General features: G+C 37.5%; 1 protein-coding gene and 1 long non-coding RNA gene across 2 annotated transcripts; one reads left to right on the top strand and one right to left on the bottom strand.

The window, feature by feature from the left end:
- Positions 1 to 29,028: 29,028 nt before the first annotated feature.
- On the bottom strand, positions 29,029 to 41,020 carry LOC132639505 (vegetative cell wall protein gp1-like). The gene is made up of 5 exons (XM_060355950.1): positions 40,581 to 41,020; positions 29,674 to 29,818; positions 29,491 to 29,592; positions 29,287 to 29,349; positions 29,029 to 29,211 (listed from the first exon to the last, which is right to left on the bottom strand). The coding sequence occupies exons 1-5, from the start codon at positions 41,018 to 41,020 to the stop codon at positions 29,029 to 29,031; spliced, it is 933 nt and encodes a 310-aa protein (XP_060211933.1).
- A 6,992-nt stretch (positions 41,021 to 48,012) lies between these two features.
- Positions 48,013 to 51,177, top strand: LOC132642531 (uncharacterized). Its single transcript, XR_009583222.1, has 3 exons — positions 48,013 to 48,461; positions 49,406 to 49,456; positions 50,931 to 51,177. It is a non-coding gene; the product is annotated as an uncharacterized LOC132642531 (long non-coding RNA).
- The last annotated feature ends 20,912 nt before the right edge of the window (positions 51,178 to 72,089 follow it).

Raw genomic sequence — 72,089 nt, 5'->3', positions numbered from 1 at the left:
AAAGAAAATAAACCTATGCGGGCAAGGCCACCGAGTCAAAACTTTGCGTGCAGGGCTTGACAAGCCCCTTTTTGCCATCCCAATTGATCATGAGTAATTTTTTAAGATTCATGATTATGTGTTTGTTCGAGATTTAAAATACTCACTATCAAAAAACCGTCAAAAATCGCCTGCCCGCGTCGGTTTTTTCAATGAAACCGATAGGAAGCCGACTCATCACGGTCCGTCGGTTTTCATAGCGTCGCTTAAGCGGTCCGCCGGTTTTTTATCCAATAGTAAAAAATTAAAAAAACCGACGGACTGCGTCTTAATTTCTAATTTTTTAAATTTAAATAGAAATAATATAATTTTTTTTTGCGTCTGTTTTTTTTTTTAAATAAAAAACCGACGCATTAATTTCCAGAAAACAGACGGAATTGCTACATTTTCTGCAGCCACACCTACACAAAACCAGCACGAAAACCTGCTCAAAACCAGCACTAAAATGCTCCAATTCAATTCTAAAAGAGCTACAACACTTAAAATCATCCTAAGTAACAATCAAACACTATCTAAACTCATCAAATATGATCTAAATAGACCTTCAAAGTTCAAAAATATTTAAATGTCCAACCAAAAGTACCATTAACTAGTTCTACATAGTTTTAACATAAGTCCATAAAGCATAAAACATAAGTCCATTATGAAATCCAAATCCAAACTACTACAACTGATCATCCGGTGTTCGAGCTACGTAATCACCATCATCATCATCTGCATCACTAGTCAAGTAAAGTTTACATTTTTCACAAATTCAACATCAATAATTTAAGAAAGCACAATACCAACCAATTTTAACTTTGTATTCTCAATAATAATTCTAACTTTAATAACTTATGGATTCTAACTTTAATATAACTTTGAAAGTACAATCCCAACCAATTCTAACTTTGAATTCTCAATAACAATTCTAACTTTAATAACTTATGGATTCTAACTTTAATTCTAAAAATTGACAAGTAAAACTAGTCAAATAAAGTCTACATTTTAGTTTTGGGGTTATAGAAATATTATAACTTAACAATTCTAACCTTGAAAAACACAATCTCAACTAATTCTAACTTTGAATTCTCAATAACAATTCTAACTTTAATAACTTATGGATTCTAACTTTAATATAACTTTGAAAAGCACAATCCCAACCAATTCTAAAAATTGAAAAGTAAATCTAGTCAAATAAAGTCTACATTTTAGTTTTGAGGTTATAGAAATACTATAACTTAACAATTCTAACTTTGAAAAGCACAATCTCAACCAATTCTGATTTTGAATGCTCAATGACAATTCTAATAACTTATGGATTCTAACAAAAAGCACAATCCAAAAAAAAAAAAAAAAAAACTAGTCAAATAAAGTATACATTTTTGCACATATTCAACATCAATAATATTACAAACAATGATAACTAAGCTGACACAAATACATTGACAATGAACATAAAATATAGCACAATCTCAAGCAAAAAAAAAAAAAGTAAACTAGTCAAATAAAGTTTATATTTTTTCACAAATTCAACATTAATAACATTACAAATGATGTTTAACAAAGCTAAACAGACTAACACTAGGCCTAAAAACTGTAAATAAAATGAAAATTGAAAGAAGTTTAAAAGCCTTAATTTAAAAGAAACTAACCTCAATTTACTAAGTTAAAAACGGGGCTGGGATAGTAGGGGGTGGGCTGTGCAGGTGGCGGCGGGTGGGCGGAGGGGAGTGGGTGGCGGGGGTGGGCGGGAGGTTAGGGTTAAGAGAGAAGGGTATTTTTTTTGGGGAAGATGGGAAATGATTTCCCAAACCCGTTTGGCCATTTTGTTAAAAAAAAAAACCGACGGGCAAAACCGACCCGGTCCGTCGGTTTTTTAAAATTGTTGACCAGCCTTTGACAAAAAAAAATAAAAATAAAAACCGACGTAGTCCGTCGGTTTTCTTAAAAAAATTCGTTTATTAATATTTTAAAAAACAAAATGAATTACAAATTATTTAATATATTTTTAAAACTAAAATTGACGTTGTCCGTTGGTTTTTGTAAAAAAAAAAAAAGGGCAGAAATATAAATTCAAAATTCTGCCAAAAAAACCGACGTCGTCCGTCGGTTTTCTAATTAAAAAAATAAATAAAAATTAGAAATACATAAAACTGACGCACTGCGCCGGTTTTTCAAAGAGACGCAGTCCGTCAGTTTTTTGTCTGTCGAATTTTGGCAGTTATTTAGTAGTGATTCTTATACTTGTACTTCATCCGTTTCAATTTGATTGTGTTACTTTTTTTTTTAATCCGGTTAAAAAAGTATGTAATTTTTTCTTTTTTGGTAACTCTTTAATTCTAATTTCACATGATTTATTTAAGATCACAAGATTAAAGGACGTTTTGGTACATTCTACATATCTTTGGTTTTAATACCACAAGATTAGAAAGTTTTCTTTATTTTCTTAAGCTTTGTGTCAAGTCAAAATCAGACAAAACAATTTGAAACAAATGGAGTAGTACATTTTACAAATAGATGCGGAAGAAAATATTTTTCAATATTCACATATTTCGTTTTTGGAAAACATTTTCAGTAAGAAAATAATTCCTTAAAAATGAAGAAAACTTCCTGTAATAGAAAAATAATACTAGTAGAAATGAGAAAAACAAGTCAAGTAGCAATGATCTCCTCTACCCCACATAGCCCCCATTTCCACCACCCCACACCTTACACTCCACCCCCATGGTGTTTACCTATATCACATATAAATGCTTTTGGGACAGTATTTTCTGACACATACGAACACAGAAAAATAAGTAAAATTATACTTATTTTACATGAAAATAGTTTTCGAAAAAGCATTTTCCTTCACACCAAACACACGTATAGTTTCTAAATTAGGAATACGTATTACTATCATTTTCATATTACGAACTTATCTCAATCTATTTGATCTTAAATTCAAAATGGCCCTCCAAAAGCGACTTAACATACATTTTCTCTCCTTCCACCCTTTTAACTCTCATAATAACTACTTTCAGAAAAATGTCATATACTTTTCAGTTCTATCCTCCGATCCATTGCCCGATGAATGGGCAACTTCCCTATCCAGGGCAGACACAGAGCACCCTTGTAAAGTGCAATATTATTAATAACTACTACTGCTTCACCTCAGCTAGCCACCTTTACAAAATCTCTAGTTAATTAGCACTCCGTGTACTCAAAATAGAAAGAAACAGTTTGATGTTGGCTTCACTGCCTTAAAGTTGCTAAAAGGTACGTAAACTTATCTTCACTAGTCACTAATCACAGTAATTACTATCATGCAGATTTCTGGCGGCCTGATTTAATTTGCCTTGAAAGAATGGATAATCTAGGATCACTATACTACCTTAAAGTTGTTAAGTATGGTCACCTTCAGATTTCACTACTCACTAATTAATGCCACCTCATTTCCCGAATGAGTACTCTAGATAGAGGCGGAGCCAGAATTTAAATGTTGTGAGTTCGGGATTTTAATTCTTTAAAGTTATTAGGTTTCAAATTAATTATTTGTACATATTTGATAAAAAATTTAATATAAATATATGGTTCGGACCAAAGCTACTAGGTTCGATCGAACCCACGCCCTAAGGGCTAGCTCTGCTCCTGACTCTAGATCTCACTACCTCAAGTTGCTAAAAGATACTCCTTCTGTTTCAATTTAAGTGAACATATTTCTTTTTTAGTCCGTGTTTAAATGAATGACCTCTTTCCTAATTTGAAAACAAATTCACTTTATGAAGTGATTTACAGCCACACAAATATTCAAGACTTATTTTGAACCATAAGTTTCAAAAGTCTTCACTCTTTCTGAAATGTCGTGCCCAATCAAATGGGTTCATATAAATTGAAACGGAGGGTGTATTAAGTAGTATAATTAATCACTTTAGGCTTTCACTAGTCTCTAATTGCCCGAATCGATCAGTACATGTACTAGAGACGTAGCAAGGACGGTATATCTGCGGACTGCGGGTTCAACTAATTAAACTTAGAGTTTAAGTACTAATATATATCATTAGTATAAATAATTTTTATACCATCAGGTCATTTTTATATGTTGGAACAGGTAACATATCTTATTTTTAAGATTTGAAATCTTATATTCAAGGACGCTTACATGTAGATTGAAAAATTATTTACACCGATGATACTGTATAAAACTTAAACTCTTAAACTTAGTTGCTTCCATTGGAATTATGTATACATATGCAAAGATATACAATTAAAATAAATGATAATATCATAACAGTATTACATAGTATTCTAATTTATTAAAAGTAATTAAAAATCTTGAATTCATTTTTGCAGTACCATGGACTTTGGTAGCTAGCTACTTGAGTTGCCTTGAGAGAGTAGTCAATTTAAGCTTCACAAGTTTGAAGTTAGTATGATACGATCCCTTTCAGATTTCACTAGTCACTACTCACAAATAATTACTACTACTCCTATAACTGCATGCCATAAAATATTGGGTTTGATTTTGATGTGTCATCCCAATACCAGTTGGAGTTGGCTTAAACCAAAAGAAGATTTTCTATTTTGGTGAAAGGGTGTGTTAGTTTAGGATGTGTAATGATTTTCCCTCTCAACTATCTTATCTCAAACATTTATTCTTCTGGAGGAAGATATATCTTGGACACATCGATCTCTTGATGTTCACACGGGAGAGTTGTGAAAGGCAACAACAATTCAAATTAAAAAGACGGGGGAATTTCAAACGCATGTCTTATATTGTTTGGTAATAGCCCCAATAAGGACTTATATTTTAGTACAAAAGCATTCAATAGTCGTATACTATCTTTTATCTATTTAATAGAAACGTTATAGTAATGCTGAGATTTAAAAAATTGTACTATCATAAAACTCATTCTGCATTATCCCATTAACCTTTGTCATTAATTCCTGGTTTAGTGAATTTGCTATATACGGGACAAACGAGCTAAATTGAGCAGACTAAGTACTACCAAATTGAGTTCGGTAGGGATTAAAATGCATCAAAGGGGTCATTTGGCTAGTTCGGTAGGGATTAAAATGCATACAGTGATTGTATACACGATGAACAATTAAAGGGGTTATTATTCGGCGAGTAATATGAGGATTAGTATGCGGTGAATAATAATGTACGGATTGTTATGCCACGGATAATAATATAGGGATTAATTATTGTAAGGACACTTCCTTATTCAAATTTTTTTCTCTCCGTATTACGAGTACACCTGTTCTTAATCTACATTCTATCCTATATGAAATACTTTAGAAGTTCTTGTATTAATACAGAAATTATTTAATAGTGCTATCCAAATAAAAATTGTACTATTAGTTAATGTCGAGATTATTTCTACTTACACGATCAGCCAAATACTAATAGGTTATGCGGGGTTTATTTTTCGTAATCTCATCCAACTAAAGTTTCTACTCTCCTCGTTTCATGAACCTACTTGACTTGATACGGGGTATAAGAAAAAAAAGAACATTTTTGTATTGGTCTTAAATATGCCATGACAATAACGTGGCTATAATATGTCTTCCATTAAAGATAAAATAAAAAATAAAATTTTAATTTTAATTATTTTCAAATTTAGAAGAGGATCTTTCTTTTTTGAAACGGATTAAAAAATAAATAGGTTTTCCTAAATTGAAATGGAGGTATACTATTATTTTATCTTATACTTCATACTGGAATTAGTCAAGTGTCTTATCGTGGATTTAATATGAACTAAAATTCTATTTCGATAGTGTTAATATTTCATCATCGGAATTACATTAGTAATGTATCTCACTAAATCAATTGTTTTTACTGATACCAAATACAAATGATAGGTATTATTTTAGGCTCAAAATTTACTCCATGTGGATTTGGTGTTTACAAGAAATCAATGAATGCAAGATATATATCTTGCGTAGGCATATTTATTTATCACTTAGCTATGGTTGATACTTTAATTTTTATCTGCTATAGTTAAATTGTTTAATTTGGCATAAACACCTTGCAAATAAGCATTTGCCATATTCCAACCCTAATTTATTTTGGCATAGTTAGGTCTTTCTCTAAATAAAATAAAAAATCTGACCTTAAAACTTTGACTGCAGTTACTGAACTTATAGGACAAATTTCTTTAATTGCAATGGTCTTATTATGATAAGTAGGAGGAGGATGGCCATGCCTGCAGCTATATATGTACCCAGAGTCGTCCTTTTCAAGCCACCTTACTTATTTAACAGGCTTTAAAGTTAGACTAGCATGTGTCAACTTCAAACTTCTGCTCGTGGCATTTTATCAGTAAAGGAAATGTTCAATTTGATCACATACAACGATTTGTTACACACTTGAATCCGTATCAATAACTTAATTGGACAAGTTATCAAATAATTTCTTTACGTAAAGCTGACCTTCTAATTAATTAAAATTTAAAATACTTAATTATCATTATATACATCTTTGGTTAAATTGTTCTTCTTGCTAAGTGTTGTATTAGTTCATAAAGAAATTTATAAACAAAAACTCAAAACTTTTAGTTGAAAAATACAAGTTATATTTTATTATCTTCTCCTAGAGAAGAATTTTACTTAAACCCCTTCATAAGATTTGAAATAAACTATTGTTTTTTTTTTTTGGAAATATTGGATGAGTTAAGGTTATATGGATATTAAGGTTCTATTTCTAAAAGAAGCTTGAAGGCAGATCTTGGCTCAATAGTAGGCTGCTCTTTTGGTAATATGTAGGTGTCGTGAAAATAATCTCTTTACAAAAAGGTGAAAGAAAGACTTGTATACTTGAAACGTTCCCACTAATCCTAGGTTGTGTACGAAATATATTCACACTAGAAATTTTTACCATTTCTTTTTCAATTTATGGACCTTTTAGACCATCGTCTAAAGATCCTGAGCAAACTTGTGGATCTTTTACCAGTTGACTCATTTGTGCAAATTGAAAGTTGAAAATATGTTAGATCACGATCTAAAATTTTATAAATTATTTAAATGTTACACGGTAATATAATGTTTTCTATAAGATTGAGAAAATATATGAGCAAATATTAGACCGAAATCTAACATAGCCTGATAGAGTAAACTAAATCACCGAAATGGCTTAAAAAGGTAACATTTGCGTAAACCAATCCACTCACTCTCACCCTGCCCTTATGTCAACTGGCCTGGCCGATGACCGTCACAGTCCAACTCATTAGTGGCCCAAGGCTAGTCTATTGATTGCCCTCTCATACCCAGCCCACCTAAAACTAATGGGCTAAGGTTGAGTTATGCTTAAACTTTTAGTTGGGATTTCCCTTCATATGCACTGGTCTTTAATCTGGTCCCTCGAATTGGTGGTCTTTAATTTTTCTTCCTACTTCTCATTTAATGAAAATTTATGGGCTAAATATCCCTATTCGCTGGTCTATGAAATCAAACATTTGGGTTTGAACCCTAATAGAGATAAAAAAAAAAAAAAAAAAAAAAAAAAGAAATCTCGCAAGGCAGGATTTCGTAGCAAATTATGCCTATTCGGGCAAAAGTTATGCCTTTAGGCCTAACTTCTATAGTATCCTGCAGAACTATGCAGGAAAAGGGGTAAAGTTATGCCTTAAGGCATAACTTCTATATAGAATCTATGCCTTAAGGCATAACTTTTATATAAAAACTATGCATTAAGGCATAGTTCTATAGGATAACTTAATTTCTACAAAACTATGCCTTAAGGCATAACTTTACCCCGAATAGATGTACTTTGCTATGAAACCTTACCTTATGATTTTTTTTAGGGCATTTTACATAAATGACTATACTTTGGGGGTTTAAAATTTTTCATAGCTACAGTTTTAATATTTACATGGCATAGTTACTGTTTTTTCGCTGTATTCATAAAACGGTCTCGCTGTATTCTTGAATACAGTAAGTAAAAATGTATTAAAAAATTCTCTTCGCTGTATTCAAGTCATATGTATTCAACTCAGTTGTATTCACGTCAAATGTATTCAACTCAATTGTATTCATTTGTAACTACTTTTACATTGTATTCACTTTATTGTATTTAAAAATCAGTGGTATTCAAACAACATAAATACAAAAAAATAATATTGTATTCAACTTATACATTGTATGTATACACTCCGATTTGAAATACAAAAAAATAAAAATCTCAGATCTGAGCAGCCACCGGAAAACAACGTAGATACCAAAAAAAAAAAAAAAAACAAAAAAAAAAAAAAACCTCAGATCTAAGTCGCCATCGAAAAACGACCGGAGGTGGCGACGGTGTTGGAGATCGGCCAGATCTGACACTGACGCCACCAACAGCAACAACATCGTCGATCCCCAACAGCAACAACACCACCACACCACACCGCCTGTCACCAACAGCAACAACACCACCGGTCACCAACAGCAACAACACCGCCACACCACACAGCAACACACCACACCGCCGTCACCAAATAGCAACACACCACATTCGTCACTAAACCACTGCGGTCACCAACAACAACAACACAACCGTCACTTGCCGGAGAAAATGGAGAGGAAGACGAACTAGACATTAGAGAGAGAGAGAGAGAGAGAGAGAGAGAGAGAGAGAGAGAGAGAGAGTGGAGGAGAGTGTTGTATATGTTAGAGAGAGAGGAGGAGGAGAGAGTTATGTTTTTTATATTTAGTAGCTAATAAGTGTCATTAATATATAACTTTTTGCTATGGGAAGTAATTAATGTAAACTATAGCTATTAAATATAATTACCTACTACTAGTTTGCCACACCATGTAGATTTCCCTTTTTTTTACTTTGCTGGAATTCTACCGAAGTTAGGCCTTAAGGCATAACGTTTGCCAGAATAGGCATAATTTGTTACGAAATTCTGCCTTACGATTTTTTTTTTATACTCTGTTGGGGTTCGAACCCAAAATCTCCTAATATTTTCGACCAATTAAAGTGCTGAGGGCCAAAAATTAAAGACCAGCAACTTGAGGGCCAAAAATTAAAGACCACACCAAAATAGAGCATTTGTGCGAATGACCCATGCTTGATGGTGGGTGGTGTTAGGCCCAACTGTTATGGACCGGCCGTATGAGCTACCCAACCTAGTACTTCAATTTCCTGAAATTTCAACTGTTCAGTAATGGGAAAATGACTTAATAATACTACTTAAGACTCTATATTAAAAAATATAAAGATATTTTTTCTTATTTACAAAACATACCAACAAAATTACAAAGTATACCAAATAGAATACTAGATTTGGACTTAATGATCTACCCACGATTTTGGGCATTTTTTAAGGAAAAGAATCTGATTTTAAATGTGGACTCAATTATAGGATAGTTACCAATCATTTTTTTTTTGAAAGATTCTTCTCTCTCTCCCCTTCTATGATAGACACAATTTCTAGACCTAAAATTCATCTTCTCTCATAATATAATTTTTCAAACCAATATTACAATTTTTTTTATTACTGACATGTGTATTAATTGTATATAAAAATTGATTTGTATCGTTTTGAGATATGTGCGATCATTGTGTGTTTAAAATCTGTATAAATATTGAAAACTAGTATATGTATGAAATGTGTATGGAATCTACTACATACTATAATTTTTTAGATATATGTGGCATAGTGTGTATGGAATGCGAATAAATTCGATATAAATTAATCTAAAAAATGTTGAAAATTATACGGGTATGGAATGTGGTTTGTATCAATCAAAACACTTAATATACATATACTTTCTCATAATCTATACATACTTTGATTAGATTTTATTCAATTTATGTGTACTTTATCATAATCAAAATATACATACAACTTTTATACATATTTCATACATAAAAATTATAATGAATTTATACATTTATACATATTGCATACAAAAATTTACATATATTTATTTTCTGGTGTATGAACTTTGTATGGAATCTGGTTTGTATCAATTACAAATTTATTATATATATTTTCTCAAAATTGACATATACTTTGATTAAATTTTATACAATTTATATGCACTTTATCATAATCAAAATACACATAATTTTAATACATATTTCATATACAAAAATTATAACAAATTTATACAATTATACGTATTGCATATAAAATTATACATATATGTTTTCTGATGTATATAAAAACTACCGATTAGTATTGACTTTTTGAATAAAAGTTGAAGAAAATTAGAGAACAATATCTCTTAATTTTGAATGGGGAGATAAAAGTGGATGAAATAAGGGAGCATGGAGAAAATCAGGTAACAATATATTTTAATTTTGATTGGAGAGAGAAAATTGGATAAAATAATGAAAGCAATCTCCTTACCTTATTTAATGTGTTTTATTTAATTCTTTTTAATTTACCTGATTTGTATAAATTTTGTAACAAATCTATTGATATATTTTGTAAACGAAAAAGTATCGTCATATTCCGTAAATATAACCTCTGAGTATGTACATATATGTTTTTTGCCCATCAGTAATTGCTAGCAAAGAAATTTGGCATGGCATATCAACATTGGCCACTCATAAGCACAAAACAGCCTAATTATTTTAAGAGAAATTTTCACGAGTGACTATAGTTTGGACGATGTTTGCAAGAGGTAGCTATAGTAATTTTAATTAACGTTCGTAGCGATAAAGTGTTTGTCATCGGGTGTATTTCATTGTATTCAATTATGATGTATTCAATACACAACATTTAATTCGGTTGTATTCAATTCACTGTATTCATTCTTAGCTGCTTTTATACTGTATTCAATTCGACAATATTCAAACAACAAAAATTCAACTAATGCAGGGATATTCGGCTTTATTCAATTCACAGTATTCATTCATACCTACTTTTACACTGTATTCAATTCACTATATTCAATTCGCTTGTATTCAAACAACAAAAAGTCAAAAAGTACAGACGAAAATACAAAAAAAAAAAAAACTTCTTCAAAATACAGAAATACAGGCGAAAATACAACAAAATACACTGTATTTACCGACCAGATCTGAAAAATACAAGAAGTAAAATAACTCAGATCTGAAAAAATACACTCAGATTTTAGAAAATCTAATCGGTTGGCCATGAATTCCAGCCAGATAGCAGCAAAGATGACGACGACGATGGGAGAGTCGATCACCATGGATTCTGGTCGGTTACCCATGGTTTCTGGCTAGATAGCAACAAAGAAACCTCATAGATCGGATTCCCTATCATCCCTCTGTCCACGTCTATGCGGCGGTGGATGTCATGATGGAGAAGACTTCGGCGACTTGTTTACATTATCCTTGCGTCATCATGGCGGCGTTCTATGTCGTCCACCGGAACATCCATTGATTTGACAATTGACAGTAGTAAAGATGCTCTGATAGTTCTAGAACCCTAGTTTAGTTGCCGAGTATCTGTACCAGCGTCGTTTTGTAATTAGCTACGGTAGGTAATTAAATACACAGTATAGCTACTGTAGATAATTTATTTAAAGCATAATTAATGTAGGTTAATACGTCTTAGATATCATCTACACCATGTAAAATTTCCTTATTTTAAAGGAAAAAAGACATGATGTGGCTGCCAATCAAAGAAATGACCCATTTTTGAATTATTGGACTCGAAATAAATCTTAGGCCCATTCTCTTTTCAAGTTGTAGCGCACCGAAATATTCCCTTTATCATCTCTCTATCATGCCCAATTCCATGTGACAAGCATCTGGCACACTACCCGACCTAAGCGAACCAAACTCGTATGATGCACCCCGATCATATGAATGAAAATCATATCAAGTGCGGAAGCCATTCGAGAATCAAATACATTTTTAAATAAAATTATGAAACCATTTTAAATATAAAATCATACATGAAACATTTCAAATAAATTAAGAAACTGAAATAAAGTAAAATAAAATAAAATCATGTATGTTGTGTACACTCCCATTATTACAACCCAACATAACCTTTTTATAGAGCCTCTAAACCAAAGAATAATACTAAGCACTTGAGAATCTTCCCGACTTAAATAAAAATAGAAACAACATGTTAGCTACAACGGAATAGAAGTGGTGCCTCAACATATAATGGGAAGAGAGTCATCCTATCCCTGTTCACTTATCACGTACCACACTTCATCCTAAAATACAAGAAAATAGAGGCGCCCAAAAGAGGGCTGAGTACACCGTCACAGTATTCGTAAGTATGATTGACTCTCTCTATCTCAACATTGGGACAAGACTTTATTAGAAAATCAATGCAAGTATCGGTAACAGAAAATAGTTATATCAAATCACAATTTCAATTTTTTTAACTTAAAAGTCAAGTGTAATCTCCATTTCTAATCAACCTTAAGAATCATCAAATAACGAATACACAAGGTTTTTCTTGAACCTGATTTAAATAAAATTAATGAGTCAATTGAAGTCTTTCGGCTTCTTAGGCTTAAATGTAAACAAATTCACTATTACCTTTCACTGGGAGTACTATACCAACACTGACACAAGATCCAAGGTCAACTAGGCAATCAACCTAGTGTCAAGTATCATATACCCTACTTACTCAAGTCGTCTCATTGTAGTGTCGTATGAATTGACTCAGCCATGCTATTATAGCACAGTAGTACCCTCTCATGGGGGCACTCTGCCGTAACCCTTGTAGAGACTACGCCTACACCGGTACGTGTAGTTTCATAGTGACATCCGGAATATATCTGAAGCCAATCTTGGTGAACACAAGTAACTCCCGAAGCATTTGATATTTAAAAATAGATTCACAACATATTATCCTCAAATGATCATTTTTATTTTTAATCAAACCGTGGCTTTCATATCCAATCCAATACATTTTGGACATAATCAAATGAGAATTTTGTATACATGACAAGATATAGTTCTACACGTGGCACAATGGGAATGGAACACGTGACAGTTGAAGGCAAAACGATGCGTAGTCATTTCACTTAGTTGGAGTGAGAGACCCCGGATAAACCCAGAGCAAACCTACCAAGGCAATTGTCTCGGGTCATTAATGAAAGATTAATGTTGTGTGACCGGAGCAGATTCAAAGCAAACGTTATGATTTAGAATTAAAATGACATTTATTGTCTATTATTACTCATTGTTAGAATTTAATCACGGCTTAAGTGCTGATGTATTTGTATTATAAAAAGAGCCTAAAAGCCTCCCAAAAAGGATCATCGAATAACAATTACTAACACACATTCTTACTATTCATTCTCTTGCAATTAGCTTACTTTGTCATTCTTCTGTACCGGGCTAACATTTATTCTGCAAGGCAAGAGCATATAATTGTTCCACTGGAGGAAAACCCATCAAAGGTTCTCTCCAAGGTTCAACAAAGCCCAAGCTTAATTATTTTATTATTGCTTTATAATTTCTTATTGATTTACTCATTTGATTTCTCTAGTCGTTATTGGCCTTCTTGTTCACTGTTTATAACAAATCAAATCACATATTGTTTAAATTTCAGACAGATTCAACTGTTCTCCTTTTTAGGGTACACAGTTTGGTGCCCACCGTGGGGCTAAGGATAATAGTGATATTGCTTTGTTGCTCTAATTACTTTACTTATCTCTTTTTAATCTCTGTTACCAGGTAGTTTTTGATAATGACAAATACTGGAAATCAAGCTGATGGAGTATTGAACAATGTTAATGCACAAGAAAGAGATCTGGCAATAGGAGAAGTCAGGGCTAGGAATCATAAAGCCCAGATTTCCCCTCGTGGATCCAAGCATACGGGAAATGATTTAAATCCTCATTATGAACGCGAAGAGGAAGTGGCGGCTGCAAATCCAGGGTTAGCGAAGATCTTGGACCTGCTGGAAAAGCGACAAAAGGCTATTGCTGATTTGCAAGCAGGAAGAAATAATGTTGGAACGAAATTACCCAATACAAATGCTGAGCACGGAGAAAGCAGCAGTGGAACTCAAGGTGACAAAATGACGCCGGACATTATGCAATACCTAGAGGCCCTTTCTAATCGGATAGAAAATAATGAGAAAGAATTAAATAGTCGATTGGATCGGAATGAAAAAGAATTTAAGGCATTCAATTTCCGAATAGACCAGATTCCAGGAGCCCCACATCTACTAAAGGGACCAGATTCGAAGAGATATGCGCAATTGTCGTATCCACCAAGTGCAATGCCTAAATTAATCCCGAAGAGGTTCAAAATGCCGGATCTACCCAAATATGATGGGACCACAGATCCTCAAGAGCATGTGATCTCATATATATGTGCCATTAAAGGGAATGATATGCATCCAGATAAGATTGAATCTGTTCTACTCAAGAATTTTGGTGAAACATTGTCCAAAGGGGCAATGGCTTGGTATTCATTGCTTCTGGAGTATTCGATTCATTCTTTTAAAATGCTTGTGGATGCTTTTATCAAAGCACATGCTGGAGCAAAGAAGGTGTTAGCAAGGAAGGAAGATATCTCCAAGATCGACCAGGGCGATGCTGAGTTGTTTCGTGAGTTTGTTATAAGGTTCCATGAATGGGCAGCAGAGGCATTTGCCAAGGGATTAAACCCTAGAAGTTTGACCGCCTTGTTGAAACTGAAAGAAAACTTATTTGAATTTCCCCCTACAACATGGCGGATGTTCATAATAAGTATGAATCAAAAATTCGAGTAGAAGATGACCAGTTCGGGTTACTAGCTGGATCGACTGGCTGGAGTCGAAACCATGATAGGCCTAGAAGGAATGCTGATAACCATTTTAGATTTGAAAAAGAATGATATCAACCGTATGGTCAGCAGGAAAGGTCTCATTCAAGACCAGTACGGAACCAAAATAATCAATATGAGAGGCCAAGTTCTGACAGAAATATCGATTCAAGTCAAAATAGAAGGGGATTGCAGTAAGATCATTTCAAGTCAAGGTAAATCCATGAACTCCATTAGATTATTCCTTCTGACTAAGCATATGAACCCCGAATTGTCCTAATAAGACAATTCAATCAATCCCTTGTTTTGAAAGAACTGTTCAAGGACCCCCCGCAGTGTACAAAATAACTTTTGTAGCTGAGGACAGGCGTTTCTTTCCTCCCCACATGGCTAGAAGTAGATACACAGGAATTAATTCTAACTCCAAAAAGAAATTCCAAGGAATCCAAAAGAGTGAAAAATTGGATCCATGTCCAACGAATTACACCTAGTAAGAAAAGGTTTTTTGTTTTAGTTCGACCTGTCGTATATACGGGGGCTGCAGTCCAAGTCTGCAGCAGTTAATTCCGTTACAAACAATATTGAAAATTCGAGTTTATCAGAATATAATTTCAATGTTGCTTTAGTAGAATTAGTCGCAACAATATGTAAGATTGATGGTGCGAAGCGGCCCAGACCAATGAGATTAGATCCCAGTCAGAGGGATATGAGCTTATTTTGCGATTACCATGGAACCCATGGTCATCGGATCGCTGATTGCAGGGTCCTCAGGGATGAGGTTCCAAGGACAAAGATAACTACGAAAAGAATAGGGATTTGGTGAAGCAAGAGCTTTAGATCGAACCACACCATGTTATCAACATGATAATTGATGAGCCCGAGAAAACCAAGGAAATTCCTCCGGGTAGAGATGATGAGGTGACAGGAGTCCGCAAACTTGAGGGAAAGAAAGTATTGTCGATTGGCAGTAGAAGTGTGGAAGAAATCTCACCCTGACCTAATGATTTGGTGATTTCTTCTTTGATTAATAGTTGTGTAGTTTTTAGAGTTCCAGTTATTTTGAGAACTGTGGTGAACATTATTCAGTGGGAGTCATAGAACGGTTGGCAATGATGGGTGAAATAGAACCACCCAAAAAGGAAACCGGGAATATGATTGGACCAGGAGCAATTGAGAAGGGAGTTGTAGAATTGTTAGTTGTCACCGAAGGCGGAGAAAGGAATACAAAGATTCGAGTAGTAAATAGAGGCATAGATTTTAAGGTTGTATTGGGGAGACCTTGGATTCAAGATACAAATGCCGTGATCGCAGCTTCACTCAGACAGTTAGAACTTCAAACGCCCTTCGATGAATGGAATGTCCGGTAGTGGCATAGGCAAGGCGGATTTATGGCTTAGAAAAAACCTTATAGTGAAGATGGAGGAATAATCGATAGATGAAGTGAGCAGAAGGAAAGAGAAAATGAGTGTTTAACCAGATAAAGATTACAGGGAAGAAATTCGTACTAAATGGTCGCATGTCAAAATCATTCGAGGTAAGTTTTAATTCTGTGAATGTTTTTTCTAAGAAAATTTCAAAATTTATTGCAGGAGCAAAAGGATAGCAGATCCCAACATGACATAAGTTCGGAAGCAAGGGAAGATTGCAAAGTTAGCCGGAGGACTTAGAAAACACGTGCTGCATTCTTTTTCGCTTCGTTCGGTTTTACCCTGAAAACAAAGGGTTTTTTCGGCAAGATTTTTAATGAGGCAACAACAAACGTGTTACTTTTGATGGAAAGTCAGATCTTTTGGTCATCATAGGTAACTAGAAATGTCCTAGAAAAGCTTTCGAGAAGATTGGTCGCGAGAATTTTGAAATTCAAAAGCTAGAGCAACTATATTAAAGTTAGATACTGTAAGAACTGGGGACTGATGGCCAAACACTAAGCTGGTTAGTCGAAGGTTGTAATATTCCTATGGATTTATTTCACAAAGTTTGATTTATAGCAGAAAGAGAATGGTATCAGTCAAATAGACTTTTTTCTCTTAAATCAGAACTTTGATTGAGAGTTATACATACTCGAATTATACACAAATTATAAGTTGAACTTAAGCAAATAATGCCCAAATGAATTAGAGACGTATCATTCATCAGCATAATTATAAGGCCTTATTCACGAAAATAAAATTAAGTCAGAAGTATCACTCCCGACCAATATATCAAATTCGGAGATATTTAAAACCCGAGAAAATTAAATTCAGAGGTATTTAAACCCGAGAAAATCAAATTCAGAGGTATTTAACCCAAGAAAATCAAATCAAGAGGTATTTGAACCCAAGAAAATTAAGGTTAGAGGTATTTAAACCTAAGAAAATTATTATCCATTTGAAAGAATTTAGTCCGGTTAGTAGTAAAATAATATGAGTAAAGCAAAAGCGCGGAGATTATCCACCCAAATGCAGTAAAAATATACATGGAATTTATGGAGTAAAAATGAAGAGTTCGTTTGCCTTGGGAGAAAAAGGAATCCGGGTGAACTAGTCTTCAGAAGCAGTGCGTCTGGGTAAGCCCTGATTATTTTCATATCTTTGCTTAATAAGAAATAGTGACCGAAGTTGAATATTAAATTAGAAGTTGGGAATACATGTTGAAAGATTAAAAGGTACGACAAAAGGTCCAAGATAAGTGCAAAAGCTGAAAAGGTTACAATGTATCAGCTAGTTTCTTGTCTCAAACTAATCACCATTCAAGGCATCCATTGATCTCATCAAAATTGGAGTAAAACTCTTCCTATATAGTTACGACAGAATTAACCTATGAGTTTCTTCTTTTTCCAACCCCTTTGGAATCTTCTGCGAGGATGAACAGGGAACAACTTGGCAAGCCCATCAGTAGACATGTTAAGAAGAGCATCAAGAAACTAAACTTCTTAAACGTTCTCTTCTCTGACTGCTATCCAACAACCTCTCCTTCATATTCCATTGAGGTAAAAGCATGAGGAATAAAAGTTGCTATGGTGAATAAATGGAAGAGCAAGGAGATGATTATACAAGGTCTAAAGGTAAAGTGAACATATGATTGATGGGAATGTAGCCAGAACCAAGTTATTGTTAAAAGGTATAAATGTGCCCGTAGGTCGTGAAAATTGACCTATCCATGTTACAGACCGATAGAAAGGGCCGGTCTCATGATCCGCTTGGGCTTACAAACAAAACTTGAAAAGTTTCATTAGAAGTCAACAATTATTAGAAAAAAGAAGAAGAATGGAGATAATAATTCTATTATAAAAAGTTTAGAGCAAGTACGAGGGATAAGTGTTATATCCCGTGTTTTCACACGTTTGGAAAAAAATTGATAAATAATGGATTCTTGAGATATGGGGTCAAATTTGATATTTTGTTGAACATAAGAGTTATGCATGAAAGAATAGAGTCATGAAAGTGTGGGACAAGGCTAAGGGTAATTTTGGAATTTTGGAAATTAGTTTCGGGAATTACAAAATATGATTCACAAGTTATTGGGCTTGTAAAATGTGAAACAAATTGAGGCCCAAAGAGAGTAGAGGTGGCCGGCCAAGCCATTTAATTTGGCCCAAACCCACCTAGTTGATCATGTGCTAGTCATGTGATCAACTAGTATATGTTAGGATAATATCAAGACAAGTCAACAAAGATGATAAACAAGAACAAAAAAAAAATAGAGCAAGAAGATAGAGGGTTTCGGGTTTTCCATGAAAAATTGGCTAGCAAAAATCTTGTCTTAAAAATTCAATTCTTGTTGATTTCCTACTAAGTGAAGGTTCCTTTGTAACTTGGTATAGTTGGATTGGAGTGGGGAGCATTAGAATCATCAAAGTGACTACATCTCCAAGTGAAGAAAACTTGAAGAAAAGGTAAGAATTTCTACCTTTTTATTGTGTTATGAAGTTTTGATTGTGTTGTAGTATATAGAAATGTGTTGATTGTATGGAAAAATGGAAGTTTGCAATGTGGGTTTGGTATATGGCTTGTAGCCGTGTGTATATATATGTTGTATAGCCAAGTTGTGTTGAATTTATGTTATATTTTAGTTGTAATTGTGATGAAATGCATATGGGAATTGAAAGTTGGATGAATTTAGTTGATATGGAAAAATAAGCATATGGCCGTGTGGTATATTTGGCTTGGGAATGAAATGGATTAAGTTTGTTTAGTGTATTGGAGTGTTGTTGTAATGCTTGGCATGGAAATGAAGTTAGAATGATATAAGTTTGTATTGAATTGGAATGTAAACACTTATGTCGTTTTAGTATGATTTTCCGACATTAAGGAAACGAAGTTGTTTGGTTGTGAATTAAGATGATCATTGATGAATTTGGAAGTTGGAAACTTGTTATGAAGTTGTATGCCAAAGATTTGGTGTTTTGCATAAGTTATGATTTTGGCGGAAAGTTGTATATTATGTATATCGAGTGTATATCTTAAGGAAAATGATATGAAATGTCTCTAAATCTATATTGTGATGATCTTGAGTGATAATGGATGTGAAATCATGATGTTAGTTCGAAAGTTTGGGTTGAATTGAAGATTATGTCAACTTGTGAGAAAAATGACTAGTTGAAGGATATTTGTATTTTTAATGTTTATTGTTGCTATTGATGTTGTCGTTTGGGTTGTTGTTGATGAATTATAGCCGAGTTGAATTCTCGGGGTGCTATATGTATAGGGAAGTGCTGCCGAAATTTCGGTAGCCAAATATGCATTAAGTTGGAACTTTGGTATTCATAGCTTACAATTGGTAAACTTGACCAATTGCAGTTTTTCGACGAAACGGGAAGTGAGTTTGGAAAGGATTAAGGAGCGTGAAAGGTATGTAAAGCAAACCCAATTCTTCCCTTGGCATGCCCCTAGTGTGTTAGGGTCGGATCCGGGCCTCGAAGGACCTCTTGGCCCTCGGAATCCGCAAGACAAAATTTCAGTTTTTCCTTCAGTAGAATTGAACCATTTTGATACGCTTTTTCTGAAATTATGCAATTTTGCTCTAAATGATTCAGAAAGTCATAGAATGTCTGTATAACCTTTTTAGGTGATACTATATGCTTAGAGGGCACAATTTGAGCCCGCCGTCTTGTTTGTCCCAAGGCGGGCCCGCTATTTACGGTTTTGCCCCTAATATGCTAAAGCTTCCTTTTTAAGCGATTTTTGAAAGAAATGTTTTAATTACCCTACTAATCACTTAACGAATATTATTTTAAATATTCTGTTAAATATTATAAATTATTTTGACACTCGGAATGACTTCGGGAAAGTTATACTTCTGTAATTTATTATGATATCCGGAATACATTTAATATGATTCCGTCCGACTCCATTTGATTTGTTTTTCTTTGCTACGCTTCATCGAGTCTTTGAAAACACTTATGATATTTTTAAATTGCATTAGTCTCTCACTACTCCATTCGTGGATGTCCCAATGTTTCCCACACTGAGCCCGGGCCAGGATATGTTGTCAAGTGTAATTCTCTGCATTGTTCGCCGCGTCCCGATGTGAGGGGGCAGGTATACGCGTACATGGGTCTGTGGAGTATGATGTGCCATGTCCGCCTATTCTGATCTGATCTGTTATGGCCATTTTGATATGACATTTTATGTTACGGGGCCACGACCCTTTTTCTGATTCTTCTGTATAGTGGCACCAGCGTCGGGAGGGTGGCCACATTCTGTCTGCCGAGTCCCGTGGCAGGGACCGGATATGATATGATATGACATATGTTTCTGTACGCATTCTGTCTGTTTTGGAAATATGCATTTGACACTCTGGATTCTGTACTCATTTTCTGTAACCATTATGATTTGACTTCTGTGATTCCGCTTTACATATTCAGTACATATTTCGTACTGACCCCCTTTCTTCGGGGGCTGCGTTTTCATGCCGCGCAGGTACAGACGACAGGTTTGCTGATCCGCACGTTTAGGATCCCATTTCTGCTGTTTTGGGGCGCTCTCTTCTACAGAGCCCATCTTTTGGTACAGTCTGTCACCGCTATCTGGATATGTACTTTGTTCAGGGTATGACGGGGCCCTGTCCCGTCCTATGATTATGATATGTTCCGTAGAGGTCTGTGGATACATCTGTGTGGGTTCTGCACATATGTTTGGGATGTTTTGTTTTATGATAGCCTTATCGGCTTCTGTGTGCCAAGTCTGCTCTTCTGTTAAATTCTGTAGCATCCACTAATGTTATTACTATATCATTATTTTGATAATATGCTAAATTGGGTATCGGGTACGTATAGGTGCCCAGCTAGGGCACTGGTCGCGGCCCACGTAGTTGGGTCGTGACAAAAGTGGTATCAGAGCGGTTCGTCCTCGGATTGTCCACAGACTGTGTCTATTAGAGTCTTGTTTATCGGTGTGTTGTGCACCACACCTATAAACAGGAGGCTACAGGGCATTTAGGATACTACCCTTCTTTCTGTCTTAGATCGTGCGATAGAGCTGTGTTATCAGGATGACCCCTCATTAACGAGTGGCTATGTTTGCAGATATGCCTCCAAAAAAGGCAACAGCGGCCCAAAAGGCCAAGTCAGCAGCCTTGGGAGAGACTAGCCGGGTCCAGAGGATTACCAAGGCCCAGGCACATATTACTCCGGAGACTTTGCCCCAGACAGAGGGTTCTTCTACACCGCCACTCGTGGAGGAGATAGGGGCAGCCGTAGCTGCAGATCGGGGGGCGGCTCCACCGCCAGCTCCCGCAGTTCCAGTACCTGAGCCTCCAGCTCCGCGGCCAGGCACTGAGGATCAGTCTATGAGGGAGGCAGTCCAGTTGCTGACGAGACTTGTGGCAGGGCAGGTTCAGGGGCATGGACTGGGAGGTGACCGGGCAGTCAGGCGTGACAGTTCGAGAGCCCGTGAGTTTTTGACTTGTAGTCCTCCAGAGTTCTTCGGGACAAAGCCCGAGGAGGATCCTGAGGAGTTTATTAGGAAGATGCGACGCACTCTAGATTTGATTAATGCTTCCGAGACAGAGTCAGTCGCGTTAGCTTCGTACCGGTTATATGATGTGGCGGCAAACTGGTACGAGTCATGGGGGCTATCCAGAGGGGACGGCGCTCCTCCAGCAGTTTGGGGCGATTTTTCTCAGGCATTTCTTGGACATTTTCTGCCCCCAGAGTTGCGACGAGCCAGATCTGATAGATTCTTATTATTGAGGCAGAAGGGCCGCAGTGTCCGGGACTATTGTTTGGAGTTTGATTCCTTGGCCCGATATGCACCTGATGTGGTGGCTACTATGGCAGACCGGATGCACAAATATATTATGGGGCTGGATCGGTATTTTGTTGATAGCTGTTTAGTATTGGCTGCTCAGCCCGGTATGGACATTGCCCGTATTCAGGCCCACGCCCAGGGCATGGAGGATCGGGGTAAAGGGGGACACCAGCCTGACAGGGGCCAGGATCGGAGACAGCCCAAGAGGGCCAGGTCATCTGGAGATTTTCGGGGCAGACAGCCCCAACAGCCGCAGCAGCCTAGCAGATTCTCATCTCAGCCGGCGCAGAGCGCGCCTCCCCAACCTACAGGTCGCAGGTTCGAGAGCCCAGGGTATTCAGGAGCGGGCCAGAGCTCCAGGGCTTTAGGTTCACGGACAGATAGGGGTTCTGGTCAGATGAGGCCACCCAGGGTTCAGTGTTCTTTTCGCGGCAGATACCATACGGGAGAGTGCTACAGAGCCACCGGTGCATGCTTTTCTTGTGGTCGTCAGGGCCATTCTGTGAGAGATTGCCCGTATAAGGGTAGTTCGGGTGGTGCAGCGCAGCCTACCGGATCAGTCGCTGGGTCTTCATCTTCGTCAGTGGCTATGCGCCCTACGGGGCAGGGTTTTCCAGCACCAGCGGGTCGCGGCAGAGGCCGTGGTGGAGCTTCTGGTATCAGCTGTCCTTCAAACCGCATTTATGCTTTAGCCAGTCGCCAGGATCAGGAGGCATCTCCTAATGTCGTTACAGGTACTTTATTGGTCTTCTCTCGGTCTGTGTATGCACTAATTGATCCAGGTTCGACTTTATCATATATTTCACCTCTTGTTGCTGGTAAAATTGGTATTATGTCTGAACCTATAGAGCCATTTGAGGTAGCCACACCGATAGGGGACTTTATTGTAGCAAAACAGGTTTATAAAGACTGTTCTGTGATTGTATGTGGCCGTGATACTAAGGCAGATCTGGTAGAGTTAGATATGACTGAATTTGATGTTATTATGGGTATGGACTGGCTAGCTTCCTGTTATGCTAATGTTGACTGCCAGAATAAGGTGGTTCGCTTCCAGTTTCCCGGGGAGCCAGTTTTAGATTGGGCTGGTAATACAGCATCGCCGAAAGGTAAGTTTATTTCATACCTTAAGGCAAAGAAAATGATCAGAAAGGGTTATATTTATCATCTGGTACGGGTGCAAGACTTGGACGCAGAGACGCCGACACTTCAGTCAGTCCCCGTGGTTAATGAGTTTCCAGATGTTTTCCCCGACGAGCTTCCAGGTCTTCCTCCAGAGCGGGAGATAGACTTCTCTATTGATTTACTCCCAGACACTCAGCCCATCTCTATTCCTCCGTATAGAATGGCGCCTGCAGAATTAAAGGAGTTGAAAGAGCAGCTAAAGGATTTGTTAGATAAGGGCTTCATCAGACCCAGTACTTCGCCTTGGGGAGCCCCGGTATTATTTGTGCGTAAGAAAGACGGGTCGCTGCGTATGTGTATTGACTATCGGCAGCTGAATAAGGTAACTATAAAGAATAAATACCCCCTCCCCAGGATTGATGATTTGTTTGATCAACTGCAGGGCGCTAAGTGTTTTTCGAAGATAGATCTTCGATCCGGCTACCACCAGGTTCGAGTAAGAGAGACCGATATCCCTAAGACAGCTTTCCGGACCCGATATGGGCATTACGAGTTCAGGGTTATGTCTTTTGGGCTGACAAATGCTCCCGCTGTATTCATGGATTTGATGAACCGGGTATTCAGGCCATTCTTGGATATGTTCGTGATAATATTCATTGATGATATCCTGGTTTATTCTCGGTCGGAGGCAGAGCACGCAGATCACCTGAGATCGGTATTAGGGGTACTCCGGCATCAGAAGTTATATGCGAAATTTTCTAAGTGTGAATTCTGGCTATCTTCAGTGGCTTTCTTGGGGCATATTATCGCAGCTGATGGTGTCCGGGTGGACACACAGAAGATTGAGGCCGTGAAGAATTGGCCTAGACCTACGACGCTCACCGAGGTACGCAGTTTCCTGGGATTAGCAGGTTATTACAGGAGATTTGTGGAGAAGTTTGCTTCGATTTCAGCGCCTTGGACAAGGCTGACTCAGAAGGGAGCTAAGTTTCAGTGGTCTGACACTTGTGAACGGAGCTTCCAGTTGCTGAAGGAGAAGCTGACTTCAGCCCAGTCCTGACTCTTCCAGAGGGACCGGACGGGTATGTTATTTATTGTGACGCTTCTGGCATGGGGTTGGGCTGTGTATTGATGCAGCAGGGCAGAGTTATAGCGTATGCTTCCCGGCAGCTCAAAAAGCATGAAAAGAATTATCCTACCCACGATCTGGAGCTCGCAGCGGTGATTCATGCTCTGAAGATATGGAGACACTATTTATATGGCGTTCATGTGGATATCTATACTGATCATAAGAGTCTCCAGTATATTTTCAGACAGAGAGAGCTTAATTTGCGGCAGCGGAGGTGGCTGGAGCTTCTGAAAGATTATGACGTGGATATTCTGTATCATCCGGGTAAGGCTAATGTTGTTGCAGATGCGCTCAGTCGGAAGTCTATGGGCAGTTTGGCTGATTTATAGCCAGACAGGAGAGAGATAGCCCGTGATATTCAGCAGTTGGCTAGTCTCGGGGTTCGTCTGGCCGATTCTGGAGATACACAGATTTCTGTTCGAGGGGTTTCTGAGTCATACCTCAGGGAAGATATTAAGCGGCGTCAATACGAAGATCCTGTCTTAGCTCAGTACAGGGACACAGCCTATGATAAGGAAAGGACTCCGTTCGAGTTTTCACCGGACGGTACTTTGTTATACAGATGCAGGTTGTGTGTACCTGATATTGCAGGCCTTCGGCAGCAGGTTATGAGCGAGGCACATTATGCTCGCTACTCGGTCCATCCTGGGTCTACAAAGATGTATCATGACCTTCGATGCTTATACTGGTGGGACGGCATGAAGCGGGATATTGCAGAGTTCGTCGTCCAGTGCCCTAATTGTCAGCAGGTCAAGATTGAGCATCAGAAGCCGGGTGGACTGTTGCAGGAGATGGAAATCCTGACTTGGAAGTGGGAGGTTATTAATATGGACTTCATTACAGGTTTGCCTCGCACTCCACGGAAGTATGATTCCATCTGGGTCGTTGTTGATAGGCTGACGAAATCAGCCCACTTTCTTCCCGTCAGGACTACTTATTCCGCCGAGGATTATGCCAGGCTCTATATTAGAGAGATTGTGAAGCTTCACGGAGTTCCTATATCTATTATTTCTGACAGAGGAGCCCAGTTTACGGCGCGTTTCTGGAGGTCGTTTCAGGAGGGTCTAGGGACTCAGGTGAGTCTGAGCACAACCTTCCATCCTCAGAGCGACGGACAGGCCGAGCGCACTATACAGACGTTGGGGGATATGTTGCGGGCCTGCGTTATTGATTTCAGAGGCAGCTGGGATGATCACTTGCCGTTGATTGAGTTTGCATATAATAATAGTTACCATTCCAGCATCCAGATGGCTCCGTACGAGGCTCTATATGGCAGGAAATGCAGATCGCCGATCGGCTGGTTTGATATTGGCGAGTCAGAGTTGATTGGCCCAGATATGGTCCAGCAGGCCGTGGACAAGGTAAAACTTATTCGAGAGCGACTGTTGGCAGCCCAGAGTCGACAGAAGTCATACGCAGATAGACGACGTCGACCGTTGGAGTTTCAGGTAGGCGATTGGGTATTTCTGAAGGTATCGCCTATGAAAGGCGTGATGCGGTTCGGCAGAAAGGGTAAGCTCAGTCCGCGTTATATTGGGCCTTATCAGATTGTTCGGAAAGTTGGAAATGTCGCCTATGAGTTAGATTTGCCATCCGATTTGGAAGCGGTACATCCAGTATTTCACGTCTCTATGCTTCGTAAATGCATTGGAGACCCTTCCAGAGTATTCCCTGCTGATGATATTCAGGTGACGGAGCAACTATCGTACGAGGAGCAGCCCGTATCTATTTTGGATCGTCAGGTAAGGAGGCTCCGGAATAAAGATGTAGCCTCTGTTAAGGTAGTGTGGCGGAAAGAGAATAGGGAGGAAATGACATGGGAGGCAGAAGAGGAAATGAAGAAGAAATATCCTCAATTGTTCCCTATGCCCACATGTAACCTTAAATCCTGCTTAATTTCATTTCAATGTCAATCGTATGTCCTATGTGTTGTTTGTAAGCATGAACTCCCCCAAAGTATTTTCCATCGCTATAAGATTAATTTTACATTCGAGGACGAATGTTCTAAAGGGGGGGAGGATGTTATATCCCTTGTTTTCACACGTTTGGAAAAAAATTGATAAATAATGGATTCTTGAGATATGGGGTCAAATTTGATATTTTGTTGAACATAAGAGTTATGCATGAAAGAATAGAGTCATGAAAGTGTGGGACAAGGCTAAGGGTAATTTTGGAATTTTGGAAATTAGTTTCGGGAATTACAAAATATGATTCACAAGTTATTGGGCTTGTAAAATGTGAAACAAATTGAGGCCCAAAGAGAGTAGGGGTGGCCGGCCAAGCCATTTAATTTGGCCCAAACCCACCTAGTTGATCATGTGCTAGTCATGTGATCAACTAGTATATGTTAGGATAATATCAAGACAAGTCAACAAAGATGATAAACAAGAACAAAAAAAAATAGAGCAAGAAGATAGAGGGTTTCGGGTTTGCCATGAAAAATTGGCTAGCAAAAATCTTGTCTTAAAAATTCAATTCTTGTTGATTTCCTACTAAGTGAAGGTTCCTTTGTAACTTGGTATAGTTGGATTGGAGTGGGGAGCATTAGAATCATCAAAGTGACTACATCTCCAAGTGAAGAAAACTTGAAGAAAAGGTAAGAATTTCTACCTTTTTATTGTGTTATGAAGTTTTGATTGTGTTGTAGTATATAGAAATGTGTTGATTGTATGGAAAAATGGAAGTTTGCAATGTGGGTTTGGTATATGGCTTGTAGCCGTGTGTATATATATGTTGTATAGCCAAGTTGTGTTGAATTTATGTTATATTCTAGTTGTAATTGTGATGAAATGCATATGGGAATTGAAAGTTGGATGAATTTAGTTGATATGGAAAAATAAGCATATGGCCGTGTGGTATATTTGGCTTGGGAATGAAATGGATTAAGTTTGTTTAGTGTATTGGAGTGTTGTTGTAATGCTTGGCATGGAAATGAAGTTAGAATGATATAAGTTTGTATTGAATTGGAATGTAAACACTTATGTCGTTTTAGTATGATTTTCCGACATTAAGGAAATGTCTCTAAATCTATATTGTGATGATCTTGAGTGATAATGGATGTGAAATCATGATGTTAGTTCAAAAGTTTGGGTTGAATTGAAGATTATGTCAACTTGTGAGAAAAATGACTAGTTGAAGGATATTTGTATTTTTAATGTTTATTGTTGCTATTGATGTTGTCGTTTGGGTTGTTGTTGATGAATTATAGCCGAGTTGAATTCTCGGGGTGCTATATGTATAGGGAAGTGCTGCCGAAATTTCGGTAGCCAAATATGCATTAAGTTGGAACTTTGGTATTCATAGCTTACAATTGGTAAACTTGACCAATTGCAGTTTTTCGACGAAACGGGAAGTGAGTTTGGAAAGGATTAAGGAGCGTGAAAGGTATGTAAAGCAAACCCAATTCTTCCCTTGGCATGCCCCTAGTGTGTTAGGGTCGGATCCGGGCCTCGAAGGACCTCTTGGCCCTCGGAATCCGCAAGACAAAATTTCAGTTTTTCCTTCAGTAGAATTGAACCATTTTGATACGCTTTTTCTGAAATTATGCAATTTTGCTCTAAATGATTCAGAAAGTCATAGAATGTCTGTATAACCTTTTTAGGTGATACTATATGCTTAGAGGGCACAATTTGAGCCCGCCGTCTTGTTTGTCCCAAGGCGGGCCCGCTATTTACGGTTTTGCCCCTAATATGCTAAAGCTTCCTTTTTAAGCGATTTTTGAAAGAAATGTTTTAATTATCCTACTAATCACTTAACGAATATTATTTTAAATATTCTGTTAAATATTATAAATTATTTTGACACTCGGAATGACTTCGGGAAAGTTATACTTCTGTAATTTATTATGATATCCGGAATACATTTAATATGATTCCGTCCGACTCCATTTGATTTATTTTTCTTTGCTACGCTTCATCGAGTCTTTGAAAACACTTATGATATTTTTAAATTGCATTAGTCTCTCACTACTCCATTCGTGGATGTCCCAATGTTTCCCACACTGAGCCCGGGCCAGGATATATTGTCAAGTGTAATTCTCTGCATTGTTCGCCGCGTCCCGATGTGAGGGGGCAGGTATACGCGTACATGGGTCTGTGGAGTATGATGTGCCATGTCCGCCTATTCTGATCTGATCTGTTATGGCCATTTTGATATGGCATTTTATGTTACGGGGCCACGCCCCTTTTTCTGATTCTTCTGTATAGTGGCACCAGCGTCGGGAGGGTGGCCACATTCTGTCTGCCGAGTCCCGTGGCAGGGACCGGATATGATATGATATGACATATATTTCTGTACGCATTCTGTCTGTTTTGGAAATATGCATTTGACACTCTGGATTCTGTACTCATTTTCTGTAACCATTATGATTTGACTTCTGTGATTCCGCTTTACATATTCAGTACATATTTCGTACTGACCCCCTTTCTTCGGGGGCTGCGTTTTCATGCCGCGCAGGTACAGACGACAGGTTTGCTGATCCGCACGTTTAGGATCCCATTTCTGCTGTTTTGGGGCGCTCTCTTCTACAGAGCCCATCTTTTGGTACAGTCTGTCACCGCTATCTGGATATGTACTTTGTTCAGGGTATGACGGGGCCCTGTCCCGTCCTATGATTATGATATGTTCCGTAGAGGTCTGTGGATACATCTGTGTGGGTTCTGTACATATGTTTGGGATGTTTTGTTTTATGATAGCCTTATCGGCTTCTGTGTGCCAAGTCTGCTCTTCTGTTAAATTCTGTAGCATCCACTAATGTTATTACTATATCATTATTTTGATAATATGCTAAATTGGGTATCGGGTACGTATAGGTGCCCAGCTAGGGCACTGGTCGCGGCCCACGGAGTTGGGTCATGACACTAAGTGTCCGGAGAAGCTCCAGCAACTGGTGGTGACCTAGAGTTTTCACTCTCTGGTCCGTCCACTTCAGGATCCTGGATGTCTTCTAGAGCCATCTCTGCAGCATCCAAGTTGATTTTCGCTTCAAGCAGTGACGTAGGAAGATCCAAATCAGGAGCGCTTGCCTCTTCAAGCATATTCCTCTGAGTTTCGAGAATGGCTAAATCACGACGAAGTCATATTTTTTGGCATTGAGCTCGAAGGCGGTCCCGGTAAACCTCAACACTGGAAAGCTGGCTCTGAATGTTGTTCAAATCATCCTCAAGCCAGGCAACTTTATTCTGAAGACGTATATATGAGGAAGTCAGAATCTGAAGAGAATTCTCCCGGTCCCTTAGCGAATTAGCCGCATCTTCCAATTACATTCTCAGGGAGGCTTGGAGAGAATCAAAATCTTGAATCTCAGCTTGCAGCCGCTTAACTTTAGCCCTTGGCTGGTCATTTTCTTCCTGTAGCTTGACTTCGCCACGGGAGGGAGAAATCGATCGTGCAAATTCAGTAGTGGAGGTGGCAGCCATGTGACCCTGATAGAGGAAAAAATAAAAAGTTCAGCCGAGAACACTGAGGACTTGTGACATAAGTTAAGAGGAAGACAGAATAAGTACCTGAAGGAATAGATTGGCTAGGTGAGCCAATGAAGATTCCAAGCTGACCACCGGAGGTTTTGGACGTAGAGATGAGCCCGAAGTTCCTGTTTTAACCAGCGGAATAGAACTCTTTCGCGATGGTTCACAGACTGGGACAACAGGGCTTTCCGGACATAATCCAGCTAGAGAAACCTTGGTCTCAGTCACAACCCAACCGGAGGGTCATGACGGGCACTCGACCTTATGTGCCGAGCTCCGCTAGACATCCTTTCATAACATAACTATAAACAAGGTTGGACCACTAGGGTCATCAAATGACGACCTGCTAATTCATAAGAGAAATATATTGAAAAGAGACGAGCCCGAAAGGACTTACGTATATAACCATGCTGGACATAACTGTACGAGCCGACAATGCAGCACAAACATCTATGCAACAAAATACGGGTCGAGAGGGCCATACAACGTCTAGCTGCCATAACTGCCTACAAGCCTCAACTGGAGTATATGACCTAATAAGGTCGGGACAGGGCCCCGACTTACCCATATGTACAACAAAAATATACCATACCAAGACACGACAGCAACGTCGAGACAAGTGGAATGCTCCAATATCTTCTGAACTGAAGCCTACTGAGGCGGATCATCACCCTGTCTACCTAATCCTACGGGCATGAAACGCATCGTCCCCCCAGGCGAAAGGGGATTCAGTACGAGCAAAGTACCGAGTATGTAAGGGACGAAAGTAATATAAAGGAGACATAAAAGTACATAGGATAAAAGGAACACAACCTGTATATCTGAACTGCCTCTGAGGGCCAATGATATGCATAAGTACTGTATACATGCGTATATAACTCCTGCTTATATATATATATATATATATATATATATATATAACACCTGTCATGCCTCTGTGGGCATCCTATCACATCGGCCTCTGTGGGCATAATCATCATTATATAGCCAGCTGATCAGGTGGTAGTACTTATATAACGCTGTAACCCTTCCCATAACCCATATAGATATCATATAAATATACACGTATATAACGCCCGTGTGGTCATGGGGTGTGTGTGTGTGTGTATATACACCTCCTGAATTTATCGGAGTGACGTAAGGTTGTTACACATCTGAACATCGTTATAAGATGGCATTTTCATCAACAAGTGACTCTATGAAGCACACTAAAGCTGGAGAGGAGCTTGGTAAGAACACTAATATTAGGACTCTAGCTTTTAAGAATAGAGTCGTTATGGAGTAGCATTACGTTAATGTTTCGTTCATATGGATTATGCCAAAAGAAGGGAAGTTAGCCTTAACATACCTCAAGTTGTCAAAACAATCACACAAGGCATTTACAAGCTTAGATGGTACTAGTATATCACGTATATCAAACGATAAAGCGATTCTAAAATGAAACGAGCAGCATTTCCCTTAGTCTTAATCATCACACATATCCAACAACCAATAATCAACACAACAACCTCATATGATCCTCTTTTTTAAACTTATTTCAACATTATTTAGAGATATACAATAAAACTACCCGATATACGCTTCACATACGACACCTACACACCTCCTTCTTCCAAATACACCAACTATAACAACCTCAGCACAATCTCAACATCAATAACTATCCATACAACAAGAATTTAGCTCAAAACACATTAACAACCTGGCTCAAAGTAGATTACAACTCAACATAAACTCAAGTTCATATTTGAAGCTTCTTTCCAACTTCTTTCCCTCCAAACCTAGTATAGGCATCACATAAACTCACAAACATGAAAATAAGATGGATTCTTACCTCAGGGACACAAGAACGCAGCAACGCCAAGGTTATTTCACCTTGAAGTATCCTTCAAAGCTGCTACAAAGAGGAGAAACAAGCTTCAACAACACTTTGGGAACCTTTGGCACTTGATTCTCCGTTTGATTCCTTAACTTCACTTGGGGGTTGATTACATATGTTGGAGTGGGTTTCTAGAGGTGTTAGGGGTCTGGGGAATGAAGAAAATGAGATAAAATGAGGGAAGTACGAATTATATACTAAAAAGGTGCTGCCACCGACTTAAATTTACGGTCTCATTATACGGATCGTAAAAATTATTTGGTCCGTATAATTGGACCGTAAAATGCCAACTGTGGCTCACCCCTACTGTTATCAAAATACGGTTGGGGGGGGGGGGTTAACCAGATATACGGTCCGTTAATCCAATCGGTAAACCCAACTTTTACCGACATGGATTCTCGTCCATTCGTTTAACCTCTAATTCTTCCAACACATACTAAGCATGAACTTAAACCCTTGTACACTCAAGATGAACACGTCTAATCTTATAAAACCTCGAAGATAATTTTGCTCTCCAAATCTATAACAACTAACTCACGAAAAAACTTAACGTACAAAAGTACGAGGTGTAACATCCTTTCCCCTCAGAAATATTCGTCCTCGAATGTTGAAATTCTATAAATTTTTTGGCAGAGTCTCCTCTGTAATCATACTACTACGAACCTTCCTCACAGCCCAACAACATAGTGCAATTCCATAGAGTGTAATAATAATCAATAACAACAATGGACCTACATGACCAACAAAAGTACCTGACAATAAAATACATGCTTGAAGATGATGGTATTGTGGTCTGCACCTATTCTGAGATCAGAAACAAATGCGGATATCTAGACTTCATATCTTCCTCAGCTTCCCATTTTATTACTTATAACTGAAACTCCTTGGCAAAGCAAAATATCTGGTGGGGCCTCGAAGAATGTGGACACGACCGGGACAAGAATCAATTTAAGGACCAAGTTCCCCAACAAGCACAAGTCAACCAATTTTCTTTAAACTTATAATTTTTCTTTGATGAGACAGGTTTCAATTAGCATAGATATGGAGCATATTCGACTCTTCCTCAAATTTTAGTTATGGACGTGAACAAAGAGTTAGCTTTCTATAAAAAAGGCAAATATTCTTCAATGTGGATGTAAATTTAGCTTGCGCTAAACGGTGGATGTTGCTCCATTCTTCATGAAATTTTGATCGCAACAGTGGACACAAATTTATTTTCTCAACCAAGGGCTGTGAGCGTAATTCTTTCAAACCCAGCTATTTACATATTCTTACCGCTAATGGTCGTTTTAGCTCGTGGCATTTCTCGATGGATCAAGGGCACATAATCGTGGAGTTAACCTTCTTCAAAGTGGATACGGACATGGTCACATGTTATCGGTTTGAATTCCTCAACTTTATCATCACTTCATACATATTTATTTATTTCAAGTCGCTAACAAGTTCTTTTTAGAATGTAGTATTTAATGAGATGACAGGATCGAAATCTTGCATCATATGTTAAATCGTGGGGACAATTGTAGATTTAACTTACGTCACAATGGGACGTGAATTAGGATGTGGAATTATATCTCTTCACGAATGGTTTTGTGAATGTGGATATAAACGTGGATATACATTTCTACATTACAAATTGTGAGAGTGGACGTGGATTTATATTTCAATATCGTAGATTGTGTGGTCGTGGATTTATTTTCTGCATGGTGGATATTATGGACGTGGAAGTGAATTTATCTTTTTACATTATAAACATTGTGGATGTGGACGTGGACGTGGACGTGGATTTATCTTTCTCGCATTATACAATTTGTGAAAATGGACGGGGATATAAATTTACATGCTACGCATCTTGTGGACATGGACATGAAATTCTACATTATAAAATTTGTAGAAGTTGATGTGGATTTATATTTTTACCGTGGATGTGGACTTATATTTCTTACATTATAAAATTTTGTGGAAGTGGACGTGGATTTATTTTCTGCATTGTGGATATTGTGGACGTGGAAGTGGATTTATCTTTTACATTATGAACATTGTGGACGTGGACGTGGATTTATCTTTCTTGCATTATAAATTTTGCGAAAGTAGACGTGGATTTATCATTTTTCACACGAATGACTTCGTGGATATGGACGTGGATGTGGATTTATATTTTTACATTATACAATTTGTGGAAGTGGACGTGGATTTATTTTTCTGCAATGTGGATATTGTGGACGTGGAAGTGGATTTATCTTTTTACATTATAAATATTGTGGACGTGGACGTGGACGTGGATTTATCTTTCTGGCATTACAAAATTTGTGGAAGTGGATGTGGATTTATATTTTGTACCATGGAAGTGGATGTGGATTTATATTTTTGTACCGTGGAAGTGGATGTGGATTTATATTTTTGTACCACGAAAGTGGACGTGGATTTATATTTTTGTACCACGAAAGTGGACGTGGATTTACATTTTGTACCGTGGAAGTGGACGTGGATTTATATTTTGTACCGTGGAAGTTGATGTGGATTTATATTTTTGTACCGTGGAAGTGGATGTGGATTTATATTTTTTGTACAGTGGAAGTGGATGTGGATTTATATTTTTTGTACCACGAAAGTGGACGTGGATTTATATTTTGTACCACGAAAGTGGACGTGGATTTACATTTTGTACTGTGGAAGTGGACGTGGATTTATATTTTTGTACCGTGGAAGTGGATGTGGATTTATATTTTTTGTACAGTGGAAGTGGATGTGGATTTATATTTTTGTACAGTGGAAGTGGATGTGGATTTATATTTTTTGTACAGTGGAAGTGGATGTGGATTTATATTTTGCACAGTGGAAATGGATGTGGATTTATATTTTTGTACAGTGGAAGTGGATATGGATTTATATTTTTGTACAGTGGAAGTGGACGTGGATTTATATTTTTACACCACGGAAGTGGATGTGGATTTATATTTTTTGTACAGCGGAAGTGGATGTGGATTTATATTTTAGATTTCCTTAAAATAAACGTGGATGTGGATTTAGATTTCGTTAAAGTGGATATCAATGTCGACTTAATTCTTCTTCAAGTGGAAGCCATAAATTTAATCTCCAAAGTATGTTGCGGATTCAACTTTCAAACAGGGGTTACAAGTGTAAACTTCTCCAACCCTGTCTTATTTACACATATATTTCTTTATTGCTAACAATTGTTTTTAACTTGTGGCTTTTGACGATATTAAAGTTGGCATCACACATCAATTCGTGGAACTATTTCTTCGGCAGCGAACTGGGGCAATTTGTTGGGAAGGATAATCAGACTTCTCGACAAGGGTCAAGGATCTACCTCGAACACTCGTCTCCAACCCCAAATATTCCTCTTGCATTCCAGCAATTCAGTTTTCAGAATTCCCAAGTTCTATCATAATACCCAGTGTCATCATAATTCGACACTGGGACAATTTTGCAAAGATTTGCGCCAATCGGGATTCGTTAGTCATGAGGTGTCGTGGTTATCCCAGAACTACACTCGGCCTGATTCTCGTGCAGCCCGAGATATGTAGGCAACTCAGAGACCGGAGTCCGACCATAATCCTCTCAAATTTCCTTTAGCCGGGACAAAATAGGCTACTGAGTCAACGTCTTTGCCCGACAATTCTTTTCATCATTACCGGGCAAAGAGGGACAAATTGTTGACACCCAATTTTGTCCCGCCTCTCCTCCGAAATACCTATTTACGCTTCTAATATTTTTGGCAAATTAAAAAATATAATTATATTTTTACTATAATTATTAGCCTCTTATCAATATCGGCGTTTCATTATTCTATTACAGTTACTAGCTATTATTATTATTATTATTATTATTATTATTATTATTATTATTATTATTATTATTATTATTATTAGTTCAAATACGAGCCCAATTTACCCCAATATTTTCGGATTAACCCAAAACAATTTTCATAGGACACTACCCATTTTAGTTCACCGCAACCCAATTTTCAGACCAGTCCACATTTTACCCCAACCCACTATTTAAGCCCAATACCCGGTCCAGTAACCCGACGACCCGGCCCAATTCGCCTCTTAACAAAAATGAAACCCTAGGGGTTTCATCTTTGTCATCACCGCCTCTCTCTCCTGTTCTCTCTCCTCCCTTCCCCCTTCGTCTCTCTCTTCTCCTTCGTCTCTTCCTCATCTCCCCCCACGTTGCCTCTGCCACTTCCACCTTCCTCTGTCCCCCACGCTCCTCTTCCCCCCCCCCCCCCCCCCACTTCTTTCTGTCCCCCCACGCTCCTCTCTCTCTTCCACTTCCCTTTGTCCCCGCCCTTCTCAAACGAAAACCCTAATCCGCCCTATAAATAATCGTTTTCTGTTAATTCATTAGACAGGCCTGGAAATCGAAGAATCCCCCTACAAAAACGAGTTCTTGAACCCTAAAAATCGACTCAAAAGAAAGTTTTCAGCCGCATAAAACCCTTCCTGAAAAACAGTTCTTCAGCTTTGAATACCTCTGAAAATACAAAGTCTTTAATCGTTCAAATTCCCTTTTAAAATATTAGTTTTAGTTTTCTTGATATTATCTCAAAAATACTTAATCCATTCTGTTTTTGCTCGTTCGAATCTGAGTGCCAAGAACTCGGAGTTTGTGTTGTTTCGAGGTAGATCGAAGACTCGAGGTCTCATTTCGCTGCACCCGAAAAAGGTCCGTAATTCTCCTTCTCTTTTACTTTTAGATCTGTTCGTCGTGTTTAATATATTTTTTTTTTTGTTAGTTTTCTATAGATTCCAGCATGTTAGTTAAGGTTTATCTGTCTAAATTTCAATAAGAATATGAGTTTAGTCTGTTTTGATGGTTGCTTCAGCTTTGTTTCGATTTTGTATGGATGCATATATCTTTTGCGCCTTTGTTGAGCTTATTTCTCTTTTCTTCGAATTTGCGAAGTGTGGGCCATTTACAACTTTTAGTACCCTTTGTCTGTTAAAAGGTGAGTTAGTTTAAGAGGATTAACTCAAAGTATAAGCTGCTCCATGATATGATTTAGTTTCAGATTGCATATGAGTTTAGTTTTTACGTTCCAGTCTTTTTTTCATTTGAATCTGCTCTTGTCGTCTATTAAATAGTTAGCCTTTAGTAGTTAAAGAGTGTGTTTTTCCTGAAGCTATGATCTGAAACGGTTGATAACGTAGCTGCTAATCTGATTTTCTAGGTCTATATTGTAAAGTTCATTTAGGCCCTATGATTAAAATATCATGCTTTAGGTAGAGGTTAAGCTAACAATTGATGTATGGGCTTTCTATTGTTAAACCTTATCAAGCTAGTAATTTTATATGAATGCGAATAGGTTGAATCTTCCATTCGAAACTCAGTCACCATGATCATTTAGTTTAAAATTAGTATTAGTATAGTTAGCCAAGTTCTCGAACTGGTCTGCTCCCTGGCCTGAGCATACTATCCATTAGAAATTTGCCTATTCACAGTATGATTATATTATGCTAGTTAGGATATTTGGGTCAAAATTGTTAAAATACTTATATAGTACGTTTAATAGCTTACTAAATCTCTGTAGGATGTTATAAAGGGCTATTTGATATTTGGTAGCATAAACTCATTTCAAGTAGATATAAGGTAGTATGTTATCCAATAGAGATAGTATTTCAAAGTGGTGTTTGGCAGCCTCGATGATACACATATATTTAGTTCTAATTTGTTAAGTGTATTCCAATAACTAATCCTAGCACAATGCTTGGTATGACTGTTAAATGTGTCTTCATGATTAAGCATGTTTTATGTGTTATGTAGATTATGTACTAGGGGTTATCAAGTCTTGAATCTTCTTAAACGCATATCTAGTTATATTTCTGCTTAGTGTTTCCTTGGGTATTTGATGTATCCCTGTTATGATCCTAAATGAAAATAGTGACAAATCAGTAACTTGTGATCTTAACTCCAACTCAACTTGTGTCTTTCCAGTCCATTACATGTTTTGTAGTCTAGATAGGTTCTAAAATTATTTAGCCTTAAACCATGACTAATCCTGCTTTAGTCATTAATATTTATCTGATGCTGTTTATAAGTTTTCTGGGAATTAATCTTGAAAGTTTGAAGTGATAACACTAAGTTATGTGAAGTCAGACAACTATTGGGATTGAGCCTTGATTCAGAGTCTCCATGTTGTTACCCTGTAACAAGATTAAGAGAAGTTTGTTTACCTTTCTCAAAGATGCATGTTTTTCCTCAAAGACATTTTGGTTTCTCTTCAAGACTTTTAACACTGGGAATATGAATCTGCAATTTTACCTACTGTTCTGTTTGAGTAAAGAATGATGGTTCAACACGATTTTCAAGGTTACCTTTGTTTGAGGCATCAGTTTCTTTCAAGACTTGTTGACTGTTAGCTTAAGTTGAAGTCTGACCCTTTCTTTAATAAATGTGGCTTGTATTTCAGCCCTATCTTCAAACATGTTTAAGGCAGGGCAGAAGTAATGGCATGCTACCTTCTTTACACTTGTTCTTCCCTTTCGACATATTCAACTTTGACATAACTCTTTATTTACCTAAGAATCTATGATTGACTCATTTAACCCTTAGAAAACTGGAAGTAGTTCACAATAGATCTGCATCCTACTTACTGTCAATATGTTGGTGCCTGGTGTGTGAGTTTGCTGCTATAAATCTTGTTTTAAGTCTAGTTGTGTCAAATTCATGGAATCATTTTAGGATGGTAGTTGTCCAGTTAAACAAACCTATGTTTCTGTCCAGAGTCTGGTCTCATTAGTTTAATCTAACTTGTGGCTGAATATTCCTTATAGTTCATGTGGAATAAGTGTTGCATCCCTCCTGTCATTTTTTGTTATTTGTTATGTGAGAGTCTCAATGTATCAGCCTGTTTCTTGTCTTGCATTTGCCTGCTGATTTTGAAGAATGAAACTGCCCATAAGATTAGGATAACTATCATAGCATGGCTGGTCCATCTTCATGTTTCCCCATCCCCTTTCCTATAGTTTAACATGCATAACCAAAGTTTGATTGGTTAGACTGAATTTTGGCACTCCCCGTTATAATTTCCAAGTGTTCACATCCTCTAGCAGTGAATAACCCGAGTCAACTGGCTCTAATAGAACCCAGGTTGATGTTTGCTCTCTGCCTATGTTGTACGTACATGCATCTCTTCTTGAAGTTTAAAAGTTCAACACAATGTTTGCTTTACTGTTATGAATTGGGTTAAACCATGCCAAGGATAAACTTTGAGAAACATAAGGGGATTGTCGTGCAGTTGTTTTTTTTTCTTCTTCGTGTTGCCCGTGTTTTAGAACAGGGGCAGTGGTATATTTGTTGTATGTTCGAAGTATCTTGAAGTCTTTTCGAAGGAATAAGTAAACATGCGTTAGTTAAGCTTTATATATATTCAATAGTATCAATATACATCTTTGTTAGAATTATACATAAATTATACACAGCATATACACAATCTGTTTCAAATTCGTATCTTTTACATGTTTAACCTTATTGATCGTATACTAACTCCTTCCTTTCTTTCGTTTTATGCATGACCATTGCATACGAATCCGAGGGACTCGTCATCCTCCGCATTCGATATTGGGATAAAAGCCCAACAAAATCCTCCTCTCGAGTCAGCCCACCCGCAACAAAAAATTAAAAGGGAATTCTGGGCCGAGGCCCATAACAGTGGCAGCAAACAGTGGCAGCCCAAAATGGGCTAGGCCCATCTCATTACATTTTTTCTACACCTCTATTTTATGTTGTTGCATTTAACTTGTATTATGTGATTACCTTTTTTATTTTGTTTTTATTTTCTTAATTTAGGTGAACCTTAGCGAATTTAGTGGGTTAACTTTAGTATAATGGGTAGGAAATTTAAGAGAGAAACTCAATTAATATCATAGGTTTCATTTTCTTCTTTTTACATTAAAATTATTTATAGTATCTTAATATTTACTTTCAGAACAATTGATTTTAAAATAGTATATTGTGAATCAAAGGAATTATGTTTTATTTATTACTATCTTAGAAAATTAAAACGTCACTAACATACAAATATTAATCTAAGTATATTTTATAAACATTGTAGATTAATTCGATTATACATATTTTGAGCTGAATATAGTTAAATAAAGTTAAAGAAAGAGATAAAGAAAATTCATGCCATTTCCACCACATTTTAAAGAAAATAAGCCTAGGCATTTCTACATCACCCCATTGATATGATGTAAATTCTATCTAAAGTTCACACTTGCTAGAAAGCTATTATTATAGGCAAGTTATTATATATTTTTTCAAATCCTATTTCGGATAGCATTATTATATTTTCGTTTAAAGCTTCGGCAACATTTATAAATCTTATTTTAAATAGTTTTTTTTTTATATATATTTTTCTATAAGTTTTATTAGCATTTTTTATTTAAAGCCTTAGCAATATTCATAAGCTTTGTTTCAAATAGCGTTTTAAAATCTCCTTTTATGCGAATTATTAGTCTCATTTTAGATAGCATTATTATTTGAAGTCTTTTATAAGTATTATTATAAATAGTATTTAAAATCTCCTTTTACACAGATTATTATATTTTTCTACAAGTCTTATTTTTAATAGCATTACTCTTCTCATTCAAAGTTTTAACAGCATTCATAAATCTCAGCGTTTCCTTTATGAAATTACTATATTTTTTCTACAAGTTAATTCGAACGACATTATTATATTTTCCTTTGAAACCTTAGTAATATTTACAAGCTATTTTCTTAAAATTTAAACATTATATTTAACATAAATTAATTAACCTAAGTTTGGCCGGATAACCGTAAGTTAACGGATCCTAGAGGATGCCTAACCCCTTCCCTTTAAGATAATAAAGAACCCTTACCTAGAATCACACTAAGCAGGCAATTAACGGAGGTTTAGTTTTAACTCTACCTTAGTTAATAATCAGGTGTCCTAATTCAGCTTAAAATCAATTAGGTGGCGACTCCTTAAAAATAAACAAAAATAGGAATCACCAAAATGTTGTACTCCTAATTTAACCCGGTTAAAATGGGGTATGACAAACTTAATAAAAGACAATATTACCCAGCTCCCTCAGGCACGATGAAAATTCGACCCATCGCATCTCTATCTCCCGGATGTAAACCATGATATATCGGTGCCTGTATAGAAGCCGGTGCAGGTGCAGGAGCAGGAGCAGGTGCAGGAGCAGGTGAAGGAGGACGGAGATGGGTCTGAGACTGGTTGGATGGCAGTGACTCAGGCTCAGAGCTGCTATCTCTATGGCGCAAATTAGATACACTTGGAGGTGTACCATTTGGAGAAGGAGAAAGAGAAGGAGAAGGAGACAAAGTGGCCGATGTGCTAGGAGATCTGCCACGTGGTGGGCAATACATAGGTATAGGTATTGAAGTAGGATAGGTAAATGATGTCGGCTGAGGTGGTGCCGGCTGAAAGACCCACTGACCAGACTGGGCCTGTATAGAAGAGTCAGGCATAAAAAAAGGAGGCCGAGTAGACTGCATATGTGGAGCGGACGGAATGGACTGACTACTAGTAGTTGTAGGATCTATAGGTCTCTTATCTTTTTTCTTACTTGTACCTCCAGCTCTACTTCTACCTCTACCTCTACCTCTACCTTCATCACTACCACCTGATGACATCTGCATACATAAAATTAATTACTACCACTTCTAACTTTAAATTCTCAATAACAATTCTAACTTTAATAATTTACAAATTCTAACTTTAATATAATTTTGAAAAGCACAATTCCAACCAATTCTAACTTTGAATTCTCAATAACAATTCTAACTTTAATAACTTATGGATTCTAACTTTAATTCTAAAAATTGAAAAGTAAATCTAGTCAAATAAAGTCTACATTTTAGTTTTGACGTTATAGAAAACTTATAACTTAATAATTCTAACATAACTTAATAATTCTAACTTTGAAAAGCACAATTCCAACCAATTCTAAAAATTGAAAAGTAAATCTAGAGAAATAAAATCTACATTTTAGTATTGAGGTTATAGAAATACTATAACTTAACAATTCTAACTTTGAAAAGCACAATCTCAACTAATTCTAATTTGGAATGATCAATAACAATTCTAATAACTTATGGAATTCTAACAAAAAGCACAATCCAACAACAAAAAAAAAAAAACTAGTCAAATAATTAAAGTATACATTTTTGCACATATTCAACATCAATAATATTACAAAGAATGATAACGAAGCTAACACAAATACATTGACAAAGAACATGAAATATAGCACAATCTCAAGCCAAAAAAAAAAAATGACAAGTAAATTAGTCAAATAAAGTTTACATTTTTTTCACAAATTCAACATTAATAACATTGCAAATGATGTTTAACAAAGCAAAATAGATTAGCATTAGGCCTAATACAAATAAAACTAAAATTGAAAGAATTTTAAAAACCCTAATTTAAGACAAACTAACCTCAATTAATTAACTTCAAAACGGGTCTGGGGTTGGTGGGGACGGGCTGCGCAGGCGGCGGCGCTGGGCGGCGGGGAAATGGGCGGCGGGGCTGGGCGGAGGGGAGGGGGGCGGCGGGTAGCTAGGGTTTGAGGGGGATGAGAGTTTATTTGGGAAGAGGAGAAGAAATGGGTATGAAAACCCGCCTGGAAAGTTTTTAAAGAAAAACCGACGGACAAAACCGACCTTCTCCGTCGGTTTTTCCCACACGTTTGACCAGATTTGACCCAAAATGTTTTAAAAAATATTGGAAACCGACCCTGTCCATCGGTTTCCTAAAAAGAATTGTTTATTATTTTGTTAAAAAATAAATTGAATTGCATATTATTTAAAATTCTAATATTTTTAAAAATAAAACCGACGTCGTCCGTCGGTTTTATATTAATTATTATTATTATTATTATTATTTTTTAATAAAACCGAAATGCGACGTCGGTTTTTTTTTGGCGGATATATATTTTTAAAATTCTGCCAAAAAACCGACGTCGTCCGTCGATTTTCTAATTAAAATAATTTAAAAAAATTAGAAATGTAAAAAACCGAAGCAAGGAGTCGATTGTTCGTCGGTTTTTTAAACCGACGCAGTGCATCGGTTTTTTGTCCGTCGATTTTTGGCAATTTTTTAGTAGTGTCCTTTCAACTAATTGTCCTTCCGATTAATACACCCGAGAATCCAAGATATTACGTTTCCTCCTTTTGGGTGGAAAAACTCGATAACTCTTCTTATGAATTAATTAAGCATCACTAGTATCTAAAGGTAAATCTCCTTTCAAGTAAATAAACCTTCAACACCAGTGTACACTTATAAAGGACAATTAATACATACACTTATCAAGAACAATTAATACATGATATATTGAGCATATTCTAATGACTCAAATAAATAGATCACCTTAATAGATCCTATTATTAATCATAATTTTCAATTCATGTATTGATATAATCTCACATTTATAAACTTTAAGAATTATCAATGATTTCGAATAAATAGACCACGCTGATAGCAACTATTTATTAATCATAAGATTCTTAATTTATATAATATTATATACATAACTCATAATTGAGAAAATAAGAAAAATTGCTCATGTAATTACAACCTTTTGTTATGGACTTTTTATGGACCAACCAATATCCCCAGAGGTGTTTGATTCTAAACCACTACGGCTAATGCTGCCAGTCGAAGACCTGCAACTAATACTTTGAAAAACAAAAATCAGACCCTTTTATAAGTTTCATGCTTTCACTGCCGCCACTTAAAACTCCAAACCCTTGTTATGCTATTCATTGAATACTTCTGTAGCTATTGACGCTTACAGACTTCAATTAACACCACCATCCCTTATATTTTATAATTAAAAAAATTGACAAAGTAAACCAAGACATGAACAAGGAATCTTAACTTGTCAAAAAAAAAAAAAAAATCCTCGGCTAAAAGAGACCTAGCCGCCACTGAGACGTTGATTAGATTGAGCCCTCTTTGCAAGGCATGTAAACCTCTTCTATAGCGGTGAGTAAAACAGTAGAGCTCAAAGTTTTCGACAACGCCATAGTCTAACAGCATGTTATTAAGCTTTACACATGATTTTCGCCAAGTCTATAAATTATGAACACATGTATAATTAAACATATACGTGTCATCTAGGTTAATCTATTTAGATGCAAGCAGACTCTTGATGCCAATTGATGGAATACAGGCATAAACAACGGAAGAAAATAGACAGGATCAGCTTATATGTAATATAAACAACACATAATCAAGATATTAATCAAACATAAAATTGATACTTATCTCTTGAAGCGTGAATGTAACCTCGAATCTAGTCTTCAAGCACGAGCAAAAATCATCCATGCGTTCATCCTCCAATTCTTCTACTGTGTAACCCGAATAATATCAGAATCTGCGAAATTCGTGTTGGGAATTTTTATGAAAAAAGTGTAAAAACTTGTAAAACTCCTAGCCTCCTTATAGAATAAAACTTTTTTTTATAACTACAGGTTCTAGGATTTAAACCCTTTTTCCAAACTTGATAGGTCTTTCTTTTCTATCAAGAAATCGGATTCCATTTAATTCCTTAGTATTCGAGCACAGCAGGGACCACAAAATTTAATTAACGAGGCTTCCTATTATGGAATTAATTCGAAATATATGAATTAATCCTACCATAATAAATTACGAATTATTCTACTAAAAATTCGTAATTGCACTCCTCAATTCATTTTCGAAATCATACATTAAAACTTATTTAACTCCCAATGTTAAGATTACAGATACCAATCAATTAAATTAAATTACTGACAATTTAATTCATTGACTAATTGTGTCACGACCCAACCCCGTGGGCCGCGACTGGTGCCCTACTTGGACACCCAAACAGACAAACATATCAAATCGTAACATACTTATCCAAATCTAATCACATACAGATAACGTATATAGGCACAAATATCACACGCTGCCTCAAATTATATCAAACTGTCTTAGACATATTTCAAACGCAACCATATGCATATACATATATCAAAAAGCCGGCAAGGCTATCGAATGTATCAAAAGCCGACAAGGCTATCAAATGTACCAAAAGCCGACAAGGCTATCAAATGTACCAAAAGCCGACAAGGCTATCAAATGGCACAACAGCCCAAAACACATATACGAATGCACGCCGACAAGGCTGCCATAACGAATAGAATCATATAAACACAACTGTACAGAAGTAGGCACACACACCCACAAATACGTCTACAGACCTCTAAACAGACAAACCGAATCATATGGCGGGACAGGGCCCCGCCGTACCCCTGAACAAATACATATATACATAGCGAACAAATGTATACCAAAATGTGTGCTCTGAAATGAGAAGAGCACTCCAAACAGCAGAAGAGGATGTCCTAAATGGGTAGATCACCAAACTGTGCGTCTGTACCTGCGGGCATGAAAAGCAGCCCCCCCGAAGAAAGGGGGTCAGTACGAAATATGTACTGAGTATGCAAAGCAGAATATACAGAAAACAAACCTGAGACATAAACGAAGCAGAAGTGCCGAACATAAGTACAAATCCAATCATATCAAAATGTTTAGTTTCAAACATGTAAGTCATGCATAGGGTACAGAAGAATATGATCGCCCTCCCGTCGATGGCGCCATAACACAGCATAACACCAGAAAGTTTCAAATCTCCGTATCCCCGTCACATATCACATCACAACATAATGCCATACACAACATAACACCAAATATATGTGGAACCCGACCCTCATTAGCGAGTAGCTCGGAGAACCATAACACAGCATAACTCCGGAGTATATCAAAATGCGCACGATAACAGAACCGGCCCGGGAACCGGCGAAAGATATAACAGAACGCACGAGTAGAGTCGTGAGTAGTCATATGCATAAAATCATTATCATGAACTCAAACATAAGTAAACTGATCATACTTGAAAAATCGAAATAATAGTCATAACGAATTCTTTCAAAAGTTCCCAAATTACATAAAGGAACGTCGCGGGACCCACAGACGGGTATTTATCCAAGTCAGGCCCGCTTATGGAAAACATACTCATTATACATAATGCAAACTCTTATGAAAATGTTGGAACAATCCGAGCCTTTATGCGAAAGATATGCATTCAAAAATTACGAAATTCATTAAAGTGAAACCTTTTTGTACAAAGTTTGGAAATCACTTCTTTCAAAAACATAATGGTTCATATTTCATCAAATCATACATAAGAGTGCCAAGGAATATATATATATATATATATATATATATATATATATATATATATATATATATATATCATATCATGCTCGGATTTCGGATTTGGAATTTCCTTAAGGCTTTAATCTAGCCTATGTAAAACTAAGACATGCCAAAAAGAAAGGAGGATGCTTTACATACCTCGTACGCACTCCAAGATAGTCAATCTAAAGTAAATCCCAATCTACGCCTCGGGCTCCCCAAGGTCTACAAATATGTCAACGAATATCCAATCATTAGCTAAGGGCACTTAAGCCATTCATTCCAAACTAATCATTAAATTCTACAAAACATTCGGCAGCACTTCCCCTGTAAATAGGCCATCCCGAGAATTTATCTCGCTCAAAATCAACAACAACCACAATAACCAACCTAGTAACATTGATAACCAATTCGAAAGGCAAAATAATAATAGTAACTCTCTTTTACATCATTCAACAACTTTCTTAAATTCAACTCGACGACTTACCTTCAAGCCAACATCGATGCTTATATATATTTAAATACTAACCCGAATCCATACCAACAATACTTAAAGACATTCTAAGCAATTCATACAACATTTCCAACAATCCAAAATTTTTCCCTTCCTTTCCACATAATGTAACTCTTCCATTCTAACTTCACACCATCCAACTAATATCAACATTTTTTTTTCCATATTCATTAACTAACTCAAGATTACCCAAACATATTTCAATAACATTTTAAACAATATCCAAGGATTCGAACCATTCCGCCCATTTCCATATTCCATTCGAAACTTCTACAATTGCAACGAAACTACCAAATCGCATTGTTTTCTTCCAAATTCATTAATAACAACCATAGTTCACATTTAGCATCTTACTTTCATAATTGCATAAAAATTATATAAAAATCACTTAATTTCTCATAACAACATACAACCAATTTCAACACCAACTCAACTCGTTAACCCTTTATCTACGTCATCAATGTCACAACGACACCTCTAACAAGCTAAATAAATTTTAATTCACCATTCTCTTTCATTACTATGGCTCACGGCCACATTCCTCTTCACACACCCACACGACCTCTATAAAGTTTTTAACCATGAATTTCCTTCATTCTCATCACATAACCCATGATAACAACAACAATAATCATATGAACATAATCATACCCTCAATCCTTTCAATTTAGCAAGGATAGCAATATGTCCATAAAATAACACAACTTTAAATTTAACCATTTAATTCCTACATAAAGCTACTAAAATCAATTCCTCATTCTTACTCAAAACACCCCCCTTACACGGCTCAATTTATAATTCAACATCAACATACATAACCCGTTTGAATTCAACACACATCTACCAAGCTATACAAGTCTAAACTACCTCCAAAACATGTAGAAAAGAATTAAATCTTACCTTAGAGACAAGCTCTAATTTTTCACCATGAAATGTCTTCAAGAAAGCCATGGCTACAATGAGCTCCATCTTTTTCCTCCTCTTGAGCTTCAAATCTCTCCAATTAATTGTGTAGAAGGGGGCAAAAATGGGCTGGCCGTGAACAGTGCGCCGCCCGTGAACAGTGGCGGCGTGAACAGTACGCGTGAACAGTGGCGTGAACAGTGCGTCGCCGTGAACAGTGCGCCGCCGTGAATAGTAGCGCCGGGAACTTCTCTCTCTCTCTAAGCTTGAGAGCTTCTCTCACTAACTCTACTTTGATGGATGAGTTTTGTGAATAATGGAGGAATATAAGTCATCTTATGCCTTATATAAGTAGCCCTTAACATTGACACATGTCCCACTAATTTACTTGTCTAACTTTAATTAATCAATTTTTGTGATAATCAAAGTTGAAAATTAAAAGCTCTTATTTCATGTCCGAAAATAATTCCTCCTTTAACTTGAGTCGATTTGCTTGCGGATAATTTGTCGTATAAATGTACGGGGTATAACAAATTGTGTTATATCCCGTATTTCTTTTTCGTCGGATTATTTGTAAGCTGAGGTGGGGCCCACACATCGAGATTTTTTTTGGACATTTGAAAAGTCATATGAATCACATATGTGAAGTTAAACACAACTCAAGAAGGACCCTTGGGCCAAATCAAAGTGGAAGTCCTCCAAACCAATATTTTTAAGAAAACGTTTTCGGGTGATCTGAATTTTAGGGGCAAAACGGTATTATAAGTTTGGAATTTGGAAAACTACCAGGAAATAGAAGTTGTAGATAATTGAATTAGCTTTCCAACCATAGGTCGTGGGTTCTCAGGTGACGTCGGTACAAGGAGATATGGACGTTTTAAGGTCGAAAGGTCAGTGGGCTAGGCCCAACTCGGGATCAACCGAGTTGGCCCAAAAAAATAAAAAACGAATTTAGGCCCAAAAGTGAGGGTGGCCGGCCATACCTGGCCCAACCCATGTCACTTAATTAATTTTTCATGTGATAAATAAGACTAGAAGGGATCATTAGTCTTAGAAACTTCAAGAAAATTTGAGAAAGAGAAAAACAACAAAAAGAAGAACAAAAGCTTAAAGGCCATACGGCCATAGCTTGCAAATTTTTGCCCTTTGAAATCTTTCTCCAAAAATTATTTTCTTGTGGTATTTCTACTAATTCAAGGGTCCTTTACAACTTGGTGTAATTATTTTGGAAGAAAGAGCACTTGTTTCTTCAAGTTGACAACTTGGTCAAGTGAAAAAGATTGTAGAAAAAGGTAAGAATTAATCCCTTTTTATTATGTTATGAAGGTTGGTTTATGTTGTAGTATGTAGAAATGAGTAGAATTTATGGAAATATGGAAGTTTACAAAGTGGGTGTGCATATATGTAAGTGGACATATATGTATATTGTTGTATAAATAGTATGAGTTGAATTTTATATTGTATTCTAGTTGTGGTTATGGTGAAATTTATATTGGAAATGGAAGAAAATGGTTCAAGTTGGCATGGAAAATTATTGGAAATAGTAATAGGAAATTATGTGATTTTAATGAAGTTTTTATGTAATTATAGAAGTGGAGTTTTAAATGTGAATTATTATGTTAGTTGGTGAATTTGGAAGGATAATAGTCCATATTGGCATGAAAGATTGGTTGTTAAGTGGTTATGAGAAGTTTTGTGATTTTATGGTAGATTTATGTAATTATGAAAATGAAATTATTAAGGTGCAAATTATGATTATGGTTGATGAAATTGGAAGATGGAAATATGTTATGAATATGTAGATTGAAGATTAGAAATTTTGGATGGATTATGGTTTTGGTGGAAAGTTTGTATATTTTGTATATCTTGTGAATATTTGGTAGAAACGATATGAAATGCTTCCGAATTATATTGTAATGATCTTGATTAGTAATGAATGTAAAAACATTGAGATTGGTTTGGAAATGTGAAGTTGGAATGAAAGCTATTGCATTATGTTGGAAAGAAGACTAGTTGTGTTATATTGTGTTTTGTAGTCATGGTTGTTGTCATTGTGTTGATAGTTTGGCCGGGTTGAATTCCCGGATTGTTGTTGATAAAAAATTGGCTAAGTTGAATTTTGGGGATGGTGTATTTACAGGGGAGATGCTACCCAAATTTTTGTAGACAAGTATTGGTTAAGATTGAAATCTTAAAGCCTTACAATTAACATTTGGTAATTGTGACCAAATTGTAGATTTTGGCGAACTTGAAACTTGATTTTGGAGACGTGTATGAAGCGGAAAAGGTATGTAAGGCTTCACCCTTCCTTCTATGGCATGTCTTAAACGTAATAAGTTGGGTATGAGCCTCAGGGACAACTCTATTTCCCGGAATCCGCACTTAAAGTTTCCCCTTTTTCATTCAGTAGAATTGAATTAGAAATTGTGTAAAATATTGGAGAAACTTCCTAAACATCTAGAACTGGCATAAATATGACCCGACTACCTTAAAACCCTCACAAGTGACGTCATGAAATATAATGTACGTAAATTTGGTACGCCGCCTCATTTGACCCGAGGTGGGCCCATTGTTCCCGGATTTTCCCTATTGCTCCGTTTGACTTATTTTGGGAGTAGAATCCAAAGGAAACTTTTGATCCTCGTTCCGATTATCAAACGATAAGTACTGTACCATTCTAATGGAAATATGTATATGTATATAAAATATGTATATGTATATAAGATATGTAAAAGTATATAAGACATGTATATGTATATAAGATATATATATGTTTATAAAATATGTACATGATATACGTATATGTATACGATGAAAGATCCAGAGCGCTATAGACGCTGATATATGTATATGATACACGTATATGTATATGATAAAAGATCCAGAGCGCTATAGTCGCTGATATACGTACATGATACCAGTATATGTATATGATAAAAGATTCAGAGCGCTATAGACGCTGATATATGTACATGATGTATGCATATGTATACGGGGAAGATGGGAATAAGGGCAGAGCGTTATACACGCATATCCACCTGATCAGTTGGCATTACATGACATGATATCATCCCGGACGCGGGATGTGTATTTATGGCTAAATGGATTGGCTGCCGACGCCTCAGCAATATGACATGTTCTATTTTTATATATATATGAACAAGAAAAGATTTTCAACGGAAAGCTAAGCTATGATATGATACGCTATGATACGCTATGCCATGATATGATACGCTACGACAAGCTATGCTATGATATGATAAGCTATGCTATGATATGACAAGTTACGCTATGGCATGATACACTATGACACACTATACTATGACATTGACATGATATAACACGATACGACATGCTGTAGTAAGACATGACATTACACGATATAATATGCCATGATAAGACACGATAGGATACGACCTGATATGCCACGATAGGATACGACCTGATATACCACGATAGGATACGATAGGGCACGATAGGACACGATACGACAAGATACGACATAATATAAGTTCTATTTTCTACGTTCATGGAGGGGAAACGTTTTTAAAAGGGAAAGACAAGCCATGCATGATAGCCGCCCAAAAAGGGGCCTTCCTATGTACAGGTTACTTTCTTGCCTCGTTATATGTCCTGTGACTCCATGATATTATTAATCGCACTCTATGTTATTGCTTGCATTGTCTTCCATGCCTTACATACTCGGTACACTATTCGTACTGACGTCCCTTCTTGTGGACGCTGCGTTTCATGCCGCGCAGGTCAGCAGACAGGTGGACGTGATCCTTAGAAGCTCTACCAGCCGCACTTGACAGCGCTCCAGTTGTTCCGGAGCCTCACTCCAGCGGTACTATTTTATGCATATACATTCGGGCTTGGTAGCACCCCGGCCCTTTCTATGTATAAGTGTACTATGTCTAGAGGCTCGTAGACAGATACGTACAGTCAGTCAGGTACAGATATATGTATAGTGTTTTGGCATGTTAATATTGTTGTACAAGGTAATAACGGAGTTTATTAGTTTATGTTCAAGGAAAAAAAAATGGCTCAGTTTACACGGCTTGCTAAGAGGTACAGGTAATACGATAGATAAGGGGTGCTCGGTACAAGTATCGGGTACTCGTCACGACCCTTAGTCGGGTCGTGACAAATTGAATCCTTTATATTTCCGCTTAACTTATATCATGTGAAGGCCACAAAATCCACCTGCAGGGTTTTCAAATGAGACTCATAAGCATCCATAAAGGGGTATCATCAATATCAAAGTTGAGACATGGATTCTATCAACTAATTATTATTTTACAAATGTATTTTGCCATTATCCAATTTACCAGGAATACATAGACTCGTAATTGAGTCGTACCTTTTAATAAATCAAAATAATGAACAAATCACATTGATAATAATAATCATATCAAGATTAAGAGTATAAGTATATTTAATGAGTTAGAGAGGTTGTTTTATAAATTCAGTACAAAAACACTTATCTCTATTTAGTCTGTTCAATAAATACAAAATGTACTAGCACAAGAAGACGGAACTATACTATTCGCATAATGAAGATACATTATATTTAATCTTGTGCTACAATCATACCGATGGCTTTGTCCGATTTCCATCTTAGAGTGTGAACATAAACTTTATACTTATAAGAGCCGATGATTTAATCTTCCGTGTATAAGCTAAACTCTATACACTAAATCATCTACTATATAAGTAAATGACACATATACTAGTACATGATCTATTTAACTCTTTATTAAAAATTGAATATATAATTGTTCTATAATAAATACTTTATCCAAACACATGGTTAATAATACATATCTCAACAATTACTACCACAAGAAAGCCACCCCCTCACCGTCTAAAGTATTCAAAAAAGGCGCCAGAGTCCTCAAACTCATCCGGAGTTGGAGAATGAAATAAAAAGAAATTCTCTCATCATTGTTGGCTACAATACCTGATGTGTGTATCCTTCGGTTGCAAGAACATATTATTACTAGGAATATTCTTGAAACATAGACACGATACAGTTATTAAAAGGAAATCAAGTAAAAAGATCTTTACAGGCCTAACAATAGTACCCTCAACAGATGTTGCATAGTTGTCTTGAATGTCCTACAGATTCGGCACAACTTCTAATATCAATTAGAGCAAGTGTGATTATATATGCAAAATCTTGAGGGATTGAATCCAAACAAAAGCAACGTTCAAGAAACAGTCTTTGAAGGCACGGAAAGTGATCAAGTATCGAATCTTCAAACGTTCCAGTAGCAAGAACGTCAAGTGAGGAAACCCTTCATCAACTACTTCCTAGTCCTCGCCTCTGCAGGCATCATTTTCTAGTTTAAGGACCTCGAGCGTGGGCAATTTACCAACAATGGTCAAATCCTTCCACCGCAAAGAAGTCCCACTAAAATTTAAAATATTAAGTTTTTGTGGAAAAGCATCTCAAGGAGGTAGGACCAAAGGTGGCAAAGCATCGGAAGGAGGAAGGGACGGAGTAGCACTTGAAGGTGTAATGCTTTCCAGAGGGCAATTAAACCTGTAAAGAAGAAAAAATTCCAATTCGTCGAGCTCATCTAAGTGGCGAAAATCATATAGGGCCTTGCTACTACGGAAGTCTTCCCGGTGCCACATATTTCCAACTTCTTTAAATTAGGAAATAGTCTACAGAAAGACGCAGTACAATATAGAGGATTCCATGCTGAGAGACATTGCAACTTTTTCAGAACCAAACTTTTCTCTGTAAGCTCATGGCATCGCAAGTTATTCCTTCCCAAATAGAAGTGCCTCAATTGCGGCATCATCAAAATTTCTGATGGTAATACCAAAGGATATCACCAGGCCTCGGGAATTGAAAGATAAAAGTAAAGAAGTTTCCAGATAACATAGGCTAGATTTTGGTGTACCGGCAATCTTAAAGACTTCTTCACTATAAGAGAACAGAGACAAGAGCTCAGGCTAAAGCAAAGACAAGATGTATTCACTTGCCTTCCTCAAGGAAACTGTATGCATTTGTCTATAATAGAAGTGTCTGGATCAACATTCACGAGAGAAAAGAAAAGAAATCATCATAAAAATCCCTTCAAAACCATATTCATAATCAAAGTGTAGCACCGAAAGCAAAAAGGGGCAATGCGACAACAATTCAACATAACCTACCATAATCAACGTGTAGTACCCCAGTAATAATCCTTACTTTCAAGTTCAAATTTGAGTATGTTCTAAAGCCTTCATGCTTGATTATTGGTCTGATTCAGCTTTTTTCCTCAGTTTCTTCGTCTCCCTGGCCATTAGCCTTTGTTTGATTTCTAGATTTCTTCATTTGCTCTTTGGTTTTGGGATTGTTGCACCTGTGAGTTGTGCTAACTTTCTTGGTGATTGATTTCAGAGATATGTGTTTATTTTGGCAATTTCGCTTTGTGGCTTTTGTTGTACCTGTGATTTTGTGATGATTTTTTCTTCTCATTCCATCTTAATGTATTCTTGCTTTTCATTTACTTCTCCTTTTTTTTTTTTTGTTTGTCAAAGGTCCCTCTCAGGGGTTGTTATTGATAGATCAAAGTGTTTATACAAATTGACTATCCAGTAAAAAAAGGAGGAGGGATTCATATTGAGCTTCCAGTAGATTCCAAGTACAAATACTTACCCCCTGTTTGGATGGTTGTTTCCCGCGGTTCATTATTGTATTGCTTTTTATGAAATCATATTTGTTTTAATTGTTCTTAAATTATGTTATATGGTGTTGTAATTCCGTGGTTATATAACCATACAAAAATCAAATTTTTATAACCACGAATTTGATGGTTTTGCGTAAGCCTCTCAACCGGGGCGGTTGAACCGGTTGTAACCGGTGACCGGAACCGGCTAAACTGGTCCAGTACCTGGATCCGAATTCCCAGTTCCCGGTTGACGGGTACCCGTTTGAGATGGTGTAACTACCCTCCCGGTCGTTATGAAAAATATAGGATCACCCTACCAAATAGAACCTTCCCAAGGGTAGAACGAGCTAATAGAAACTCGATTGTATAAGTCTAAGAATAGAAAACTTGACTTGTTTGTGATTATTGTTTGATTATGTTGAGTCCAATGGAGGGGGGGGGGGGGGGTGACCTAGGAAATTAAAACTCCGTCGGGAATGCCGAGGCCATGGGTGAATTCGCATGGTGTTTTTATATCAATGTACATGTTTTGTTTGTGTGGCCTTGGATGAAATGTTGGGTGGTAGAGTTGAAAAACTGAAAAATTAGCGAGCTTACTGGCTCAGTGGTACAACTGCGACGGGGGATGTACCGCTGTAGCAGGACTGCTAGAGTGGCGGGTGGACCGCCGCCGTGGTCAGTCGAGTCTTGGCATGTCCGCTATGGTGGGCACTGGACCGTTGTAGCGATGGCGCTATAGCAGGATCATGCCCGCCACAGCGGAGGGAAGAAATTAGTGAGGTCCGCTACAGCGGGACCGCTGCAGCGACGGATGGGCCGTCGCAGCAGTCGACGGGGACAGAATGTCGGTTTTTAAACACTTAGTTATGAATTCGTTATTCATAAAACTCCAAAATAGTTCCCCACAAGCACGTAGGGCGAAATTCCAAGCTAGGGCAAGAATATCCTTGAGAGGTAAGTCTCAACCATTCTTTCCATCGTTGTGCTTTCACTTCATGACTATCATCCCTTGTATGGGTCTACAATGGTAAATCGGGAATAGTAACCTTAGAACTTAATAGACTTTTAATAATTGATGGGTAATGATTGTTATTGTGTGTTTATCATCTAATGGCCGGAGTTACCACTTTTTAATAAAGAATTGAATTGTTAGGGACATGAACTAAGTTAATTGAGGCTTAGGGTTCATAAAAATGGTAGCTTGACCATAGAAACTATTTGTAAGAGATGTTTTGATTAAATAGCCTTGTAAATTGATAGTTGGTGGTTGCTAAGGCCAATGTTAGGCTGATTTACACCTAGAAATCACTCACCAATTGGAATGTGGCAAAATGGAAGGGTTTTCATTGAATTGATTTTGTGACTACAGTTATTATGACTTATTTAGCATCTTAATTGCTAGACTTTGAGCATTCTGAGGCTTTTCGGAAGGGAAAGGCTATAGCGGAGTAATATGCATTGTTCCAAGTCTACATTTGAGGTAGGTTACGGTCTACTTGTGTTAGACTTTGATTAATTGATTGTATGTGTTGTGAAATTGATAGGAGAAAGTATGTCTAGTCTTCAAGCATGATATGTGTGGTTGAAATTCCTATATGCTATTGATTGAGTGATTATGTGAGCTTCGTGCCACTATTCATTATGTTGGAACCTACATGTGGATGATGTTGTAGTGAGAAGTTAATATGATCTTCTTGGTGAAATTGAGATACAAAATGAAAATTCGATTATTGAAAACAATTTGACAATAGATACAGATACATATATGAAAAGGCTCATTTGATCGGGGGTGCGGATGAGGCCTAGATAAGAACAGGCACATTTGACCGGGGGTAAGGATGTGGCCTAGTTATGTGCTCGGGTCCGAGGAGTGAATCCGGAACGAGTGGTACATGGACACCATGGGTCCCCTGCAGTCATGACTACTGAGCAATGACATCAGTTAGCATATGTGTACATCGTGTATATGGTTATTGTTGGTAGACTTATTCCGTTGTTTGCTTCCGTTGATCTGACTCTTGACATCATTGGGTGACTTGATTGTTATTATCCTTGGTTGACTTGTTGTTGGGTTATTTGATTATGTGTTGTTGACTGTCTTGTCTATTTTATGATTTATGCATGATACTAATCTTAGTCGGCCTATAGTATCTACCAGTACATAGTATTTGTACTGATACTACCTTGCTGCATTCTTTTGAGTGCAGATTGTGATCCAGAGACTACTACCCGACCTCATATCTAGCGTTGAGGCCGTTTGCTGACAGATTTAGGGTGAGCTTCTATCCATGCCAGGCCGCCCAAAGATCTTCTTTTTTGATGTCTATTTTCATTACAAACTATGTTGGTTATTTGTTTAGACAACATACATTCTTTAGACGTGTTTAGGATTAGAGTCCTTGTACGGTGACTTTCGGATTTTGGGATTGTAATAGATAGGACTTCCGCATTTACGTTATTATTTGACGGCATGACTAGATTTTGATTTATCTTGTGCTTGAATGGTTATAAATTGATTGAATTGGTTAATATAAAAATGGACTTGAATGAGTAGATGGCTTGCGTATTGGTTCGCCCACTAGGAGTTAGTGTGGGTGCCAGTCATGGCGGGTTTGTTCGTGATAGACGGGCTGGTTACAGTTTGGCAAAATTGGAACTAGTGGACTGGTCAACCGATTAACATACCGAATAATTTTTTTTAATTCAGCCAAAACTAGCCGTTACTGGGTTGTTGTCCAACGGACCAATTTGTAGAAATGGCCATTGGCAACGGCCAAAATATGATTTTTTGGGCCCCCACAACCCCTCAACACCTCAAACTTTTATTTATAACACTTTAATCCCTCCCCCACTCCTGTAAAATCCCTCTCCATTTTATTTTCATCCACACCAATTCTCTCTACACTTTCTATCAATTTATAGTTATTTTGCAACAACTAGCCACTTTAAAATTACAATTTCTCTCAATTATACACTATAAAGTTTCCTTCAAGTTTCAATTTTATATTTTGCAATTTTACAAACAAAGTGTTGGTGGAGTTAGAGATTTTGCAACAATCTGAAGTAGCTTCAAAGCTTTGCTGGATTTGCAATTCTAGCTGCCTTCAATTCAACGTTTGTATTGTCCGAATTTATTCCGGCAATTTGGTACCTTCGTCCAACTCTATCTTTAATTTCAGCAATTTAATTTTCGCAATTTAATTCTTGCAATTTAATTTTCGCAATTTAATTTCTTGCAATTTAATTTCTTGCAATTTTTTCTTGCGATTTAATTTCTTGCTATTTAATTATGAAGAGCCGAGGCTTCTTTGGTGGTAGTAGTAGTTCACCTAGTGGCAGGGGAAATAGGGGGAGGGGAAATTATGAATGAAATATTTGTGGGTGAAACACCTAATATAGGTTATGACATTAGTGAAAATAATCCAATTTTAGATAGCGAAGTAATGGAACACCGATTTGGCCCAACCTTTTATCAAGTTGATGATGATGATGAAACACAATCACCGGAACATGCGATAGGAGATACACAAGCACAACAATCACAATCACAAACACAAGATGCACCACTAAAACCCACTCGTAAGCCAACCTCTAAAGTTTGGAATTATATGACTAAAGATAGGGAGAAATAAATAGTCACATGTAATCTATGTGGAAAAACATTTCAATTCAAGTGTAGGAACAATAAGGATGGAGGAACGGGCTCACTATTGGGTCATTTAGCGACAAAACATAAGGATGTTTGAGGAGAGCAAACGGGTTCCGGGGGTACTCAAAAAACAATAGACCCACATACCGGAAATTTCTTAGTTACATCAAGAAGAAAGACCGTATAGAGATAGCTAAAATGGTAGCTTATGATGCTTTATCATTTTCCTTTCCTTCGGGGCCGGATTTTGTTACTTATATTCAATGTAGTTATAATCCGATGTTTGAGGGTATTCCTAGAAGTACTTGTAGAACGGATATTATTGATTTACATAAAAAGTATATATATTATTTGCGCCATGTACTTAATTGTTTAAATTATAATTTTTCCCTTACCGCCGATCTTGGTCTTAGTGTTAATAAGCTAGATTTGTTTTGCTATTACATGTCATTGGATAGATGATAATTAGGCGATGCAAAAAAGAATTATAGCTTATATATATGATGAAGGGAAGGGTCGTCATGACAGTAATTTTTTAGCGAAGGAAATAACAACTACTATGAACTTTTTTAACATTTACAAAAAACACTTTGTATTACTTTAGATAATGCTTCTAACAACACATCGGTGGTTACCTTATAAAAAAAAGGAATTAAACCCTCCACTAGAAAATATATGTCAGATGTAGTTGTCACATTTTTAAGTTGATTGTTAAAGATGGTCTTAAGTTATTTGATGATCCTATTCAAAAGGTTAGAGATGCAGTTGCTTTTCTTTTTTTGTAATGCCAATAGGGCTAAAATTAGAGGTTTTAAGATTCAATGTGTGAGTGTTTGCCTTACACCTAAGAAAATTCAAGTTGAAATTGATAGTAGGTGGAACTACACTTACATTATATTGCAACAAGAATATGAATATAGGTTTCCCATAAAAAATACTCACAACAATCACAATGAGGAGCTGAGTGAGTGGTTAAGTAATTCTGATTGGGAAGATGTTGTGGAATGTTTAGGACTTTTAGAAAAAATTTATAATGCTACTCTTACTTTTTCTAGACAATTCTATCCCGCGGTTACCGGAAATTTAGCATACTTATCCGAAATAACTAGAGTTTTATATGAGTATAGAAAAAAAACCGGGTTATCAAGCGGCTATTCATAGTATGTGGGAAAAATTTAAGAAGTATTATTTTCTCATCCCAACTTTATTTATATTGGGTTCTATTCTAAATCCTTGTCTTAAAACTTGTTTTACCATTGAGTTGGTTAGACAAATTTATCATTTTTTAGATATTACTATCGAGGAACCATTTTTATTTGAGGCCGAGAAAGCGGTAGATTTTGAGCTTAAAAACGTTTTTACACATTATTCTAAGTTGGAAGAAAATGCTACACCCGTTGCTCCATGCCTTACTACTTCTATTTCTCAAACTAAAAAACATGGCATGTCTAGTTTAGGAATTTGGAGTAAAATAGCTGCTCCTTCTAGTAATAGTGCAAACTTTGATGAACTTCACTTTTATTTGACGTAGCCAACACCGGAAATGAGTAGCGAAGTGGATGTCTTAGCATGGTGGAAGAAATACAAGGCGAGTTATCCGGTACTTCCAAGAATGGCTCGGGATATCCTTAATGTTCAAATATCAACGGTGGCCTCGGAAAGTGCATTTAGCCAAGGAAGACAACAAATTGGAGACCATAGACACTCCTTATCCAGATTTAGCTTGCAAGTACTAGTTTGCATTCGCGATTGGATTAGATCGGAGCGGCGCAATCAAAGGCTAGCGGCGATGGAAGGTGAAGAGGAAGAAATTGAAGTTTTAATAGCAAGGGAAGAAGACCAAATTGAAGACATGGAAGATATCCCAATAGATGAATATGATATGGCGGAAGTTGCCGAAATGGTTGCAACAATGTGATTTTATTATTGTACTACTTAGTTGCAACTCATGTATTATTTGCAAGTTAAAAAAAATTACAACTTGCAAATAAATGTTACCTATTAATGAATAAATATATGACTCATTGAGCTTTCTTCTATTTACTTGTGTTCATATTCTTACAAGTATTCAAGTTAATAATACTTATATTAAGTTAGGAATATACCTACAATATACTTAGAATATACTTATAATATACATATACTTAAAATATAAAATAGAAAGTTATAACTATATATATATTTATAAATATACAATCTTGAATTTTATAATAGTCATGAGTTATTAGTAAATATAAAATTTAAGTTATAATACATATAACTTAAACATATATACCTACAATATACATAGAATATACCGACAATATACTTAGAATATACTTAAGTTATAAAATAGAAAGTTATATACTTAGAACCCAATCGGCTAACCGATTTTTTGAAATCAAACCGAGCCGGTTACAGGCTGTAAAAACCCAACAGGCTAACCGGCCCCGGTTAATGGGTAACCGTTGGCCATAGACATTTTTGTACTCGGCAACCTGCCGGTTGAGCAAACCGGTACCGATTCCGAGCCGGTTCAACCAGTTTGACAGGCGTAGACTTTTGCATGGTTACCGATTTCATTTACCCATTATATCCCCACCCCCTCCATCACACTAAACCCACCTACCACCATACCACCAATCACCCTCTGCCAACCCACCCTACCCTACCACCCACCCCCACCCCACAACTACCCACTCTATAACCACCCACACCACCCCACCCCCATACCAACCCCACCCACCACCTACTTATTTTTTAAAGTTCCTATTTTATCCTTTACCTTAGTTTTTATTAATATATATAAATTAGTCTGTAATTAAGAGTTAAGTGACAGTATCGTATAGTCAAACAAAACAATAAAAATGTTATTAAATCACAACAAACATAAGGCCCATCGACACATTGTATTCATTAATATAGTACAATAAAATACACTATTACAAAATACAACACTGTACGTTATGAAACCATGGGTAACGACCATCCAAACAGGGTGTTAGGAAAAAATTAAGATCAATCAGCCAGGATCATAGATAAAGTTCCCCTTTTCAACACGAATCCTAATTAAGTTAGTTCTATCCTGGGCATCATTCTTTAGGGTGGATATGAGTTGTGAAGACAATAATTAAAATTCAGACCTTAATAAAAAATGGGCTTAATGGGCTGAATTTGAATGATTATGATTCAGACCTCCATTAAGTGCATTAATATTCAGACGTCTGAATCTGAATACACATCTGAATATTAAGATGTGCATTAAATCTAGATGTCTGAATTTGAATGAACATTTGAAATATTAAGATGTGGTCTCTAGATCTGAAAACTGAATGATTAAGTTAGTTTGTTTTCAGTATCTGAATGTGCATGTGAAATTACACTATATCAACAAAATATTATAAAAGTCCCAAATCAGAAAAATAAATTTATATTTTTGATAGAAAATAATATTTGAATATTATTTTGATAAAAAATTTAAACTATCTGAAATGCAAACTAATATTTATATATCAATATAAAAAAAATTACTGTAACAAGGTAACATGAACTTTTTTAAGAATTCAACATAAGTTAACTTTTCAACAAAAATAAAAAATAAAAAATCATCCAACTAAACAAAATCTTGTTCCACTTCAAACGCTCAAGTATAAAATAATTTAAATAATTAACTACAAAACAATCAGATCAAATTCTAACGTTTAAACACTATAAAAGTATTTTAAATAATGAAAATATAAAACTCTCAAGTATTTCCTCTTCTTTGCATTAGTTGAAGTGCAAGTTGTTCACGCATATTGTGCATTATCTGCGAATCTTCAGCTAACCAACTAGGTCCATTTGTTTCATCTAACACTTCTTTGTGTTCTCCTTCTTCCTCATCAAATAATAATTGAGGTAAATCGTATTGATTAAACAAATCATCATTTATACGCTCCTTCCTGATAAAATTATCAACTGCAAAAATTTTGCTTTCAAAACTCCATAAACATGTTCGATAACATTTCTGAGTTGTGCATGAGCATGATTAAACTTTTCCTCCTTATTTGTGGCACGCCTACGCTGATAATCTCCTAACCAATATCGAACATTACGATACGGTGCTAGAAATCCTCGAGTGTTTGGTTATGCTGCATCGCATAGATAGTATTTATCTGCCAATAAAATAAAAGGTTAAATAGTCATAATAAAGAGAAAGTATTGTTCCATAATATTTGAAGTTGCACCACTTACTAGAAGGAGGAAATTGGAAAGCCCTTTTCTGGATTAGATACAATCTCTGTAAGAACTCGTGCATCATGTGCTACTCCTTCCCATCCAGCGTAAACATAAGTGAAGACCATGTTAGAATCACATATACCTAATACATTCTGATAACATTTACCTTTCCTCTTCCTCTGTAAACAATTTGTTGATTAGCGGGAACAATTGCATGTACTAATGTCTCATCAAGTGCGCCAATTGCTCCTTACAAATAAATATATGTGTATTAAACATTATGAGAAATGTTTTTATAAAATTCTACAATAATAGTATAAAAGTTATTACCTTAAAATTTTTACGTAGCCTTTTATGAGCATCAGGAATACCTAGATGTCATGACCCAACTTATGGGCCGTACGGACACCTACCATATTACTACTTAGTAGGTGAACCCTTACCAACCACCTCAATATACAATGCATTGTTATTACCAGTCATGCAATTGATAATCATAATTTAAAATAAAACTTCATAAAAACTCGGTTATCATTACAATAAAACTGAAAAATCCCCATGATCTAGTCTAGACAGGTACGAGAGCTCCTATTACACAAGAATAAAACAAAATAATGACACGGCCTCTGCCTGGAATAAGATGAGCAAGGCTATAGGAGGATTTCCGGGAGTCCACAAGGAGAAACTTCAACTTATAACCTGCAACACATCTACACCCAAAAAGGATGTTGCAAGAGTAGTATCAGTAGACCACACATACTGTTAAGCATCATAGGTCGACTAAGATTAGTTCACTTAACACAATATATAATCAACAATATAAACAGATAAGTCAACGTACGCCCTCAAGACTCCTATCCTAGATAGTTACACCAATACGAATTCACATCTCTACCCCCCATTTATTTCGCTTCTCTAATTTCCACAGTAATACCAGTTATCCGACTAGTCAAGTAAAGTCCTATTTCGTACTTCTTTAGGGGCCGAATAATAAGTCTTATCTCTTTGTTACGATAAGGTCTACTTCTTGATTTTTAGCCTTAGATCTTTCTATCTGGTTTACTCACTAGGGTATGACGCATCAACAGAACACATTCATCACACTTCCATCAACACTGGAACTCTCCAACTCTATCAGACTAAATGCAGAACTCAGAAACTTAACAATTCATTCCTAAACCAATACCTTCATGAATGATCTGAAACCCTCCGAAAGTACCACACAATTATAGGAGATGCACAGAGTAATGTAATAGAATGACAACATGTAATATGAGGACATAAAGTTATGTAATGCAATGCAATGCAATGACCAAATGCACACTGTACATACATGTTAACTGGTGTCATTGCCCAGAAGTCATGACTTGCAGGGGACCCATGGTGTCCATGTACGACTCATTCCGGATTCACTCCTCGGACCCGAGCCACATTCAAGGCCACATCCTCACCCCCTGTCAAATGTTCCTTTTCATATATGTAAATATGTTTACCTTCACATCGCTTCCAATGCTCGATTATCAAGTAGTGCCTCCTATCCATCCCAACTTGGCCATAAGACCAGATATCATAACTGATGCTTACTCAGACTTTTTGTTCCATGCATTATCCCATAACCACATGCAATATATGAAACGATGCTAATGAATGAGAAAGATGTCATGAAATATGCCCTTGACGGGCGTAGCACTATTAAGCCTTCGTTTCAACTCACCCAATACAACCATTTTGTTGACATGAATGGATAGTCGTACTGAATATTACAAATTTACTCGACGATCAATGCAGAAATTAAATATCCATAGGAATAATTACTCTAAACCATGGGATAGCCCTTTTTAAAAATGACAAATAATCACTTCCTATCCGTTACGCATAAACATCAACAATTGTAGAACTTAGTACCCAATTATATACTCGTTGTTACCCTAGTTACTATATACACAAAAACTTCCGTTAAATTATGAACATATAAATTCAAACTCTGTGTCCTAAGACCAAATCATGCAATCTCCCGTCAATTCTATATGTATATACGATTTACTAATCAAAGTCTAACTCAAGTAAACCATAACCTACCTCGTTGACGAACAGCTATTCGAATTTCCATGAAATATTCGCCCTCCTAGCCCTATTCCGAATCCATGAGAGATGATAGTTGAAGGGGAAGATGTGAAGAATGTTGGAGAAGCCTCTTTTTCTTGGTGTCAAGGTTTTTTTTCTTCATGTGAAACCTAATATCAGCTTGGAGGGTCTTCTATCAAAAAGGAGGGTGAAATATAAAATTAAGTATGAAAAAATGCGCATTCTGGTCCGTGACGTCCGCTGCGGCGGATGTCACTCGCTACAGCGGTACCGCATTGGCGGTACTCTGGCTGCTGTGGCAGAACAACTTCTACCGTACCGCTGTGGCGGTACTCTGGCTGCTGTGGCAGAACAACTTCTGCCCGGGCCCACAATTTTTAACTCTCTCTGAAACTGATTTTTCCCACTATTAATCATTTAAACACCCTATGAGGCTTACCATTTAAGATCGTAGGCCCAGATTGACAGAGCGGGTCATTACACCAGATACCAATTAAACCACCGTTCGTCCCCGAACGGCGTGGGATGAGGGTAAGGGTCTCGCTTCTAGCCCTTACGCCTTTGGAGGCAGGACTTCGAGTTCTCATCACGAAAAGGGAAAATTACAAAAAGATTTGACAATGTGTAACCCGCTACAGCAGTCAGCGGACTGCTATAGCGGTACCACTGCAGCGGTCAATCCACCACCGCAGCGGTACACGGGTAGTTTTAAAAGGGTGGGGTGATTTAATTCACCCCTCATTCCTCTCCCCTTATACCCCATAACCGAAAAACTTCTCCCTTTCCATGAGTTTTTCTCCCTTTATTCATCTTCTTAGACTTCTCATCTCCCTCCACACCCCCCTTTTAAACACCTTACCCTCTCCATTTCTCATTACACTACTCAAATACTAAGGAAAAGGAAGAATTTCTCTATCACCTAAGGGTCACCTTTCGGAGCGAAAGCTTGCAGATCTCTAACAACTTCAAGGTATGTACTCCCTCTCATAGTCCTTCAGCTTGATTATGGCCTTCTATTTCAAAATCTCCATGCCTAAGTTGCTAGATTAGAGCAAAATTTTGGGTCCTTTGGACAAGGTTTATTTATTTTTATTTTTTGATTGATTGGGGTAAAGAGTTCTTGGGTTATGGAAGTTTATTTCATGGTTCACACTATCCTAGCATCACTTTATACTAAAGATCTACTTAAAATAGGGTAGTTCATGCTGGGGTGGGGGTGTTTGGTGGTGGTGCAATTTTTTGATGTTCTTGCTCAAACTTTTGGTGCTCATTGTAGTTGAAGTAGGGTGTTATAGGTGGTAGAAGTCATGCATACTATTATAGTACTTGATCCTTGCCAAAAATGTGGAAACTATGGTGAAATTTTGGGTTCTCTAAAAGCTGGGTCGGAGGGTGTTCTCGCTAGAGAAGATGGCAGACCCCCCTTCGCTACAGCGGTACTGCTGCGGCGCTCGGGGTGTCACTGGGAGCGGACCGTCACCTTTGGACGATGTCTGCTGTAGCGGACACCTGCTCGCTATAGCGAGCTCGTTACATCGATGAAGCAGCGCCATGGCGGAGCCTGGTCCGCTGTGGCGCTCCTTTTGCCGCTATAGTGGCTTTGCCGCAGCGGCCATCCTGCTGCCGCAGCGAAGCTGTCTGAGGCAGAAGCCTATAGACCACGTAGTCAACTTAATCATGCACGTCCTGCCACTATATAATCTCTGTGCCATCATATTCTAACTCAATCTTCCCTTTACAGGATAACTCTCTCATTTTTCTATGGTGAATCCATAACAACAACATCAATAACAACAACAAAAACAACAACAATAACAACAACAACAATCACAACAACTACAACCACCCGCTGCCCCCGCATATGTTAGGTTCGCTTCTCATACTTGCAAGAGGCACTTCATAGAGCAGCAGACCCTTGTCTGCTCCATGAGAGGGCCTTTATTATGGACCGGGTGGAAGATTTGGCCTGAAATTTTACCAACGCTTACATCACATGGGTTGGGGTCCACTGGTCGAGGAGCCAGGGGATATTAACTGCAACTGGGTTAGGGAATTCTATGCCATGCTCCCTACTGTTGATTGGACTGCCCCACAATATGAGATCACTATCAGGGGGGTCAACATAAAGGTTGGTGCGAAGGCATTCAATGTTGTTCATAGTTTGCCCAACCCTTCACAGGTTGAGTTTCGGGCCAAGAACCACAAGGGGAACTTGCCATGGTTGGTGAGGACGTTGGTGAAAGAGTCCAAGAGGAGGAAGACTACATAGGGTGTTTCCCGGTCTGCAGTCAAGAGCCGTCACTTTACTCTCGAGGCTCGGATGTGGCTAAACCTCGTTGCCCGACGAGTTTGCCCTTCGAGCAACACTAACGATGTCACTTACCCTCGGGCCGTTATGGTTGCTTGTATTAGAAGACGTGCCCATGAATGTGGGGATGCAGGTAATTGAGGAGTGGCAGGGTTTCATGGCCAAGGGTGGCCCGAGCTTGATGTTTCCCTCCCTGATTACCTACCTATGGAGAAATGCGGGGGTGCCTTTGTAGCCTACCAACCAATATGTCGAGTGCTATGTATTTTTTGACCCCTTGAAGGTAAAGGAAGCATCGGGCAGGGGCAAGAGGAGGAGGAAAAACTCAGACGGTGATGAGGACAGCGAGGGCCAAGGGGGAGGTGGTGATAGGAGTGGTCCTTCACAGGCCCCGGGTACCTTAGATGTTACACCTCGGAAAATCTTCCGTTGATGCATAAGTGAATAGACTAGTGAAGAGTACGAGTATACGGTACTTCAATAAGTAAGAAATGACTTTCGATGACCCTAGTTAAGATTTCAAAGATGTTAGGGATGGGGGAAGAAAGTTGGCCAAGGGAAGGCAAGGCATACGATAGGTATCGGAGAGGAATTTCGAGTAACGAGTTAACGAGGACTTAATAATGTCTTGGAGAAGGGTGATAACGTCCCTTATATTGGTATTGCGGTGTTGAACAAGTGCTAAGAAGGTTCCATAAGGATTGAAGATCAAACGAGTCGACGAAACGAGCTTCGAAATCACTGGGGATTATATGGCCTAACATACTGGCCGTATAAATTATACGGTCCGTATGTTGGGACCGTATAATCAGCCCAGAATGTCATACCTTTCTGGACCAAACATACAGCCAAACATACGGCCCGTATAAAATGTACAAACCGTATGTTGGTCCGTATATATGGTCGGGGACAGTTTTGGATCATTAAATAAGGGACCAAGTCTTATTTCATTTCACTTCCATATCACACCCCGTCTCTCTAAAACATCTCTCTACATTTATTCCATAAGAATTCAAGAGGTATTAGTGATCAACAACATAAATTAAGTGCATCAAGTGTAAGAAAACCCATTAAAGATCATTGAAGTCAAGAAATCTCATTGGAGATAAACTAGAGTTTTTGCTCAAGTGGAGTGTTACCAACCAAGGCTTGTTCCTACAACATCTAAGGTAAGATTTATGGTATTTCTATGTTGTTTAAGGTATTTGAGAGTTGAAATACTTGGATTGTAGAAGGATATAGAAAAATGGGTCATGAAAGTGGAATAGTGCCATTTTGAGTAATAGCTTGAATTGAGTCATGATTCCTAATGTGTTGTGATATAAATGTGTTATAAATGATGTTGAGAACACGGGATAGGCAATGTATGTGAATGAACGTAGTCGTGTGTTATGACCATGGATATGGGTGATTGAGAGTGAATTGAGAAATGTGGATAATGTGAATGAATAAGGACTATTGTTATGATATTGTAAATGTATTATTGACGTTTGGGAGATGATATACACTATGGAGGAATGTCGTACAAATAAAAGAGATGCTGTTCAATTTTCTCTAGTTTAGTCATGTATGTTAGCTATCGATTTCTAATGATAGTATGACTTTAATGAAGGTAGAGACGCGAGCGTTGAAGGAGAACGTGCAAGTGGTAAATAGTTGAATGGAAAGGTATGTAAGGCTAACCCTTCTTTCATAAGGCATGGTTCTTTGGCCAAACATCTAAATCTTCTATAAGTCTATGATGTCCTTCAAATGATTCGATCTTCCGAGCTAGTATGCTCACGATCCTTGATATGCTACGATTGTACTAAGTTCCTCATATGACGAGTAAGCCCATAAAGATAGAGGTAATGAATGACGATAATAGTGATAATGATATTGATAACGACTATAATGGTAATAGCGATGACGATAACGGTGACGATGATGATAGTGATGATAATCGTAAAGATGCTTATGAGCTAGTATGTATATGTATCTATGTATGAATATTATGGGACCCCGAGCTTATAAAGCCGGGCAGAATATATATGTATGTTTATGTAACACGCGCGCACCACTGCAGATGGGTACGGATAACACTGAGCCTTGGTAGGGCCAGGTATGTATAACACTGAGCCTTGGTAGGGCCAGGTATGTATAACTCTGAGCCTTGGTTGGCCAGGTATGTATGATCACCGAGCCTAGCTATGGTCGGGTACGCGAAACACCGAACCTTCGCGATCGAGTATGTTATGTAAATGATATATGTATGATATGCATGTGTACATGCTATGGATAGGTATATGATATCGATATGAGTACGAAATACCAATAGGATACGATTATGAATAAAAATATGTAAATGATATGAATACGAATAAGGTATGTAAATGAGTATGGATGTGAATATGGATGTGGATATGGATGTATGTACACAATCACGCACTCGAAATGGAAAGTCCCCATGTAAGGCAAGTACGTGCTTATGACGATGATTCCACTATCTCCCATCTTATGTTATTTCTTATGCTGCTTATTATGCTTCTATATTGATATTGACCATGCTTTACATACTCAGTACATTTTTCGTACTGACGTCCTTTTGTTTGTGGACGCTGCGACATGCCCGCAGGTGCACAGGGAGACAGACTTGATCCATAGCTACATTCTTCGGGACTACATAGCAGAGCTCCATTTCATTCGGAGCTATAGCTTTTGGTTACTTATTCTTTTGTGTACATAAATATGGGCATAGCGGAGTCCTGTCCCGCTTATGTGATATGATATACTCTCCTTAGAGGCTCGTAGACATTTGTATATGGTTAGATATGTTTGGCCTTGTCGGCCTATATTTTGTATATCATTTTGTAGCCTTGTCGGCTTATGTACATTGATATGGGCATAGATGTCAATGATGATATAAAGGCATTGTTGTCCAATGGGACTAGCATGATTGATGTATAAGAATATACGTTTTATTATGTGGCTCACCTAGATGTAAGTGTAAAGGTATGCTAAGGGGGTGCCCGGGTGGGCTAGCCCGGGTGCTCGTCGCGACCCCTGGTCGGGTCGTGACATTAGAGTGCATGGAGGTGGATATGGCTGTGGTGAAGGCGACCATGATGGAGTTTACACGACCTTCCATGGAGGACGGGTCGTCTAGTGCTGCTGCTGGTGCGGGTTATTTCACCCCTGACTAGATGAAGGGTTATCTAGACGCTCAGTCTAAGATGGGGGATGCTGTGGATGCTCTACAGAGGGCCTTTGGATCTTTGGCCCAGGCCCACATAGATCTTCGGGAGAACTTGGACCGGGAGAAAAAGAAAAACCAGGCTAGGGACAAGCTGCTCGTGAGGATTTGGAAAGGCGTCAAAAGCCTTTTGAAGACCCTAGTCCCGAAGGAGAAGCACCCCAAGGTGATCACCCGAGATGTCCCGCAGTTCTCCTTCCTGAGTGTGTCCGGGCTTGGTAGCGAGGACTCCAGCGACTCAAATGTCGGAGGTGATGAGGCGACCAGCAAAGGAGTGGCTTGGAGATCCTCCCTCACTTTTTTTATATCAGCTTGGTTATCATTTTCCCTTGTAGGGCTTGTTATCAAGAAAATTTCTTGTTTTTGGTTTGTTTGGAATGTTTGGATAATTTCCTTGTTGTTTTTGGTGCGGGTACCCCGATTTAAGGGCACTCATAAGATAATTGCCCTAGTCGGGCGGATGTTTCTATGCAGGTTTTTGCTTTGAAATTGGATTTTTCTTGAATTTCGTTGATGAATGAACAGGTTGGGAAAACATGGAACGGGGGGGGGGGGGGGGGGGGGGGGGAAGGATACTAGTCTGCGGCGGTCACTTGACAGCTGAAGCGGTATCGCTATGGCGAGGCTAGTCTCGCTGTAGAGATGCTGGGAAAAAATCTAGGGCCGCGGTAGCGGACGATGACCTGCTATGGCGAGCCAGCTGTAGCGGTTTCCACACCGCTGCAGCGAAGCTACAGTGCCAGTGGTACCCGCCAACTCAAGTCACGCAGGGGCTCGTTCGTTTATTTAGCGCGTACAAACACGGATTTTGTCCTACGAGTACGAACGCACTTTCGATTTACTACCCTTCCCAAAAAAAAATACACACATTATAACCCTTACTACTGGTAACAAAATTTCCATTTGTTGACAAACTTAACACGCATACTACCTATTGAAGGCCTTGAGTCATTATAATAAGATACCAATTGAAATCGACAAATACTAATTGTAATCGCCCAGATACCAATAGGATCCAACTAGGAGACGGAGTATTGGGGGTAGCATGATAGAATGAACGAAGGGGAAACTTCTAGATGTCCTACAAGCTCTTGCGGATGGGTACAAACGTCCTCGTACCATTACACAAGACTCTACTGGACATTTTCTCATGTACTTGTGAGACCGGTAACCTGGGCTCTGATACCAACTGTCACGACCCAACTTACGGGTCGTGCGGGCACCTACCATATTACTACCTAGTAGGCAAACCCTTACAAACTGACCTAATATCCAACGCATTATTATTACCAGTCATGCAATTGATAATCATAATTTAAGATAAAACTTCATAAAAACTCGGTTAATGTTACAATTGTTACACCTCGGAAAATTTCCCGTTGATGCACAGTGAATGGGATAACGAAGAGCACGAAGTGTATGGTGTTTCAATAGGTAAATAATGATATTTGATGACCCTAAGAAAGATTTCAAAGACATCCGATGTTAGACGAGAAAAGTTTCCAAGAGAAGGCAAGGCATACGATAGGTATCGAACGAGAATTATGAGTAACAAGTTGATGACGGCTTAATGATGTTTGGGGAAGAGTTATAACGTCCCTTAGATTGTTAATGAAGTGTTGAACAAGTGTTAAGAAGATCCCATAAGGATTCGAGATCAAACGAAGTAGCGAGAACAAGTTCAGTGGACTGATGGGTTATACGGCTCATTATACGGACCGTATAATGTTATACGGAACGTATAATGGACCAAAGAACCATCACAGTGAAGATCACTCACTGGTGGGATTATACGGTCAATTATACGGACCGTATAAATTTATATGGCCCGTATAATAGACCGTATAATGGTCACAGAAATGAGGTGAGGAAAGATCCATTTCACGGTCCCTTATACGGACCGTATAAATTTATACGACCCGTATAATGGACCGTATAATGTCCCCGACAAATCAGATTTTGGGTTATTAAAAAGGGGACCAAGTTCATTGTTTCATTGTTTCATTTCCACATTTCACCCCTTCTCTCTAAAACATCTCTCTACATTTATTCCACACAAATTCAAGAGATATTAGTGATCATCTACATCAAACTAAGTGAATCAAGTGTGAGAAACCCACTAAAGTTCATCCAAAGTAAGAAATCCAAGTGAAGGTGAAACTAGGGTTTTGCTCAAGTGAATCATTTTCAACCAAGGCTTGTTCCTACAACATCTAAGGTAAGATTTATGATATTTCTATGTTGTTTATGATATTTGAAAGTTGAAACACTTGGATTATATGAGGAAATAGGAAATGGGTCATGAATGTGGGAATAGTGTCACTTTTGAGTAAATGTTTGGAGTGAGTTATGATTCTTGATACATTATGATTATAATCATGCTATAAATGACATGGAGAATATGGAATAGACTTTGTATATGAATGAACGAAATTGTGTGATACGATCATGAATATGGATGAATTGGGGTGAGATGAGAAGTAAGGATAATTTAGGTGACTAAAGGCTATTGTTAGGATATTGTGAATGTATTATTGATGTTTGGGAGTTGATATACGCTATGGGGGAATGTCGTATAAACAAAGGAGACGCTGTCCGATTTTCTCTAGTTTTAGTCGTGTATGCTAGCTATCGATTTCTAATGATAGTATGACTTTAATAAAGGTAGAAAGGCGAACGTTGAAGGAGAACGTGCAAGTGGTAAATAGTCGAACGGAAAGGTATGTAAGGCTAACCCTTCTTTCATAAGGCATGGTTCTTTGGCTAAACATCTGAATCTTC

Source organism: Lycium barbarum, chromosome 5 (genome assembly GCF_019175385.1).
Source record: "Lycium barbarum isolate Lr01 chromosome 5, ASM1917538v2, whole genome shotgun sequence".
In the NCBI taxonomy this organism is placed as follows: Eukaryota; Viridiplantae; Streptophyta; class Magnoliopsida; order Solanales; family Solanaceae; genus Lycium; species Lycium barbarum.
Note: the sequence above shows the minus strand (reverse complement) of the source record. Positions and strands in the feature narration are given on the sequence as shown.

Bases quoted from the DNA above. Each gene is read 5' to 3' on its own strand.
- LOC132639505 (XM_060355950.1), bottom strand. From the start codon at position 41,020: ATGCAGTCTACTCGGCCTCCTTTTTTTATGCCTGACTCTTCTATACAG. The intron at 29,593-29,673 runs GTACTTATTCTG...TTCCTCTATCAG, and splicing joins TAGCCAATCTATTCCTTCAG to GGTCACATGGCTGCCACCTC. The intron at 29,350-29,490 runs GTTAAGCGGCTG...ATACGTCTTCAG, and splicing joins ATGACCAGCCAAGGGCTAAA to AATAAAGTTGCCTGGCTTGA.